At 40.5% G+C, this 67,884-nt stretch overlaps 3 protein-coding genes across 3 annotated transcripts; all 3 read right to left on the minus strand.

Moving 5' to 3' along the window:
- Positions 1-9,513: 9,513 nt before the first annotated feature.
- On the minus strand, positions 9,514-25,045 carry LOC126263449 (trypsin alpha-3-like). Its single transcript, XM_049960543.1, has 3 exons — positions 25,039-25,045; positions 20,749-21,026; positions 9,514-9,909 (listed from the first exon to the last, which is right to left on the minus strand). The coding sequence occupies exons 1-3, from the start codon at positions 25,043-25,045 to the stop codon at positions 9,514-9,516; spliced, it is 681 nt and encodes a 226-aa protein (XP_049816500.1).
- A 411-nt stretch (positions 25,046-25,456) lies between these two features.
- LOC126262958 (trypsin beta-like) lies at positions 25,457-29,105 on the minus strand. Its single transcript, XM_049959906.1, has 2 exons — positions 28,657-29,105; positions 25,457-26,047 (listed from the first exon to the last, which is right to left on the minus strand). Exons 1-2 carry the CDS (start codon positions 29,017-29,019, stop codon positions 25,652-25,654), a joined length of 759 nt encoding a protein of 252 aa, XP_049815863.1. The 5' UTR covers positions 29,020-29,105; the 3' UTR covers positions 25,457-25,651.
- Positions 29,106-33,352: 4,247 nt separating this feature from the next.
- Positions 33,353-36,849, minus strand: LOC126263095 (trypsin alpha-like). The gene is made up of 2 exons (XM_049960106.1): positions 36,451-36,849; positions 33,353-33,877 (listed from the first exon to the last, which is right to left on the minus strand). The coding sequence occupies exons 1-2, from the start codon at positions 36,811-36,813 to the stop codon at positions 33,482-33,484; spliced, it is 759 nt and encodes a 252-aa protein (XP_049816063.1). The 5' UTR covers positions 36,814-36,849; the 3' UTR covers positions 33,353-33,481.
- Positions 36,850-67,884: the final 31,035 nt, after the last annotated feature.

Genomic DNA, 67,884 nt, shown 5'->3' on the forward strand with positions numbered 1-67,884 from the left:
TTTGGCCTCACTGCGCTCTCGAGCACTCTGGCGGCAGAAACCTGAAGTGCGGCTTCAGCCGAACAAAACTTTATGAGTTTCTCTACGTATCTGAAGTGTGTCGTGACCATATGTCAATGAATGGAGCCACAGTGAATTTATGAAATCGCTTCAATCATCTGTAATAGCCCTGTAATAACAATAATAATAAATTTATAAATGACAATAACCAAGAATGTGGATCGAGATCAATGAAAATCAATAGAGGTAGGAGAGTCAGAAGAGTTTATGGAAGCAGTAGCACTCACAATGGCAGACTGTAACACCAGTCAGGGAACAAGGGTCCACCACAGTAAAGTGCTGAGCTGGAGCAGAACATAGGGGTAGGCCTCAAAAACATTATCAAGAGAACCAACAGTATCGCCAGAATAATAATTTTTAAACCAACGGGCAGTACAACAGACGTAGAGTGAACTGTCGTAATAGAAATAGGAATAGTTAATAGTGTGCTTGGTGTGAGAAAGATATAAATCAATAGGGAAAAAGAGGATGGGAGTATAAATTAAAGTGGATACAATGTTTACCAGAATTTTGTCGAGAAAAGGAGGTGGAGAGGTACTATAAGTTCAGAAAAGCATTTGAGGTAGATGGAGTTGATATTTAGCCATTTTATGAGTGGAAGGAACAGAGTAACATCAATAATAAAGAAGGAATGCCCAAAGGGGAGAAGGTTGCGACTAGCAAATCTGCAGGGAAAGCAACTGACAGTAATACAGGAAAAGAAATACTAGAGGTAATTATAGAGAATAACTGTCATGAAAATACAAGTGAAAAGTAAACATATGGTCAATGGGTGAGTGAAAAAATGAAATGATCGTATGACATTCTTGCCCGGGAGGCCCCATGCGGGGAAGTTCAGCCGCCGTATTGCAAGTCCTTTTTAGTTGACGCCAGTTCGGTGACTTGCGAGTCAATGATGATGAAATGATGATGAAGAACACACAACACCCAGTCATCACGAGGCAGAAAAAATCCCTGACGCCCGCCGTGAATCGAACCCAGAACCCCGCGCGCAACAGGCGAGAACGCTACCGCAAGACCACAAGCTGTGGATAATGGGTGGGTGACTTATGGGAATTAGCCACAGGTGTAATTGAGTATAGAAGGAAAAAGGGAGAAGATGTGCGAAGTATAAATGAAGGACACGAAAAAAGGGGTAATAATAAATTAGAGAAGCATACTGAGAATTTTCGTAGTGAGGAGGAAGGATCAATAAGTAGTTCCAGAGATCAAAGTGATGATAATGAAACGAAATGAATGTTACTGTTGTTACTATTGACATGTCTAGTGAGAGTACTCACAACAGGCAGGAAACACAAGAGGAATCTTCAAATGGGTATGATTCAAGTGAGGACCAGGACTATAAGATATGGCACAAACGGGTAATGAAAGCGTCGGGTTCGAAGGGCTAGAATTCAATAATGATTACGATTGTGCTATAGTAGAAGGTGAACCTACGAAAGAACAGAAGATATTAGAGGATGCCCAGAGATCAGAATTAGGCCAAAGAGGTGATCCCATAAATGTTGAACGAGAAACGTAGTTTTTTATAAGTGTAATAACGAGACTCAAGAGGATTAAGACAAGGTAGGTGATATGAAGATTCAGCATTGAGTCGATTTGAAGTAGGAGAGACAAACAAAGAAATACTCGGGCAACAGTTTGTCTCAGAAAGGAAGGATTAGAGTATCAAGCTTGTCCAAGGTATGTTATCAGTTTGAAGTAAAGAAGAGGTGATCCCATAAATGTTGAACGAGAAACGTAGTTTTTTATAAGTGTAATAACGAGACTCAAGAGGATTAAGACAAGGTAGGTGATATGAAGATTCAGCATTGAGTCGATTTGAAGTAGGAGAGACAAACAAAGAAATACTCGGGCAACAGTTTGTCTCAGAAAGGAAGGATTAGAGTATCAAGCTTGTCCAAGGTATGTTATCAGTTTGAAGTAAAGAAGCTGTTGAACAGGACCTTCTAAGAGAAGAGGAAGATGGATTCTCAATTAGGTTAGGTCAACCATTAATTAGTGTACAGTTATATCGTATGAGTGAACATGCATTACTACATACTGGTACTGAAATAACATGTATTTCTGAATCTTTGTGGAAAGACATAAGTAGCGAACGTGAAATTCAGAAATGTCGGTATCTGGACTTAAGATAGTGTGTACCACAGGAAAATTAAGTAAACCTGTGAGGAAACAAGGGCTTTTGTCTTTCAAAATTGGGAACTGTATGATGGAAAGTGTGTTTTTCGTAGTTCCTAATTTAAGTATAAATATTTTAAATACATATTTTGTAGACTTAGACTTGATGATAGAAAACCAAGTAATTATTGAATGAGATGAAAGACTAATAATATTTAAGTAATTAGGTGTGGAAAACCAAGTCAGTTTTGTAGGACATGTGATGGATGAGAAAGGAAAACTAACTAAAAGACAGATAGGAGACCAACAGAAATTTAAAGAAATTACTTCAGAAATTTGCAAGTCGTTTCATATATATACGTCCAAGGTAGCTTACATACCTCACCCCAATGTATATTACTATTTTCTAAATCAAAGAAAAAGTATGGAGTAGGTAGCACAGATGATTCTATAAAACAGGATACTTTAGTTAAAAAATGAAATATTAATACAATGAAATAGGGTTCATAACCTTGGCAGGATCCTGGTCGGTGCGAAACAATGTCGACCCCAAAAAACAGTTCTTCAACTGACAAAAGCACGGAGGAAAACTCATCAGATGCTACTCCCTCCGGCGGTACAAGGCCCACCGTCGTCTTGGACGATGCATGCAGATCTTCGGAGTCTGGGGAGCCTGCACCAACAGGCTTCGAGGTATCAGAGACTCCTGCAAAGATTAAGCACAAACGCCCAAATTACTTTGCCATATTTAATGTCAACTCAATTCTGAAGGCAGGTAAACTAAAAAAAAAACTTACAGATGCCTTGCAGCAACAGAAGATACTAATTTCAGCGATTCAAGAAACAAGATTCACAGATGAACACACCTTTGAGTCAGAGGGCTGCAGAATATTTAAAGGTAAAACTGGCAGACACGTTCTAAAAACCATTCGTCATGTTGGCATGGGATTTATACTCAACAAGAAAACTCTAGATTCCATCATATACTTTATCTCACCAAATAGCCGAGTATCTACTATTTCTTTCCGAAGCACAAACAAAGTTTACAGCATTTTAAATGTTCATGCACCAACCAACCAGACAAACAAGAGAGATCCTAAAGGAACAGACGAATTTTGGGAAGAACTAGAGGACCTACTATCTAAGATCTCAAACAACCACATCATCATCCTGGTCTAAAATTTCAATGCGCATCTTGGCAAGCAGAGCAAATTCCATGACATTGTTGGAAATTACCCAGCACATAAATGGACCAACTGCAATGGAGAGAGACTGGTGGAATTGTGTAAAGCTTCTATCCTAGTCATTAAATCTGCAGCATTCAAACACTTACCAAGAAAACAGGAAACTTTGCCATGCCTGCATCCGAATCTTGAAGAATATAAAACTGATCACTTATCAGCACCCGAAAAGCACAACGAGAGATCCAGAATGTTAAAGTTCTGAGAATGCCAATCGGGATTCAGAATCTTTCAAAGATTAAAATAAAGCTAATTCCAAAAAATTCCAGAAAAACACAGGCAAGGAAGATAGATAGATCTGACAAGGAAAAGCTGACGTCCAATCGAGAATTCACTCATAAACTTGAATCCTTAGATCCAGTGTGCTGGGAAGAATTGCAACAAGCCCTGGTCAGAACAACAAAGGAAACTGTTCCGCTTCTGAAACAGAAGAAGCATGCTTGGTGGAACAGTGATTGTGAGGCAGCAGTTAAGCAAAGGTGGCATGCGTGGCAGAGATGGAATGCCAAGGAAAATGAAGCTAACAAAACTAACTTCCTGGATGCTAGAAAACACGCCGCAAAGATGATACGGGAAGTGAAGCTTACATTTGAGAAAATACAGTTGGCACAAAGTGAACAAGACTTCCAGAAGACAAATACAGGAAACTCCAACAGATCTTTCAAGGCCAATCTCACCAAGTACAATCCTCCAAGCCTACACTTTAAAGCTTCAAACGGAAAGCTAGTTCACAATGGCAAATTACTTTACAGCTCTTCAGAATTGTTAACCTCCAGACTCCACATTTCCCTTTACCGACTATGGAGAAGGCCACCCGAATTCATCACCACCCACGAAAATCAATATAAGCACCATGGGAAAATTCCATTAATTCTGAGCTTTGGAAGTATGCAGAGGATAAACTAACAGAAACTATCAGCCAGATTTGGGAAACTGAATGACTCCCATATGGCAGGAATTTTTCTCTAATTCATCCTCTTCATGAGAAAGGTGATAGAACAGATGTAAATAACTATCGTGGTATGTCTCTCATATCAACAACATATAAGATTCTGTCGAAAGCTCGGCAAACTAGGACAGAAGAACAGCTAGACCCACACTAGGAGAGTATAAAGGAGGTTTCAGGAACGGGCGATCATGCATCGAACAGATAATGAACCTCAAATGCATCCTTTGGAACCTGAAGTCCAGGAATAAGAATTTTGTTCTGACCTCTGTGGATTTCAAAAAGGCATACCACTCGATTGATCGTAAAACCCCGATCAGAGTTCTAGAACAACTTGGCCTAGACAAGAAGACCAAAGCGATAATCCAGCAAACAATAACCAACACAATCTCAAAAGTGAAATTTAGAGGAGAAACTTCAGAAGCTTTTGAAGTAAAGACTGGAGTGAAGCAAAGAGATGGGCTCTCACCTCTGATATTCAACTGTGTCGCCGCACGGTGTAGCCGCGCGGTCTATGGCGCCTTGTCACGGTCCGTGCGGCTGCCCCCGTCGGAGGTTCGAGTCCTCCCTCGGGCATGGGTGTGTGTGTCGCCCTTAGCATAAGTCAGTTTTAGTTAGGTTAAGAAGTGTGTAATCTTAGGGACCTATGACCTCAGTATTTTGGTTGTATAAGATGTTACCACAAATATCCAAATTTCGAACTGTACCCTCAAAAAGGTGATTTGTGAGTGGCGCAACGAACTGGAAAACCCAGAAATTAAAAATGGTGTCAGGCTGGGTTACGAGAAACAAAATCTTCAAATCGATTGTCTCGCTTTTACAGATGTTCTTGCAATTTTTTCTGACTCCATGGAAACAGCTGAGAGACAGAATAATGAGGTTAACGTACAAGCACAGGAGACTGACCTCCAAATTTCATTTGAGAAAGCCGAGTTTATAATGAACATATATTCACCACGAAGGGGGCTTGTAGTGGGTCAAGGCCAAATTAAGCGAGTTGAAAAGGTTATATATCTCGGAGAATGGATAACAGCCATCTTTTTAGAGAAGGAAGCGTCCATATCACACTTGAATAAAATGGAAATGGCATTCCATTTAACCAAAACATCTACAACGAAAGATCAATATCGTTCAATGTAAAGTTAAGGCATTACAGCAGTGTTATCCGTCCGGAGGTCTTGGACGATTCTGAATGCCTAGTAATGAACAGAAGAGGTCTAATCGAAAACTGGAGGGCCAAGGAAAGGAGTATTTTGTGAAACATGTTAGGTCCCATGAAACAGAATGGGGAATATAGAAGACGTCATAACCATGAACTGTATTCCCACATAGAGAATATAACCGATACCATCCAGAAAAGAGGGATTATGTTTTATAGACATATGACCTTGACATATGACCCGAATGGGCTCTGGAAGACTCGCCAGTCGTATGATCACCTACTTTCAGGAGAAGAAAACAAAATGGTCCTAGTCTACAGAGGTGGAGAAAGATCTTAAATAAGTGGGGATCACCCATGACGACATCTTGGAGCGTGTCCCAGTCAAGGAGAAACTTATGGCGTGGCAGGATTTTCCGGAAAAGCCAAAGCTATAAACAAGAAAGGCTTGGGCCCAGGAGAGGAAGGAGCAACACCGAAAGCGAATGCGGGAGCACTGGGCAAACATCGGAACACGTAAAGCAAGACAGTGGAACTAACGTGGTCCAAAGATGGCCTATACGAAATGAATGAATGAAATCTATCAAAAATTGATGGAGAGTTGGTAATAACTGTGATAGTATAAGATAGATTTGGTATTGTGGTGGTATTTGTAGATAAAAAATGTATTGTAATTATTTTTGAAATAGAATTATTGAAGTAACTTCTAATTGTTAATGGGATGGGAGAGCGGTTTGAAGTAAATCAACTAAAAAATTGTCTTGGGGTTCAGATGCTTGATGTAAAGGAACTATGAACATTTTTTTACTGTTAACCATGATGAAAGTTTTACACTAGGTACACTCTGTTACAGAAATATAATGTAACTATTATACGAGTTAAGATGGTGTTTCATCTCGTGTATCTTTCAATAACCCGTAAAGAAGTAGAGGGACATATGTAATATGACAGTGTCATTTTCGAGTAATTCTCTAAAGATAGAGAAAGTGAAATGTTGAGTAGTGGTAACTCCTTCAGAGCTGCACATGCAAGGAGGGGAGCAGTGTATGCTCCTGAAATTTGCCCGTGTGAACATGAGTCACACTAGAGCAAGCTGGTGGCAGCTGGTACACGAAACCATAGAGGGGCCAACCGCCTGCTGGCCGATGCAGTGGCTAAATATTGAAAATAATAAACTATTTCATACGTTGTGTACAAATAGATTCTTGTAATAATGTTTGAATATGTGGAAAGAATATCAGTCGTTATTATTAAATTAACTAACTCATTAAAGGTATTCAGATAATTTGGCTTGACGTAAAGAGAGTGTATTATACGGGGAACCCCCATCAATTAGAGAACTTGAAATGTTGGTGCGCAGTATTCTGGCGCAAAGTATCAGACGTTAGAGTGATTTTTTTCACAGAAGCAGTAGGTACCACGTACTGTGAGGCTGCGCTGCTAACAAGCGAACTTTTGTGAGCTAAAACTGCTGTGCCTCGGGTAACGTGTTTATCATTGAACTTTGTGGAAGATTTACAGCTGAGACATCTTCTTTCGTCTACGTACTCCAGAAGACTTGAATCGTAGGTAATCCTTGGAGAAATCCTTACGTTTTTTTCTGCACCTGTTAGCAACGCGGTGAGTCGCTCGCGTCAAAGGACATGTACACGCGTCACTAGACGTGAGTCAGAAGAGCCAATGTATATTAGTTTCGGAAATTATTGTAGGTTCTGAGGCTAACGTGTCGGAGAAGGCCTCGTCTCCTACAGTTCGTCCCATGATGCTCCCATCCAGCAGTTCACGTCACATTTGTTGGACGGCAGACTAGTAATTCAACATATGTTGAAAGCATTAACACACGCAAATGCTTAGGTATTAAGGGAGGATGTAACCGCTTGCAGTCGAATTCTGTGTGTCAAAAAACTCACCGCCTTTGTACAAGATATCTGTGGGTCACAAATTTATCGTGTTAATTAGGAACAAATCTCGGAAATAGATATTGTGAGACTCACAGCAAGTGTACAAGTAAAAGAATCCCTCATCATTTGAAGCATCATTGGCGTGTCTGTCGACATTAAACCGCCCACTCAGTTTACTGCAACTTTTCACACGAACTCTAAAATTTTAAGGAAGGCATGTAGGAGGAAAAATCATACCAGACCACTTTGTGTTCTTTACGACAATTACGTAGAACCATCCGTCACGAGACTACAAAAGATTTGCTCATATGCATCATAGTACGGACGCGATGAAGTTAAAAATTCCTTGATTTTTCCGAATAGTGACCAAGACGTAAATGTTTGTCTCTACAAATTTGCGACGTGTAAGAGAAATGAAAAAGCATCTGTCACTAATAACGTAGGCCATTCTGCCATCGTGCCTAGCAAACTTTAATCAACATGACAGAGACCACAACTAATGTTACCTTCAAGCTGCACAAATACGGGTAATAGGTAGTGTCTGTTTAATTGAATTAATGAGATGTGTGTTAGACGGCAGCGGACAAACAAGCTCCAGCAGAACGTCACTGACAGACAACTAGCAGCCAGAAATAGTCTGCGCTTCTCAGTTCCTTTGAAAGTGCCATTGCCACTGATAATCTGAGCATACTTAATAACTGACTGTAAAATCAATTTCCACAAACTCTACTACGTAAAAATAATCAGACCGATGTTTCATCATCTGGGCTCACACCACTAACAGTAGAAGCAGAAATGACCAGTGTAGCCATGGCCTAAACGTCGGCTTTACCCAGCCTCAGTTATTTTACAATGGGATGCGGCACCATAGGGAGAATATCTCCATGTTAACCGTTTAGTGTTGTTATTCTTGTGTAAGTCATCCGTTATTTTACTAAATGTTCTATTTTAGTACCTCTTACAATATTCTCTCTACAACTTGAGTTCTTGACCGTGATTTCTCTGCCAATTTCTTTCATTTGGACAGTATCGCATGATGTGAATAAATCAGCAAGCCCGTATTATTATGAAACGACGTACCCTCGTGTTTCTAAATGACTATGCAGCACGTAGCTATGTTGTCATCACATTTTTTGACAAACGTTTATCAGCTGGCACAGCTTGTTACATATGTATGTGACATAAGGGATGAGTTACTAATAAACTTAAAATAAAATTTTCAGAATTATAGAACTGAAATAGAGATGTGTAGACAAGTTAGAGTAAAATTCAGTAATAAATATCTGAATGTTAATTAACTGACATTTATTTCGACATCTTTGAGTTATTTTATTGTTTTCTTGTTCAGATCACCTGATGATCTTGTCATCATAAAGAAAACCGTTAAAGTCATTAATTTTTACCATTACAGTACGTATGCATTAGCTGTGAGTAGCGTAGGGGAAGTAACTTTCTTTGCTTTGGTTTGCGAAGTGTGGTGTACATATACGTATAACTTAGTAACTTTCTAGCCTATTTAAAAGAGTTACATAACACTTGACACACATAACAAGCAAAATAGTGCGGTTTAAAGATTAATCTAAAATCCTCAGTTTCTCAGACAACTGCGGCCTTGACCTGATTCCGGATTAATCCGATATGAATCACTTTGTGGGAAAACTGTGGAAGGAGCAAAGTTAGGCAGGCGGAACAATACTTCTACATACAACGAGAAAAAATATTTTACCGGAAATGGGCTTCTAGTTTCGACAGTGTTAGTAAATGCATGTGACGTAAGGTATGTGTATCTAGGCTGGCGATAGAGGAAACTGTACAAGTGTGGGATAACCTGACAAATGCCATAAGTCATGAATGGAGAGAAATATGAATTTTTTGCGACTGATGACCTCAGTAGTGAAATATAGTGCTCAGAGCCATTTGGACCATTTGAGCCAACTATGAATTTATTACAGAGAGAAAATAAATTGCAACATTTAACATTCAGAATAAAACAATTAATGGCAATACAAAAGTGCCACCTCTAATATGAACAAAAGTGTAACATATGCTACAGCTCGAAAGTCAGGGGCGGAACAGTCCTTCTTGTTAAACACCCGTAGTATTGGTGACACACGAACGTAGTTCTCCAATGTTTGTATAAACTGCGCCATAGCCTTCGCATGTGAAGCCTCCCCAGGACACGATGCCCACATGTGTGGTACCACTGACGAGTGGACCTCCCGAGTCCCCATTGCACACAGACTTGCCTGCTTCACCGGCGCACACCATCCGCTTCGATACGAGGCTACCCATGTGTTCCCGGCAAGTAGACCGTTCAATAATATTAATGTCCACCTTCATCAGTGCGGATGCAGAAGTTCCACCGGACGCTGTCGTTCCCCAGCCCGTCACAGTAACGGCGAGGCCGTTCGGAGGATCATATCCGGCGTCTGGAAGGCCCACGGGCTGCAAATCAGAGCCCAGCGGGAATGACTCAGCGGGCTGTGAAGGTAGACAACACACTTTAGTTGACTTAAATTCTATAATATTCTGTTCTCAATTAGGTTCTTAGTACTGTAAGTAAGCTGTTTAGGTTTTTATATCGGTATCGCCACGTAGCGCTCTGTATGTAATCACTGGCTGTGCTGTGTGCAGTCTTTGGCTGGTTTGCATTGTTGTTGGCTATTTTAGTGTTGGGCTGTCGGGTGTTAACAGCGCGTAGCGTTGCGCAGTTGGAGATGAGCCGCCAGCAGTGGTGGATGTGGGGAAGTGAGATGGTGCATTTTTGAGAGCGGATGATCTGGACGTGTGTCCATCAGAAACAGTAGATTTGTAAGAATGGATGTCATGAACTGCTGTATATATATTATCATTGTTGAACACTATTGAGGTAAATACATTGTTTGTTCTCTATCAAAATCTTTCATTTGCTAACTATGCCTATCAGCAGTTAGTGCCTTCAGTAGTTTGAATCTTTTATTTAGTTGGCAGTAGTGGCGCTCGCTGTATTGCAGTAGTTCGAGTAACGAAGATTTTTGTGAGGTAAGTGATTTGTGAAACGTATAGGTTAATGTTAGTCAGGGCCATTCTTTTGTAGGGATTAGTGAAAGTCAGATTGTATTGCGCCAAAAATATTGTGTGTCAGTTTAAGCACAGTCTTGTACAATTTTTCTAGGGGGACGTTGCATATGTCGACCCTTAGCCGAGGATTCCTCACTGAAATCTTCTGATTTTTTCTTGTAGTTTAATTAGTGTAGCTTTTGTTTATTGCTAGCGCGTAATTGTAGAGAGAATCTCCTTTGTAGTAGCAGTCTTGCATTATTGTGCAGTAAAACAGTTGTGGCATGCATGTAGATTTGCACCAAGTATTTCGCAGCTGCGCTTGCAATTAACTAGATATTATTTTCAGTGCTATGTTAATGTGTTCGCTTATTTTTGCTCTTCAAATTGTGCTTTTCTGTGTTGTCGTGTGAAATATTGTGACAACCATGGCGTGTGAAAAACGTAATACTGGGCTCCAAAGTAAACTGAGAAATAATAGTGATGACGAGTGTAGCTTATCAGCACCACTCTGTCATGAATTATCAGACATTCAAAGTAGTAATTTGGTAACTGTGCATAGGGAAATGGAGCGGGCGTCAAACAATGGCGTGGACAGTGAAACAATTAGTGCAGAGGGAAGCATTATCGATCGATCGGTCGGCAACAGCTCGCCTCAGGAATCCGAAATGACAGGACACAATCTCGAAAATCCTGCAGATTCAGGTTTTGGGTCCTCACCGTTTTCTCAAATGAGTCAAGACGCATTTTCTACTTGTCAAAATGTGAATATTGCCGGTGAAAATGCACTGCCAAAGACCATAGAGGAACAGATTCCAGACACTAATACATTATTATTGCAATTAATGCAGCAAATGGAACAAAATCAGAGACAAACTCAGCAAAAGCTTCAAAAGTTAGACACAATGGAACAAAATCAGAGACAAATACAGCAAAAGCTTCAAAAGTTAGACACAATGGAACAAAATCTTCGGAAGTTAAACATCACGCTTGAACAAACACGTGAAGATTTAACTACTGAGTTACATAACTTTGAATCGAAATGTCAAAAAGTCTGTAATGACGTAAAAACACAAATCTGTGAGCATTTCCAACCTATTTTTTTGCGTCATGAAAATGCATTACAGAATCACGAAGCAGCCACAAACGAACTGCAAACTATTGTTCATGAAAATCACGACACCTTGCAAGCTAAAATTGACTCAGTTGCATCTACCGATTCGGTTACGCTACTTGCAAAAACTCAGTAAAACTTAAAGGATACAGTAGATATTCTGAAAATTGGTTCAGAAAGACACAGGGAGGAAATTAGTTCATCATCAGAGAAAGTAGTTAAACATTCGGATCAGCTAAATAATTTATCTACGAAGGTAGATGATAATCTGAATGACACAAAACCGGTAGTCTTTAATGACACAGAAGAGTGTGAACAAATTAGGAAATTCAAACAAAATCAGAATCAAATTAATACGCAACACCAAAGAGAAATCCCGGAAGTACAAGATCTGCTGACACAGGTAATACAAGAATTACATATTTTAGAGGAAACTCGCCCTCCAATACGGGACGAGGGACATAGAAATACGGAACAGCCACTAAATGATAACACAGCGCATTTCGGAAATTATGAAAGAAATTGGCAAGGTGCACCGAATTTTGAAATGGAACCGCCGAAACGACGTAACAATGACCGACATGCGACTCGCCGACACGATGATTTTGACTATAAGCTGTTCATTACTACACGCAAATTCAAAACATTTAAGATTTCTGGCAACGACATTCATCCACAAGCGTGGCTTCAACAATTCTCACAATGACCAAATGGTCATTAGAGCACAGATTAGAATTTATGTGTGGCTATTTAGAGAATGAACCAGCTGTAAGTATGCGATCGGTCATTCACGATTGCCACAGTGAAGGAGAATTTTATCATGCCTTCCTCTCAGCATATTGGTCTCAAGCTACACAAGACCGAGTAAAACATAGCATCATAATGATGAAACATTTCGAACAATCTCAATTTTCCTGTCTTGTGTAATATTTTGAAGACATGTTGCACAAGAATCAGTTCCTGTCAATCCCATACAGCCCCTCAGAACTCATCCGCATTTGATTAATCAAATTACCTGAACATTTATGACATATTATTTTAGCAGGACGTTGCAAAGACGACATTAAAGCTTTTCAGGGACTCTTACAAGAATTAGAAATTGACACTGACAATCGCGAAACGCGAAAACAGGAACACAACAATTACAGGTCACATCCGTCGCAATTCCGCGATGAAAGAAATAATAACTGGACACGACAATGCTATTCTCACAACACAAATCGAGACCAAACCAGACACCACCCATACGACAATCGTTGGCAGAGTAGTAATAATTACAGGGAAAGATTACCTCTCCGCGGTAGTGACTATCACAGAGACAATCAGCGAAACAGACAATATGGCAACCAAAATAATTATTATCAAGGGAGACAGAATAACTTTAGACGCAACGGTCCAGCGCGCAGTTACGATTCAGGGAGAAATTCTCCACCACGTGACCGACAAGAAAGAAACTATGGAATCTACCGACATGACGACAGACGATATGATCGTAACGACAGACCTGAATTGCATCATAACTGGCGGGATTCAAACAGGGCAGGGCTCTCTTGACAAGGTGAATTTGTAGAAGTTAGGTCTCCAAATCCCAATAACGGCGCACACCAACAAAGAGATAGCAGACAATGACTCACACCGCAGGCAGCCACATGCGCCGGCTGGCTCAGAGAAAAATAACATAGACGCTAACCTTGAGAAAAATTTGAGCATTCTTTACCGATGTACCATATACCACATGATAATTCCGTTGAAGCTGGAGCTCTGCATAGTAGGAAGAGGAAAGGTTTACACCACATTTCACATGTAAAACCGTTTATTGAATGATAATCTACTTTTTAACTTAGTCTTTCTATAAACTTTTTCACTTTACATTACTAGTATGCTGTGTCAGACTTAGAATCTGTTAACATGCAACAATGTTTGAAGTTAAATATCCAGTCAAGAACCAAGAGAACTTATTTAAACAGAAATTATGAATGCATTGTTATAGTGAACAGAGGACACGGTCTTATTGTGTGTGTACATTCTTGCTTGCTAATTGCACAATTACGTAATCACTATAAGGCTTACATACTTAGAATATATACTGCTAATGAGATTTTAATGCAACATTTTGGTTTAGTTGAAAAAACATTCTTTATTTGAAGTACTTTCTGTGAGATTAAAGATGACTCAGTATTTGGTTTCTTTGACAGCTACACGATTATAACACGATGCTACTAATGTGTGACACAATTTAAATTCCTGCTTTTGCGGTGTATCTGTTTTATATCTGCACAGTTTTTATGTATTTTTCTGGAAAGTAAAACATGTTTTAGTAGTAACTTTTGTGGTATAGCTACAATGAGACAGCCTTTTTCGTAGCACAACAATACGTTACATTATAGCACTTTCTTGATCATGGTAAGGTACGTAATAACTACGACATCTATACGCAAAGCATTTCACTTTCGTTTATGATGAGGTAAGTACATTGACTTCAGCAGAACTTTGCTTACAGAGGACGATAACTACGACACTTCTATAGAATTATCTTACAGCAAGACGCACATTTAGCGCTAAAGGACACGCATTTGAGTGATTAATTTTGCACTTAAAACATTTATTTTTAAAGATTTTTGAATTACATAGAAAGTTTTCCATGATACATTTCATTCCATTGCTGTAATCTGTAACACCTGATGGTATAATTACATTAATCCTCAGGGGGGTACACGCTTACTTTGTGTACCATGTGTTTGGGAAGCACATGAAGCCCTAGCTAATATGGTATTTGCTTATACAACTTTACACATCGGTACCATATTTCACTAACACAGAATTAGACAGCTATCTGATTATTTGACAGAGAAACAAACATTTATTTTACTACGTTAGTGACACATGTTTACGCAATTACATAGGTGGATAACTTCACACTTATGAAATTGTATTTTGTCTGTACTTTGTGAACTGTTCATATTTTTTCGGAACCATTGTGATACTATGAGAGCTTTGAATGATGTATTTGGAATGGGATCATGGTTTTTAAAGTACGTTTGAGGTAGATGACACTACTGAAATGACCAGAGAATTATCTTTAGGTTTTGTAATTATTGGAGGAAGCTACGACGTTTTTGGGATTTGACTGGGTTTTTATGATGTTATTATTATGATGACAATGTGTATTATAATGTTGAGGTATGTTTATGATCAATAAGCTGATGCTATATGAGGAATTTGATTATGCTACGTATTTATTATGATGAAATATTGAAGAAGTGTCGACGAATATGTATATGTGTAATAAGGTAAGGCATAATGAGTAGTGGTTAAGGACTCTGATTTGTGAAAAAGGATGTTGGAAACCAAGAATCGTACTTTAAGAGTTATGAAATGTGTGTAAATGCGTGAATGTATCACAATGCCGGCGAAAATATTTTGGACACTGTTATATTTATAGGACTTTGTTTCTACACATTTGCAACGCAAATTCTCGACCTGTGAAATTTTTTTATATGAGACTGTCACTGTAGTGCAAACTGGTTTCGGTAAGAAAGTAAAGTGACCGTCATGTAATGCGTCGTGGGCACCCAGCTGTGCGACAGTCACCTGGAAAAAAACCATTAGTGTGTGCCTTTCAGAGGTACAGGTGGAGAAAAATAGAGGTCATTATCCTCGCTATTGACATTTCTTTGTAGAAAGCATCGCAAATACAACACGCTCAAACTTGAAAACGTATGATTACACTGTGGAGTTCTTAATTTATGATATTTACTAAAATGCCTAATGAAATGATGAGAAATATTTTACATCTATTGCCTTTCTAGTTGAGAGTTTGCTCATTTTGTTTAATATCTAGTTTCTAGTTGGACTGTAGCATTGGTTAAAATAAAATTTAATAGATGTACTAATATCACTATTTTCTGTCTACAGCCCAAGTAAAGAATACGTTTATGATGCACTTTCTTAGAAAAGAGAGCACAAATAATCATTTTCCTTCACAGGAACTGCATAAATAATTTTTTTACGATTTGGTAACTTGTCTGCTACAGTAAGTTCTCGTGATGCATCACTCTAGTGTTAAGATGTGACATAGGTATTAGAAATGGCCATCCTTACAGTAATATTTTTTCTGCTTGAGCTTTGTAATGTTTAGATATAAGTTATTGCACTTCCTGCTGCTGTTTGCCAGGCATAGTGCTACTGAATTTCACTTTGTATTACTCTGTTAAGCCAGTGTTACTACTGATTTATTTTTCTTATTTGCTGCACATTGCCTTATATTAGTTGTAATATTGCAATTGCTTTGCTAATTTATATTTTTTGCTGCTTCCTTTGCCAATTTGCATTTTTTGTCATTGCTGTTTGCGTTAATTGTTTTGTGCTGCTGCATTGCCTCGTTCCTTAGTTTAGCATCTGAGCTCAGTAGATTTCAGTTAGCTTAAGATGTGGTAGGCTATATGAGAGAACGAGTTGTGACGAATTAGAAGAATTACATTGAGAAGCTATAAGAAAATGGTTTGGACAAAAAAAGTATTTTGAAAGAGGATATGAACAAAAAAGTAGGGTCTAGGGACATTAGGTTTAGGTAGAATTTTCTCGGAAATAAATGATGAGGTAAGGTAATGGAAAATAAATAGTGAGGTAAGAAATATGTGAACATATAAATACAGAAAGCATGCTTGGATAGGATTTTTTTTGGCTGGAGCAAATGTCGAAATAAGAGGGACAATCTATTGAATGAAGTATTGGGTTGAACTGCAGTACCAAATGTTACACTGAAAACAAACCCTGTCCTTTCCTTTTGTGTTATCCCACTATGTGTTTGTGTACCCTTGTGTATTTGTTTTCTTTCTGTCTCTGTGTATTGTTTCATAGAATTTTTTTCTCTCCTAATACTAAGCTACATTCACTATGATGAGGAATACTGTTATCCTCAAATATAATTGGCATTAATAATATGTTATTTACTTTGTAAAGATGTTTAGACATTATTTATTCTGTTTTGTTTTAATGCTCATGTGTGAAGTTGATGTTTCAAAAGTTATTCTGATCTTTTATGTATTTACTTATGTCATAATTCCTGTAACACTGATGTATATGTTAGTTCAATCCTTTTGTAAAGCCCGTATTACTACAAATGTAATCTGTACTATTATGATCTTTAATGATGTAGTTTGTACCTTTGTTATTGTATTCTTACGTTATAAAATGGTAATTGACACCAGTTCACCAAATTAAGTAACTTGTAAGTTACATTTCACTGCACACGTTGCTGTTGGTCATAGTATATGCACAATATGTGAGAAGTTGGGATTGATAGTGTTTGCACGTGTGTTAATAATTCAGCAAGGGACTGGATAACAGCATTGCTGGTTCTAAGGACATTTCAAAAAAAAAATTTGTGAGTGCACAAGTGGTGGTTCATGGACTTGCTATATTGTCCACAAGACACTTCTATGGTGATTGTGCACCTGCACAGTCGCAACGGATGGCTGCTAGCCATCTCTACAAGGACTATAGTGGGTCCACACCTTCGATGGCCCACGAATACCATTATTTTACATGGACTGCACTGGGTCTGCACCTCTGATAGCCCACCAATACCGTATTCTCTACCAGGTTTACAGTGGGTCTGCTCTGTGATGACCTACCTACCAATATTCTTCAAAACTACGACTGACTCTGCGATGGGTTTGATCTCTTGTGGCCCATTACCTGTCTGCATGTCAAGAGTCAGCACTGTCTTTCTGTTGGAAGGACAACACTACTTCTTCAAGACTGCATTGGAATCCACTACTTCCATGTGCATTGTCTTTTACTGCACAGACATTGAGAAAAGGAACTGCATCTTTGCTATGATGGATGATCAGGATTGTCTTTATGGACTGTGAGAAAATTTTATCTTTTGACCAACATTGTATCGATAAGTGTGTGCATTTGATGTCTTTTTTTATTGTAATTATGAAAAATTTTATCAAATAATTATTGGCCACTGCCCAAAACAATTTGTAAAATTTTTTGTGGGGAGCATGGGGGCTGTGTAAGTAGGCTGTTTAGGTTTTTATATCGGTAACGCCACGTTGCGCTCTGTATGAAAATCACTGGCTGTGCTGTGTGCAGTCTTTGGCTGGTTTGCATTGTTGTTGGCTATTGTAGTGTTGGGCTGTCGGGTGTTAACAGCGCGTAGCGTTGCGCAGTTGGAGATGAGCCGCCAGCAGTGGTGGATGTGGGGAAGTGAGATGGTGCATTTTTGAGAGCGGATGATCTGGACGTGTGTCCATCAGAAACAGTAGATTTGTAAGAATGGATGTCATGAACTGCTGTATATATATTATCATTGTTGAACACTATTGAGGTAAATACATTGTTTGTTCTCTATCAAAATCTTTCATTTGCTAACTATGCCTATCAGCAGTTAGTGCCTTCAGTAGTTTGAATCTTTTATTTAGTTGGCAGTAGTGGCGCTCGCTGTATTGCAGTAGTTCGAGTAACGAAGATTTTTGTGAGGTAAGTGATTTGTGAAACGTATAGGTTAATGTTAGTCGGGGCCATTCTTTTGTAGGGATTAGTGAAAGTCAGATTGCGTTGCGCCCAAAATATTGTGTGTCAGTTTAGGCACAGTCTTGTATAATTTTTCTAAGGGGACGTTTCAGTACTTCACTACTTATTTGAATCGTCATGCTAATTACCATCTGTTGGCGAGACGACTACGTAGACATTTCTAAATATGGGACTCAGGTGAGAGTTCTACTGTAGTACAATTGCGTGTAACAACGTAATATACAGAAATTATATGGGACAATGTAACCATTCTTGGAGAAAGCACAGTGGTTTACGAAAATCTAGAGACACCGTGAGACATTCATGCTTCAACATAAATGCAGATGCTAACCAAGCCTCGATGTTGCGCTGTTTTATTTGGCCACTATTGACACATGTGCGATGTCCTCAGTGTGGTACAAGTGTCAGTTGTGGTCAGAATAGTGTTCTGTACAGTTGTAAGTACCTTACGTCGAAGTTAAATGAATCCTAACGTGGGTACATTGTTGGAGTTCGTATGGGAGGTGTTTCCGCAATCAAGATAGCCAAAGTGTTCGGTGTTTCAAGAAGTACGCTAACGACTATCAGTACTGCATACGGTGAAAGTGGAAAAACATCGCCCTTTGACTCATAATGCCGACGATTGAGTGTGTTGATTGATCGTGGGAAGCTGGTATGAAAAGCAATGCGACGAAAAGCAAGAGGAGGACAACTGCAAGAACATCTGCACAACTAAATGTCACTTTCGCGGACTCTGTCCGCAATAAAGCAACAAGAAGGGAGCTCAATATTCTGGGAATTGAAGGGAAAACTGCAATTCTAAAAACACACTTGTGTGATCGAAATGCCGAAACGATACAACCTGAACTAAGAATCAATAAAAGAAACTCATTTCTTCGTGTGAGATTTGTTAAAAGCTTTTGCCAACTTCCCGCCGAGTTCACTTCCCCGGAGTGGAACACGGAAGGCGCTGGGTGGTGATATGGGCAGAAATAACGACGTATTTCAGGACCTCCATGATTACTCAGCAAGATGGCATTACCGCCGCGGATTATGTGACCATTTTCGCTAATGAGTTTCATCGCATGATAAATGGTTTTCTGCTACTCGAGGTTATGTTCCAAGGGAACAAGCCCCTGTTTCCACAGATCACATCGACCAAGAATGGATTTGTAAGCATGAGGGCAAAATTTCGCATCTCTCTGTTGACAACTGTCACCAGATCTTAATATTATTGAGCCTTCATGGGGTACTGTTGAAGTTTGCTATCCACCTCTGTCACCTTTACCTGAAAGTGCCTCTATTTTGCAGGGAAAATGGTATAAGATTCCCTTGGAAATCACACAGCACCTGTATATATCCATTAGGGGAATACGGGCGGATTTCTTACACAGTATTTGGCATGACATGTATCGTGGTTTCGGTGTTTCCTAATTACCGTCCATCTGCTCAAATTAAATATTGAAAAACCTAAAGAATCCAGTGTACCTCATAACTGGCTTGTATTTTTAGTTAAGACAAATTAAGTTGAAAGAGATAAAATTTAGCAGAATTTCAATCTGTAAGTCCTTAAAATATTGTGAAAGAAATAACTAGAAAACAATTGTTTCACACAACTAGTGGTAGGGTGGAAAGATACGAATAGTATATTAATAAATTAGAAGAAATTCCTATTTGATAAAAGAGACGAATTCCTTCAATGCTGACTCTGAATAAAGATCCTCTTCATTCAGGCTCACAGCACAACACTGTTTGGAGATAAAAGACTAACGATAACAAAACCAGAGCTGTCGTATGTAATATTATAGGAAACTGAGTTTTCTGAGTAGTTCGTGTAGTGCGAAATTAACAGGTAAGGTACTATATATTGACAATTTAGAGAGAGCAGGTGAGGGAGTTATGTATGGAATAGTCTTACCGGAAGGAAGTTCAGTTTGTTAGCGTAAAATTTAGATTTAGTGGTAGAAGTAGCTACGGGCAGAAAAAACATAGCATTGTGTTTTATGTCATGGATATAATGGTATACCATTGCAAAAAAAAAGCAGAAAACGAAAGAAGTAGCGTTCTTGACTCTGAAATGGTTTAACGCTGGTATGTACCGGAGTACGCTCCTACAACAATTTTCCTCATCAATGAGTGTTTTAAAGACATAGACAGTAAAAGCTTATGAGGTGAAACCATGTAATCGGCTCTTAAAGGTACTTGTCTTGCCAGCTAGTGCACTGCGCATTACGCTATACGACCAGAAAGTGTTGAATGTATTTCCTTATTTATTATAAGTTTATATACGTGTCAATTGTAAAAGACGGAAATCTGGGTCAAAACAAGGCAGTATAATTAAATCAGAATAAATATGCAAACAACTTTCAAACGTCTCGTGACAAGATTATCAATTACGACCTTCAAATAATGTTCAATGTATTGAGAACGGAGGATAGAATATGCACCATAAAAACATCAAAAGCAATGAAAACTTTACAAATAGTACCTAATAACCCCAATAACATAATACCGCGACAAAGGCTATGTGTATCGATAATCAATAGAAAGGAACGGTGTTAGTTGTTCACTAAAATGGGTTCCTATGTACTGACAAGGCTCATTTATAAATACCTCAGTGGACAGCAAAAGAGTGACCTCACCTGCACCACCGCAATGTCATAGTCGGCAATGGAATACAGTCTGTGTTTGATAGCCTGTGCTACAGCGAGCACAGTCCCGCCACTATTTCTGTACGTGGAGCCGGCACGCACGGTCAACAGAGATGCCGAGATGCCGTCGATGTAGTGTGCAGCCGTCAGCGCCCAGCTGGAGCTAATGATGGAAGCTCCACACCCGTGGGACCTTTCTAATAGGAGAGACAGCTGCCGGGGTACTCCGTTGTGGTGGTTTCGGTACCCCCTGTCTTCTGGGCCAAAGCCTAAGAGAATTCGCCGAAACAAAATCTGGAGCCAGTAGGCTCAATACGACCACTGAAAATTTCATTGTCTCTGAAGTGCCCAAATGTTGCCGTCGTTGGCGTGAACGTTACGTCAACAGCTGATCTCAAGGAGAGAACTTACGCACAATAGGGACTTCAAGAGGATGACAAGGCTACTAACGTGTTCAGTGAGAAGGCTGATGTCTTGCATCACAGTTATCACTGTCACCTCTTCTGGATAACAAGAACGGGGATGTGGAGTCGTATGTTCTGCGACAAGTGACTGATAATGGAAACGTAAGCACTGTTTCTGTTTGTTTGAGATCTAGACAAAACATTTTGGTTTTGCTCCTCAGACTGGAATCGCAGATTTTTATAAACGACTTCAGAAAAATCTCACGCACGTGTCGATAGCCTAGCTTTATGCTCTTGTCTTATACAATGTGTCTAAAATTTCGTGGACTGTCTTGAAAGTAATCAACTGGCACGCGTAATAGAGTACACATGTACGTCATTGTTTGAAACTATTATTACAATATGTAGTCATACATTAACACTAACAATAATGCCACATATAATTTTTCAATAGATAAATAAACAGCAGATGCGCGACCTGTCTTAATTTTTCTCCTACTTCTCACACACATTATGATAACCAGAAAACTGTTAACAATCGGTTTTCTGCGTTACTGTACAACTAGGTAATAGCAGGACATTTTTAGTTCACACAAGGCCATCGACTCTTGTAGTAACTAGTAAAGGTTATTTTGTAAAAATGTAGAATCTCATTTGGGAAAAATGCACGTTCTGTTCATTCACAACTGGTAACAAAAATCCAATTCAGTTCCAGTATGTGACAGGCAGAGGAACTGATGTGGTAGGCCTAGTTCTTGTGAATATAAAAAAAGGAATGAGGTCGAATGCAAATTGCAGAGAAGAGAACTTGAAAATAATTCCAAGAGCGTACTTGTGACACTGAAGCAAAATGATAACTGAGTGTGTGGTTCATATGTGCTATTACCGAAAACGTATCACCAACCAGGAAAATAAACCTCCAAATAAGTCTAGAAAAATCTGTACTGAAACGTGTGTTGGGCTATAAAAAAAGTCAACAGTTTTTTAAATCTTCTTTGATGGTTTTTCAATAAAAAGTTATCTAGAATCAAACTTTAACGCGAATTCTGAAAAATTGGTTCATCTTGTTGTATCAGGTCAGGACCTTTCATGAAACCCCCGACTCATTTTCCAGCGATGTAAGATGTTTTAACACTAATCTCACAACAAAATTCAGTCATGGTCACTGCAATTATAGCTATTACATTCACATATTACATACACATATGTGAAAGACAGTTGTCTTAGATACATTATGAGTATTCAACACGCAGTTCTGAAACTTTCTCTTTTTGTTTTCCTCATTAAGATGTTCATCCTTGCTGTCCCTCTTCAACAACAGGAGACCTCCAACTTTCATTCCATCTTCCATGGTACCTCTTCTCAATCTCCTTAATCTTTGTTCTTCACTATAATATCTCTAAATCAGAGGGAAGTACTAAATACATGAATGTAGGAAGTGGACTGTCGAACTTAAGTAGCAAACCAGCTTCCTGACAATTCTATACAATGTTTTACGTTCTTATGAATTAAATGTTTTTTATTCCCTAGAAAGTTTTCAGAAACGGACCTGAAATAATAATAGTATCTTTTCCACCAAAATTTATTGCAGTCGCAAGTTCATGCTAGTGCATCTATTTCTGAATCTGAGTATCAACAAATATTGAAACTATCAGTTTTTCTTCACTGATGAATGGAAATTTCTTATGAAGGTGTTTGAAATAGAATGCATCTTATGGAACATCCTACATACTGCTTCATTAATCTTAATTTGATCTGTAGTGGTGGAAGAAATTTTTTTTTTCTCCAAGTGGTTCATGCATGATTTTCCTAGTCCCAGGTACAAAATTTCTACAAGCTGGCCAAACCTATACAATCCAATCCTAAGCACTAAAATTCCTGTGTTAGAGAACAAAAGCAAGAGAGAAGATTCTCCGTCTTTTGCTACAGTTTTTACTCTTTGCGGCTCCCTGTAGTACCATGGAAGCTGAAAGAAGGCAAGTCCTTCAGCTCGTCGCCTTTCAGTTATTTAGCCCATAGTTACGGAATCGGAAGGGAGCTGAGTTAGTTTACCAGGAGTCTGGATATTGCTGTGAATGTACAGCTGATTTCACTTCCTCTTCTCAACCTTCTGTAATATAACACGCTACTGGGTACATGAATTTGCTCTATATATGAGGTTTGTAAGAGAGACGTGAATGTGAGACCGACGATTTGTAACGAGGCTCAGTGAAACAAGCCATGGGGACCCGTGGGAACACTGTGCCCTTGCCGATACATGGGGAGAAGGAGTGCTGGTATAGCGTCCTAGAAAATAGAGATGAGATGTGGATGGTGAGCTAGCAGAGGGGCCATTCTGTTGTTGATAGCATTGTCAGTGGGATAGCCGAGGTAAAAAGCCTTTTTCCCAGAAGACAGAACACGGTTAGCTAGTGTTCGGCACAAGGAGATTATCGCAGAAGTACTTGAACAGATAAGCTTACCCTTTCATTCTTAGCAAATATGACAAAAAAGCTGGCTCTATATAACATACAGTAGATGCAGCGTTGCTAACGAAAAGCCTTGTGGACATTCTTCTTTAACATTTTCACACATACAGTAATGGCTGGTAACTGTTAAGTGGATTGATGGATGCGTTCTCGTTGGTGGGAAGAAAGAAGTAAGCTGCATTTTTTCTAAGTCACAGTTATGAGATGTTTGCAAGAGTTGCGGCTGTGCTCTCAAGTGGCGGAGACATGTGGGGTTAAGTATCCGTGTCTTCAGCTGACCAATCTTAGCGCAGAAATTCAGACCACGGAGTCAGGGTGCCTCCACTCTGCTCCCTTTACGCTGGCGTTTACAGCTCTCTCCTTTTAGGACAAGCAAGATTATTATAAATCAAGTTCAAAATAGGTTTCACTGTCTTATATTCGTGAGTGATTCCTCAGTTCTTTAGGATTCTTACTTTTTTGTTGCAGACAAACATTGTGATCGTCATAGTCAGGTTGCAAAGCAGTTCATAGAGGCTGATGCGAGATTATTAAGAAACTCCGCTTCATTTAGTGATTTTCCACCTCAGAGTCGTCGTTGGAATGCACATTAATTTTCGGGTTTTAAGTAATATAATTGTTTTTTAATGCTTTCAAACTCCATCTGCCTTTTCTAAGAAACTACAGAGTCACCGAAATATTAAGTTTATTATCACTCTCAAACCCTTTCATCGAAAGATATTATGTGATTTTCCTTCTCCTCTTTTTCAGATTCATTGCTAGGGCCTAAATTACTGATAGAATTAGTCAATCCCTTGTGTGCATTAAATATTTTCGTGTTCACTGACTCTGGCTAAGGAAGCCTATGTAATGATAATTTAAGTATATCACCAACAACAGTTTAGTGTTGATATTCTTGTGTAAGACAGCGAAGATTTTACTAAATGTTCGGGGTTTAGTATCTCTTTCAATGTTCCCTCTACAATTTGAATTCTTGACCATGATTCCTCTGCCAATTAGTTTCATTTGACAGAATCGGTTGCTGAGAATGAAACAGCAAGAACGCATTATTATTTCGAAACGACGTCCCTTCTTGTTTCTGCATGACTATGCAACACGTAGGCATGTTCTCACCCCTTTTTTTTGTAGACGTTTACCAGATTTCACAGCTTGTCAAATATGTACTTGACCTGTGGATGGAATTGCTATTAATCTTGGGATTAAATTTTCAAAATTATAGAACTCAAATGGAGATATGTAGACAAGATAGAGTAATACGCAATAAGATATATCAGACTGTTAATTGATTGACATTTATTCGAGTATTAGTTAGTTAGTTTATTAATGTCTTGTTCAGATCACCAGATGATTTTTAATTAAATAATGTTTCACATTACAACACGAATGCAAGAGCTGTGAGTTCATATTACCTGGCATGCTTTGGTCTGCGCAGTATGGTACACTTATAAGTATAGCTTAGTAACTTTCTAGTTTATTTAAACGAGTTACATAACACTTGACACACATAACAAGCACAATAGCTCGGTTGAAAGATTAGTCTAACGTACCGAAGTTTCTCAGGCAACTGCGGCCTTGACCTGATTACGAATCTATCCGATATGAATCACTTTGTGGGAAAACCATGGAAGGAGCGGGGTTAAGCGGGTGGAACAATACTTCTATTTTACACAGAACGAGAAAAAAATATTTTACCGACAAATTGGCTTCTGGTTTCGACAGTGTTGATAAATGCATGTGATGTAAAGTATCTGTATATTGGCTGGCGATAGAGGAAACTGTGCAAGTGAGGGATAAGCTGGCAAATTTTATAAAATAAATATCGTCACGTATGCAGAGAACTACGAATTTATTTCAGATAGAAAGGAAATTATAACATTTCACATTGGGAATAATACAACTAATGGCAATACAAAACGACCAATTCGAATATGAATAAAAGAGTAACATACTCGTATAGTACAGTACATGTCTCATTTGTTGTTTACCACAGCTGGAAAATCAGTGGCGGAACTGTCCTTCCTGTTAAATTCCTGTAGTATTGGTGACCCACGAACGTAGTTCTCCAATGTTTGTATAAACTGAGCCATAGCCTTCGCATGTGAAGCCTCCCCAGGACACGATGCCCACCTGTGTGGTACCACTGACGAGTGGACCTCCCGAGTCCCCATTGCAGACAGACTTGCCTGCCTCGCCGGCGCACACCATCCGCTTCGTTATGAGGGTACCAATGTTTTCCTGGCAAGTAGAGCGATCGACAATATTAATGTCCACCTTCAGCAGTGTGTTTGCATAGCTTCCACCGGTCCCTATCAGTCCCCAGCCCGTCACAGTAACGGCCAGGCCCGTTGGAGGATCATATCCGGCGTCTGGAAGGCCCACGGGCTGCACATCAGACCCCAGCGGGAATGGCTCAGCGGGCTGTGAAGGTAGACAACACACTTTAGTGGTCTTAAACTGTTTGATATTCAGTTTTAAAAGAAGTTCATAGTACTTCACTACTTATTTCAATTGGCATGCTAATCATCATCTGTTGGCGAGACGACTAGGTAGACACTTGCGAATATGGGACTCAGTTGAGAGTTCTACTGTAGTACAAGTGCATGTAACAACATAATATATAGAAATTACATGGGACAATGTATTCATTCTTGGAGAGAGCACAGGAGTCCGACGAAAATCTAGGAACAACGTGAGACATTCATGCTTGAACATAAATGCAGTTGGCACCAAAGCCTGTATTTGGCCACGAATGGCACATCTGCGATGTCCTCAGTATGCTGCAAGGGTCAGTACCGGTCAGAGTAGTATTCTGTATAGTTGTAAGTGCTTTACGTTGAAGCTAAACGAATCCTAACGTGGGTACATTGTTGGAGTGCGTAAGGAAGGCGTTTCGTATTTTAAAAAGTACGGCAACGACTAACTGTACCGCATACGGGGAAAGCGGAAAAACATCATCCTCTGACTCACAACGCCGCCGATGGAGTGTGTTGACTGATCATGGGAACTGTCATTGTAAAGCAGTGCGACGAAAAGCAAGAGGAGGACAACTGCAAGAACCTTTGCACAATTAAACGTCTGTTTTGTAACCTCTCTCAGCAATAAAGCAACAAGAAAGGAGCTCAATATTCTGGGAATTGCATGGAAAACCGGAATTTTGAAAACAAACTTGTGTGATCCAAATGCCTGTAACGGGAAATCTTGGTGGCAAAACAATATGACATGGACTAAGGAGCAATAGAGGAAACTCATTTCTTCGGTTGAGTTTTGTTGCAAGATTTTGCCAACTCCCCCCCCCCCCCCCCCCCCAGTTTACTTTCCAAGAGCGGAACATTGCGAGCGCTCGGTGATGATATGGCCAGGAATAACGTGGTATTTCATGGCCTCCATGGCTACTCCGCAAGATGTCATTACTGCCGCGGATTGTGTGACCATTTTTGCTAATGAGCTTCATCCCGTGTTAAATGTATTTCCGCTACGGTAATGCTCTGTTCCTAGGAAACAAGGCCCCTATTTCCAAAATTCGCATCGTCCAAGACTGGATTTGTAAGCATGAGGATAAAATTTCGCAACTCTTTGTTGACCACTGTCAAAAGATCATAATATTATTGAGCCCTTATGGGGTACTTTGGCTGTTTAATATCCACCTCTGTCACCTTTACCTGAAAATGCCACTCTTTTTCAGGGAAAATGGTATAACATTCCCTTGGAAATCACACAGGACCTGTACGTATCCATTAGGGGAAGAGTGGAAGCTGTTTGGAATACTGGCGGGTATATTGCGCTATGTTCGGCATGATATATATCGTGGTCTCTGTGTATCCAAATTTCAGTCCACCTCCTCTAATTAAATATTGAAAAATCTAAAGAATCCAGTGTTCTGCATAACTGGCTTATAATTTTAGTTAAGACAAATTAACTCAAGTGGAAAGAGATAAAACTTAGTAGAATTTCAAGCGTTAAGTCCTTATAATTTTCTGAAAGATATAATGAGAAAACAGAATTGTTTCAGGCAACTAGGGGCGAATTCCTTATATGCTGACCCCGACTGAAGATCTTCTTCATTCAGGTTTAGAGCACAACACTGTTTGGAAATAAAAGGCTGACGATAAGGAAACTACAGATGTCGTATGTAATATTACTGGAAACGGAGTTTTCTTAGAGGTTTGTGTAGCTCTAAATTAACAGGTAAGGTACTACACATTGACAATTTAGAGAAAGCTGGTAAGGGAGTTATGTATGGAACAGACTTACCGGAAGAGAGGCAGTTTGTTCGTGTAAAATGTAAATTTAGTGGTAGAAGTAGCTATGGGCAGAAAATACATAGCATTTGTTTTATATAATGGTATACAAAAGCAAAAAAAAAAGTTGAAAACGAAAGAAGTACAGTTCTTGACTCTCAAATGGTCTTACGTTCGTATGCCCAGGACTACGCTCCTACAACAGTTTTCCTTATTGATTTAGAGATATAGACAGTAAAACCGTATGATCCAAAACCATGAAATCGGCTTTTAAAGGTACTGCTCTTGCTAGCTAGCGCACTAAGCATTACACTATACGACCAGGAAGAGTTTAATGTATTTCCTTATTTATTATTAGTTATATACATGCCATTTGGGAATGACGGAAATCTAGGTCAAAACAAGGCTATATAATTGAATCAGAATAAACATACAAACAACTGTCAAATATCTCATTACCATGCCATTTGGGAATGACGGAAATCTAGGTCAAAACAAGGCTATATAATTGAATCAGAATAAACATACAAACAACTGTCAATTGTCTCATTACCAGATGGTTCGTAGATTGAGAACAGAGAATATATTATGCATTATTAAAACATCAGAGGGAATGAAAACTTTTCAAATAGCTCCTAATAACCTAATACAGTGACAAACAATACGTGTATCAGTAATCAATCGACAGAAACTGTGTTGTAATAGATCTTCATTTAAATGGGCATCTATGTACTGACATTACTCCTTTCTTTATAAATACCTCAGTGGACAGTAAAAGAGTGACCTCACCTGCACCACCGCAATGTCATAGTCGCCAGCCGGGCTGTAGAACAATTTGTTTTTGATAGCCTGTGCTACATCGAGCACAGTCCCACCACTGTTTCTGTACGAGGAGCCGGCACGCACAGTCAACAGAGATGCCGGGACACCATCGATGCAGTGGGCAGCCGTCAACGCCCAGTTGGAGCTGATGATAGAAGCTCCGCACCTGTGGGACCCTTCGAGGAGGAGAGACAGCTGCCAGGGGTACTCCGTTATGGTGGTTTCGGTACCCCCGATTATACGGTCCTGTCTTCTGGACCATAGCCTGAGAGAATTCGGCGCAGCAAAAGACGGAGCCAGTAGGCTCAATACGATCAATGAAAACTTCATTGTCTCAGAAGTATGTATCGCAAATGCTCGACTTCAGCACCTCTTTATATTTCCTGCAGCCGCATTCGTTGTCCAAATGTTGCCGTCATTTGTGTGCACGTTACGTCAATAACTGATCTCAAGGAGAGAACTTACGCAAGTACGTGCATCGAGAGGATGACAAGGCTACTAACGTGTTAGGTGAAAGGGCAGATGTCTTGCAGCACAGTTATCACTATCGCCACTTTTGGATAACACGAAATTGGAAGTGGAGTCGTATTTTCCGCTGCAAATGACTGATAATGGAACCGTAAACACTGTTTCTATTTGTATGAGATATAGACACGACAATCTGGTTTTGTTCCTCACACTGAAACCGGAGATCTTTAAAAACAGCTTCAGGGTAATCTCATGCACGTGTCTATAGTGAAGCCATATGCTCTTGTTTTATGTGATACGTTTAAAATTTCGTGGACTGTGTTGAATGTAATCGAGTGGAGTGCTTAAAATAGTACGTATGTACGTCATTGTTTGTAACAGTTATTACAATATGTAGTCTTACATAAACACTAATAATAATGCCATGTGTAATTTTTCACTAGGGAAATAAACAGCAGCAACGATCTGCCATAAATTTTCTTCTACATCTCACACACGTTATTATTACCGGAAAACTGTTAACAATCGGTTTTCTGCGTTACTGTGCAACTAGGTAATAGCAGGACTTTTTTAGGACAAGGAATCTTGCAGTAACTAGTAAAGTTTAATTTGGAAAAATGTGGAGTTTCATTTGCGAGGAATGCACGTTCTGTACATATACAACTGGTGACAAAATCCAATTCAGTTCCAGTATGTGACAGACAGAGGAACTAAGAGAACTTCAAAATAATTTCAAGAGTGTACTTGTGGCACTGAAGTGAAGTAATAACTGAGTGTGTTGTTCATATGTGCTACTCCCGAAGACGTATTACCAACCAGGAAATTAACCGTCAAACAAGTCTAGAAAATTTGTACTGAAACGTGTGTCGGGCTATAAAAGAAGACTACAGTTTTGAAATTTCTCTTTGATGATTTCTCAATTACAAGTATTCTAGAATCAAATTTTAATGCTGATTCCGAAAATTTCGTTCATTTTGTTGTATTGGGTCAGGACTTTTCATAAAACCACGACTAATTTTTCAGAGATTTAAGACATTGAAACAATACAATACAATAAAATTCAATCATGGTCAATGCATTTATAGCTATTGTTTTTATGCATTTACACATATGTGAAATTCAGTTGTCTTAGAAACATTATGAGTATTCTACACTTAATTGTGAAACATTCTCTTTCGTGTTTTCCTCATTTAGACGTTCATCCTTATTGTCCCCCTTCAACAACAGTGTACCACCAGCTTTGATTCGATCTTCCATGTTACCTCTTGTCCATCTCCTTAATCTCTTGTTCTTCACCATAGTAACTGTAAGTTAGAGGGGAGTACTCAATACATGAAAGTAGGAAGTGGACTTTTGAATTTAAGTAGCGAACCAACTTCCTTAAATTTCTCAACCATGTTTTGTGTTCTTATAAATTACATGTATTTTATTCCCTAGAAACTTTTCAGTAACGGACGTGAAGAAACTAAAAGTATCTTTTCCACTATCATTTATTGCACTCGCCAGGTCGTCCTCCTCCATCTATTTCTGAATTTCAGTATCAACAAAAATTGGAACTTCCTGTTTTTCTTGACTGATGTATGGAAATTTCGTGTAAAGGCGTTTACAATAGAACGCATGTTATGGAAAAACCCTATATACTGCTTCATTAATCTTAATTTGATCTGGAGTGGTGGAAGAAATATTTCATGCATGATTTTTCTAGTCCCACGTAGAAAATTTCTACAAGCTGGCCAAAACCTATACAATCCAACGCTGAGGACCAAAATTCGTGTGTTAGAGAACAAAAGCAAGAGACCACTAATCAGAAGGGCATTCTGCGTCTTCTGCTACAGTTTTTACTCTTCACGGCTCCCTGTAGTACCATGGGAGCTGAAAGAAGTCAAGTCCTGCAGCTCGTCGCCTCTCAGTTATTTAGTCCATAGTTACGGAACCGGAAGGGAGCTTAGTTAGTTTACCAGGGGTCTTGATATTTCTGTGAACGTACAGCTGATTTCACTTCCTCCTTTCAACAAAGTGAGGAGAGAGACGTGACTATGAGACCAACGATTTATAACGAGGCGCAGTGAAACAAGCCATGGGGACCCGTGGGAACACTGTTCTTGCCGATACATGGGGAAAAGGAATGCCGGTGTAGCGTCCCTGGAATACAGGTGAGGTGGGAATCGAAAGTTGCTTAGGCTATTGGTGAACTAGCAGAGAGGCCACTGTGTTGTTGATAGCATTGTCAGTGGGATGGCCGAGGTAAAAAGCCTTTTTTCCAGAAGACAGAACACGGTTAGCTAGTGTTCGGCACAAGGAGATTATCGAAGAAGTACTTGAGCAGATAAGCTTACCCTTTCTTTCTTAGCAAATTTGACAAAAAAGCTGGCTCTATATAACATTCAGTAGATGCAGCGCTGCTAACGAAAAGCCTTGTAGACATTATTCTTTAACATTTTCAGACATCCAGTAATGGCTGGTGACTGTTAACTGGATTGACGGATGCGTTCTCGTTGGTGGGAAGAAAGGAACAGGCTGCATTTTGGCTAAGTCACAGATATGAGATGTTTGCAAGAGTTGCGGCTGTGCTCTCAAGTGGCGGAGACATGTGGGGTTAAGTATCCGTGTCTTCAGCTGACCAATCTTAGCGCAGAAATTCAGACCACGGAGTCAGGGTGCCTCCACTCTGCTGCCTTTACGCTGGCGTTTACAGCTCTCTCCTTTTAGGACAAGCGAGATTATTGTAAATCAAGTTCAAAATAGGTTTCACTGCCTCATATTCATGAGTGCTTCCTCAGTTCTTTAGGATACTTACTCTTTTGATGCAGACAAACATTGTGATCGTCATAGTCAAGTTGCAAATCAGTTCATAGAGCCAGATGCGAAATTATTAAGAAACTCCACTTCATTTAGTAATTTCCCACCTCAGAGTCGTCGTTGGAATGCACAAAATTTTTCGGGTTTTAAGTAATGTAATTGTTTTTTAATGCTTCCAAACTCCATCTGCCTTTTCTAAGAAACTACAGAGTCACCGAAATATTAAGTTTATTATCTCTTTCAAACCCTTTCATCGAAAGATATTATGTGATTTTCCCTCTCCTCATTTTCAGATTCATTGCTAGGGCCTAAATTACTGATAGCATTAGTAAATCCCTTGTGTGCATTAAATATTTCCATGTTACCTGACTCTGGCTGAGGAAGCCTATGTAATGATAATCTCAGTATATCACCAACAACAGTTTAATGTTGATATTCTTGTGTAAGTCATCGAATATTTTACTAAATGTTCGTTGTTTTAATGTCTCTTGTAATGTTCTCGCTAGAACTTGAATTCTTGACTATGATTCCTCCTTCAATTTGGTTCATTTGAGAGAATCAGTTGCTGGGAATAAAACAGCATGACCGTATTATTACGAAATGACGTACATTCCTATTTCTACATGACTCTGCAACACGTAGGTATGTTCTCATTACACTTTTTGGTAAACGTTTACCAGCTTGCACAGCTTGTCAAATATGTACGTGACATTTGGATGGAATTACTAATAAACTTAGGATAAAATTTTCAACATCATAGAACTGAAACAGAGAAGTCAGAGAAATCTCTGACGGTTTACTCATTGGCATTTATGTCGACATTTTTGAGTTAGTTCATTCATTTTTTTGTTCAGGTTACCTGATGATCGTGTGATCATAAGGTAAATCGTTGAAGTTATTAATGTTTGTAATTAAAACACGAATGCTGTAGCTGTGAGTACTTGTTAGCAGGAGTAGGGGAAATATCTTTCTTTGGTGCGTCTTGTAAAGTATACTTTCTATCCTATTTGTAAGCGTTGCATAACACTTCACACAAATAACAATCAAAATAGTGGGGTTTAAGGATTGGTCTAAGATCTCCGAATTTCTCAGACAACTGCGGCCTTGGCCTGATTACGAATCTATCCGACATGAACCTCTATCTGCAGTCATTTGGGAACATCACGGAAGGAACAATGTTAGGCAGGCGGAAGAAAACTTCTATTAAACATCGAACAAGAAAAACTATTTATCCGACAAATGGGCCTCTTCTTTCCACAGTGTTGGTATATGTATTACGTAAGGTGTATGTATCTTGGCTAAAAAAAGAGAAAACAGTACAAGTGAGAGATATTCTGACAGATGCAATAAGATGAAGAATGTCAGGCATGCAGAACTAATAATTTATTTCAGGCAGAAGAGAAATTACAACGTTTTACATTCAGAATAATACAAAAAATATCAATACAAAAGTGCCACCTCTAATATGAATAAAAGTGTAACATATTGTACAGTGGGAAAATCAGCGGCGGAACTGTCCTTCATGTTAAACTCCGGTAGTATTGGTGACCCACGAACGGAGTTCTCCAACGTTGCTGTACACTGCGCCATAGCCTTCGCATGTGAAGCCTCCCCAGGACACGATGCCCACCTGTGTGGTACCACTGACGAGAGGACCTCCCGAGTCCCCGTTGCACACAGACTTGCCTGCCTCACCGGCGCACACCATTCGCTTCGTTACGAGGCTACCGAAGTTTTCTTGGCAAGTAGAGCGATCGACAACGCTAATGTCCACCTTCAGCAGTGCGTTTGCATTGCTTCCACCGGACGCTATAAGTCCCCAGCCCGTCACAGTAACGGCGAGGCCGTTCGGAGGATCATATCCGGCGTCTGGAAGGCCCACGGGCTGCACATCAGAGCCCAGCGGGAAAGACTCAGCGGGCTGTGAAGGTAGACAACACACTTTAGCTGACTGTAACTGCATGATATTCAGTTTTAAATTAAGTTCATGGTACTTCACTACTTATTTCAATTAACATGCTAATCATTAACTGCTGGCGATATGATTACGTGTTCCGCTTCTAAATAGGGCACTCAGTTGAGACTTCTACTATAGTACATATGGATGTAACAACTGTATATACAGATATGAAATGGGACAATGTAACATTCTTGGAGAAAGCACAGAGGTTCGACCGAAATCCAGAGTCACCATGAGACATTCATACTTGAACATAAATGCAGATGCTAACCAAGCCTGGACGTTGCGCTGTGGTGTTTGGCCACGAATGGCACATGTGCGATGCCTCAGTGTGGCGCAAGTCAGTCCTGGTCAGAGTGGTGTTCTGTATAGTCGTGAGTGCTTTACGTCGGAGCTAAATGAATCCTAACGTGGGTATGTTGTTGGAGTTCGTATGGGAGGTGTTTACGCAATCAAGATAGCCGAAGTGTTCGGTGTTCAAGAAGTGCGCTAACGAAGATCTGTACCGCATACGGGGAAAACGGAAAAACATAATACGCTGGCACACAACGCGGACGAAGGACTGTGTAGATTGATCATGGCAGACGGTTATTAAAGGACTGCGACGGAAGGTAAGAGGACGACAACTGCAAGAAATAAAGCAACACAAAGTTAGCTCAATATTCTGGGAATTGCAGGAAACACACTCGAGTGACCCAAATGTATATAACAGGGAAATGTGGAGCCGTAACAATAGATCGTGGACTTTGGAAGCAATCGAAGGAACTCATTTCTACGGAAGAGTTTTGTTGCAAACTTTTGCCGACTTCCCGCCGAGTTTACGTCCAAACTGCCAAACACGGCGGAGGGCGCACAATGATGATACGGGAAGCCGTAACTTGGTATTCCATGGGTCCCGCAGTTACTCCGCAATATGGCATTTCTGCCGTGGGTTATATGACAATTTTGGCTAATGAGTTTCATCCCACGGCAAAATGTTTCTTCCGCTACGGTAATGCTGTATTGGAAGAGGACAAAGTTCCTGGTCCCACAGATCGCATCGTCCAAGACTAGACGTGTGATCATGAGGAAAAGATTTCGCATCTCTCGGCTGACCACTGTCACCAGATATTGATATTATTGAGCCTTTGTGGGGTATTATGTAGAGAAGTGATGATGTTTACTATCCACCTCTGTCACCTATACCTGAAATTGCCAATATTATGTAGGGAGCATGGTATAAGACTCCCTTGGAAACCATACAGGAGCTGTATGTGACCATTAGTGGAAGACTGGAAGCTGGTTGGATTACTGGCGGTTTTCTCGCACTGTATTAGACATGGTATGTACCGTGGTTTCGCTGTTTCCAAATTTTTGTCCATCTGCTCTGATTCAATATTGGGAAACCTAAAGAATCCAGTGTACCTCATAACTAGCCTATAATTTCAGTTAATACATGTAAACTCATGTTGAAAGAGATAAAAGTTAGTAGTCAAGCGGTAAGTCCTTAGCGTATTGGGAAAGAAATAATTAGAAAACAGAATTATGGCATACAGGTAGTGGCGGGGAAGAGCAATAGGAATAGTACATTAATAAATTGGAAGAAACACCTCTTTGCTAAAGCAGAAAAATATCTTAAATGCTGACACTGAATACAGATCCTCCTAATTCAGGCTCAGAGCATAACACTGTTTGGAGATAAAAGGCTAACCGGAGATGTCGAATCCAGTGTTAATGGAAACAGATATTTCTTAGAAGTTCGTGTGATGCTAAATTAACGGGTAAGGTACTATATGTGGAGGCTGTAGATAGAGCAGGTAAGGAAAGTTGTGTATGGAACAGTGTTACCGGAAGAAAAGGCATTTTGTTATTGTAAAATGTAAATTTTGTGTTAGAAGGAGGTATGGGGCAGAAAATATGTAGCGTATGTGTTTTATATAATGGTATACAAAAGCAAAAAATGGAAAGAATTAGAGTTCTTGACTCTGAAATGATTTTACATTGACATGTACTGGAGTACATTTCCGCGACCCTTTTCATTATCGGTAAGTGGTTTACAGACAAAACAGCTGAAGATTATGAACTCAAATCACTTAATGGGCTTTCCAAGTTACTTGTCTCGCTAGCTACCGCACTGCACATTACGCTATAGAAGCAGGAAGTGTAAAATATAATTCCTTATTTATGGTCACTTTGTATACGTCGCATTTGGGAATGACGGAAATCTAGATCAAAATAAGGCAATATAAATAAAATCAGAATAGACACACTAACTATTTTCAGATATCTAGTCATCAGATTATCAATTACAGCCTTCAAATAATGCTCCGTATATTGTGAACAGAAGGTATAATGTGCATTATAAAATCATCAAAAGGAATTAAAATTTTTCACATGGTTAGTAATAACTTATAACTGTTTGAAAGACTACGCGTATCGATAGTCAATCGACAGAAATGATATTTAGTTAGTTGTTCATTTAAATGGGCTTCTATGTACCGACAATGCCCGTTTCTTTATAAACACTTCAGTGGACAGAAAAAGAGTGAGCTCACCTGCACCACCGCAATGTCATAGTCGGCAGCCGGCCTGTAATATAGCCTGTTTTTGATAGCCTGTGCAACATCGAGCACAGTCCCGCCACTGTTTCTGTACGTGGAGCCGGCACGCACGGTCAACAGAGACGCCTGGACGCCGTCGATGCAGTGGGCAGCCGTCAGCGCCCAGTTGGAGCTAATGATGGAAGCTCCGCACCTGTGGGACCCTTCGAGGAGGAGAGACAGCTGCCAGGGGTACTCCGTTATGGTGGTTTCGGTGCCCCCGATTATACGGTCCTGTCTTCTGGACCATAGCCTGAGAGGCTTCGGCGCAGCAAAAGACGGAGCCAGTAGGCTCAATACGATCAATGAAAACTTCATTGTCTCAGATGTATGTATCACAAATGCTCGACTTCAGCACCTCTTTATACTTCCTGCGGCCGCATTCGTTGTCCAAATGTAGCCGTCTTTGGCGTGCACGTTACGTCAATAACTGATCTCAAGGAGAGAACTTACGCAAGTAGGTGCTTCAAGAGGATGACAAGGCCACTAACGTGTTAGTTGAAGGGGCAGATGACTTGCATCACAATTATCAATAGCTCCACTTATGGGTAACACGAACTTGGAAATGGAGTCGTATTTACCGCGACAACTGACTGATAATGGAAACATAAGCACTGTTTCTATTTATGTGAGATGTAGACAGAAGGTTCTGGTTTTGTTCCTCACACTTGAGTCGGATACTCTTACAAACGACTCCAGAAAAATCTCATGCCCGTGTCTATAGCCACCCTTCATACGTTCGTGTTTTCTGATAGATTTAAAATTTTGTGCACTGTCTCCAATGTAACCAAGTGGCGTTCGTAAAATAGTACACATCCACATTATTTTTTGAAACAATTATTACAATATGTAGTCTTACATAAACACTGTCTGTAATCCCATGTGCAAATTTGTTCACTAGAGAAATAAACAGTAGAAACGACCTGCCATAATCTTTCACCTACATCTCACACACATTATGATTACCGGAAAACTGTTAACAACCGGTTTCCTGCGTTACTGTACAACTAGGTAATAGCAGGACTTTTTTCGTTAAACAAGGGGAACGACTTTTGTAGTAATTAATAAAGGTTATTTTGGAGAAGTGTGGAATTTCATTTGGGAGGAGGGCACATTTTGTACATTTACAACTGGTAACAAAAATTCAAATCAGTTCAAGTATGTGCATGACACAGGAACTGATGTGGTACGGCTAGTTTTTGTGAATTTAAAAAAAAAGTACTGGGGTCGAATGCAAATTGCAGAAAAGAGAACTTGATAATAATTCCAAGAGTGTAGTTGTGACACTGAAGTGAACTGACAATTGAATGTGTTGTTCTTATGTGCTACTACTGAAAACTTATCACCTACTAGGAAAATGGACTTTAAACCAATGTAGAATAATTGGTGATGAAACATGTGTCGAGCTATTAAAAAAATCTACACTTCTCAAATTTTTCTTAGATGATTTCTCAATAACATGTTTTCTAAAATCAAATTTTAATGCTGATTCCGAAAGTTTCGTTCATTTTGTTGTATCAGGTCAGGAGTTTTTAAAAATTAACGACCCATTTATCAGTGATTTAAGACGTTGAATCACTAATCTTACAATAAAATTCAATCATGGTCTATGCATTTACAAATATTGTTTTTAGGCACATACACAAATTTGAAAAACAGTCATCTTAGAAACATTATGTGTATTGTACACTTACATTTGAAACTACCTCTCTTTTGTTTTTCTCATAAGACGTTTATCCTTACTGTCCCTATTCAACAATAGACGGCCACCAACTTTGATTCCATCTACCATATTTCTCTTCTCCATGTCCTTAACCTCTTGTTCTTCTCTTTAGTATTCGTAAGTCAAAGGTAATTACTCAATACAAAAGTGCAGGAAGTGGACTTTTGAAATGAAATAGCAAACCAACTTCCCGAAGTTTTTCTATAATGCTTTATGTTCTTGTAAATTAGATGTTTTTTATTCCCTAGAAAGTTTTCAGTAACGGATCTGAAGAAAGTCCAAGTATCTTTTCCACTAACATTCGTTGCAACCTCAAGTTCGTGCTCCTTCCTCTACTACTGAATTAGAATATCAACAAAAATTGAGGCTTTCAGTGTTTGATGACTGATGAATGGAAATTTAGTATAAAGGTGTTTAAAATATAATGCATTATATGGAAAACCCTACATACTGCTTCAATCATTTAATTTGATTTGTAGTGGTGGAAGTAATATTTTTTTAATGCCTCCAAGCGGTTCATGCATGGTTTTCCTAATCCTAGAGACAATATTTCTACCAAGTTGGCCAAACCTACACAATCCAATGCTGAGCACTAAACATTCGTGTATTAAAGAACAAATCCAAGAGACCGCTAGTCAGAAGAGGATTCCCTGTCTTCTCTTACAGTTTTTACCCTTTAAAACTGCCTGTACTACGAGTACCACGGAAACTTAAAAGCGTCAAATCCTTCAGTTCGTCTATCATCAGTTATTCACCCTTGATCATGGAACTGGAGGGAAGCTGAGTTATTTTAACAGGAGTCTTGATATTGCAGATATTCACTTCCTCTTCTCAACCTCCTATAATATAACACGCTACTAGGTATATCAATTTTCTCTATAGAACAGCTTTGGAGGTGAGGGATGTTTTAACGAGGGACAGTGAAGGATGCCTTGAGGACCTGTGGGCACACTGCCCTTGGAGATACATGAGGAGAAGAACTGCCGGTATAGCGTCCTTACCATTTAGGTGAGGTGGGGATAGGAAGTCGCTTAGCCTATTGATGAGCTGGGAGAGAGGACATTGTCTTGTTGATAGCATGGTCAGCGGGACGGCCGAGGTACAAATGTGATAAAAAGTATCCAGACACCTAGTTGAAAATGACTTACAAGTTCAAGGCGTCCTGCATCGGTAATGATGGAATTCTGTATTGTGTTGCCCTCCCCCCCCCCCCCCCCCACTCGCTCCCTTAGCCTTGATGACAGCTTACACTCTCGCAGGCATCGTTCAATCAGTTGCTGGAAGGTTTCTTGGGGAATAGCAGCCCATTCTTCAGGGAGTGCAACACTAAGGAGAGGTATCGATGTCGGTCAGTGAGGCCTGGCACGAAGTCGGCGTTCAGAAACATCCCAAAGGTGTTCTGTAGGATTCAGGGTCAGGACTATGTGCAGGCTAGTCCATTACAGGGATGTTATTGTTATGTAACCACTCCGCCACAGGCCATGCATTATGAACAAGTGTTCAATCGTGTTGAAAGTTGGCATCCCCAAATTGCTCTTCAGCAGTAGAAAGCAAGAAGGTACTTAAAACATCAATGTAGGCCTGTGCTGTGATAGTGACAATCAAACCAACAAGGGGTAAAGGCCCCCTGCATGAAAAACATGACCATACCATAACGCCACCGCCTCCGAATTTCACTGCTGGAAATGCACACGCTGGCAGATGACGTTCGCCTATCATTCGCCATATTCACACCCTGCTATCGCATCGTCAAATTGTGTACCGTAATTCACCACCCCACACAACGTTTTTCCACTGTTCAGTCGTCTAATGCTTACGCTCCTTACTCCAAGGAAGGCGTTGTTTGGCATTTACCGGCGTGATGTGTGGTTATGCGCAGACGCTCCTCCATGAAAGCCAAGTTTTTTCACCTCCCGCTTAACTGTCATAGTACTTGCAGTGGATCGTAATGCAGTTTGGAATTCCTGTGTGGTGGTCTGGATAACGTCTGCCTATTACACAATATGACCCTCTTCAACTGTCGGCGGTCTCTGTCAGTAAACAGACGAGGTCGGCCTGTATGCTTTTGTGCTGTACGTGTCCCTTCACATTTGCACTGCACTGTCACATCGAAAACAATGGACCTAGGGATGGTTAGGTGTGTGGGAACCTCTCGTACTGACGTATGGCACAAGTGACACCCAGTCACCTGACCACGTTCGAAATCCGTGAGTTCCAAGGAGTGTTCCATTCTGCTCTCTCACGATGTCTAATAACTACTGTGGCCGTTGATATGGGGTACCTGGCAGTAGGTGGCAGCACAGTGCACCTAATATGAATCAGGAATGTTTTTGTGGGTGTCCGGATACTATTTATCACATAGTGTGAAAAGCCTTTGTTCCAGAAGACGGAACTCGGTTATCAAGTGTTCGGAACTAGGAGCTTGTTAAAAGAAGTACTTGAGCAGATAAGCATACCCTGGAATTCCTAGAAAACATGACAAAACGGCTGTGTTCTATATAACATTCAGAAGATGCAGCGCAGTTAACGACATGCTTCGTGGACAGTTTTCTCTAACGTTTTCACATGTCCAGTAATGTGAAGGTAGCTCGTGGCCGATGACTCTTGAGAGGACTGGTGGATGCGTTTCTGTTCGTGGGAAGAAAGGAGCAAGCTGCTTTTGGGAGATTTAGAAAATACCAGATCCCAAAAAGTCATGGATAGCAAATGGTTGAAAGAGTTTCAGCTCTGCTCTCAAGTGGCGGAGTCATGTGGGGTCCACTGTCAACGTCTTCAGCCGAAATTCAGACCACGGGGTCACAGTGTCTCCTCTCTGCTCCCTTTACGTTGACATTTACAGGTCTGATATTGTATCACATAGTACATCAAGTGCAAAATAGGTTTCACTGTCTCATATTCATTAGTGTTTCTTCAGATATTTTTGGATTCTTAGGTTGTTGTGGCAGAAAACCACTGTAATCGTCATAGTCAGGTTAAAAATCAGTTCATAGAGCCAGATGCGAGACTGTTAAGAGACTTCACTTCATTTAGTAACTTTCCACCTCATATTTCTTGTTGTAATACACATTATTTTAAAGTTTAAATTCACATAATTGTTTTTTAATGCTTTCAAACTCTGTCTTTTGTAAGAAACTGCAGATTTACTGAAATCTTAACTTGATTATCTCTCTCACGCCCTTTCAATGAATAATATTATGTGATTACCCCTTCCCCCAACTTCAAACTCACTGCTAGGGCCTAAATTACCGACAGCATTAGTAAATCCATTGCGCGCCTTAAATAAAATACAGATTCTCAAGAATGTGTCTGTTTCATGATTAATTCAGGTTCAGCTACATTCTACTTTCGCATAATAAATTTATAATTTGGCGGCCCCTTCCAGGACTGGATTAAAACGGAATATTCGAAGATACAATGAAATAGGAATTTTCTTACTGGGTAAATTCACTAAGGAAAATCGCCAAACTAGTCTAGAATTAGTTTATCAAGGTCACACACAGATAGGAATTTCTTGGTGGCACCTAAATTGACGATTGATCCAATTATTAGTATGGATTTCTTGAATAGTAATCAAATGACATTAGGTCTTCACAGAAGACAGGTAATTCTACGTGAGGAAAGAAAAAATATCTATTTCGGGAAGCAGGTAATTCAAGTGAAGATAGCAGCGAGCTGATTGAAACTATGGTACCAACAAGGTTAGTGTATGGAAGAAAAGACAAGCAAGAACCTTGACTAAGAGAGGCAATTGTAAGATGAGAAGAAAATGATTAGAAGTGAATTCTATTAGAAAATCAACGAACTGGTGTCACAACCTGAAAATATTAGTGTAGGAGCAAGCGAGAAATTAGGAGATATCTGTCTTGCTAGTGATGAAGTTTCCTCACCAAAATCGGGAAAAATTAAAAATTTCTAGAACTCCTTAAAGTAAAGCAGAACAGGAAATATTTGTAGCCCTCTATGCAATCCCACTAGGCTGCAGACGTAAAGTTTGTATGGAGGTTCGAAAAATGATGGATGGAGAAATTGAAAATTCCGTTTTAACCTATAATAGTAAGTTGTGAGTGGAAAGATGAATCAGTAAGGCTAGCTCTGGATTCTTGGCAAATACAAACAATTAGTGCAACAAAAATTGATAGGCCTTAGAAACTAGAAGAGTTGTTGCAGAGGTTCCATGGGGTCACAGTTTTGTCCTTGAGAGATCTGAAATCTAGTTTTTCCTAACCTTAACTACGTCCTTTCTTGTGTCTATGTGATGTTACCAGTACCGCACCTACCATTTGGACTGAATATCTCATATGGTGCCTTTATTTGCAGATTAAACTTACCGTCCATAATTCATCAAAACATGTGACAACTTATGTCGATGACCTATAAATGGAGGACAAATCATGGGAAGAGCATAATCAGGTTCTGAAAGCTCTGCCCAGTGCTTTAAACAATCATGGCGTAAGAAAAAACAATGGAAAACTTTTTTTGGCCAAATAACTTTTTGGGTAATATTATTACAGTGGAAAATCGTATCACCATGCCTGGACAAGATCGAAATCATTGCATCATTACCAGTACCAAGGACCAGGACTTATCAATTTTCATAATTTCTTCATATAGGTAGCCACATCAGCAACACCATGGATAAGTTAAATCACAGGCAAGAAGACACCTTGGTCCTGGGACAAAACAGCTGAGAGAGATTTCGAAGCATTAAGGACATTATGGTGAGAGGATCGGTCTATGACATCCCGATTTAGCGCGAGAACGAGAGACTTCTTTATGGCCACTCGCAGTGCCAAGACAGGGCTTGGGCTCATGATCTTTCAGGAAATCGAGATACATGAAAAGTGTGAACACAAGACCATTACTTTTGACAGTAATATCAAGAGCGAGAATTACTCAGTAACTGAATTGGAAGTGCTAACAGTCATATGGACCCGTCTGGGTGCAAGACTACCGTGTATAGTAATCACAAGGGTCTTGAATTCGTGGTGTAAGTAAAATTAACCCAGGAAAGACTAATTAGACGGATCTTGTACCTGCAGGAATTTGACTTCTCAGTCACGTATATATCAGGGAAGATGAGAGTCATCGAGGGTGCAGTGTTATGTTGACTGACAGGGGTAACGAATGAAATGATTGAACACCTGGAAGAAAATTGCTTTAGTATTTTGTATTTGATAAAGGTAGTATTCGAAAATTATGTAACCACTTCTAGGAGAGAGATGGCAAGAGAGCAAAATAAGGAAATGTCACTCCTGTAATTACAAGATTAATGGAAAGACAGAAATCAGGCAGGCATCACGCAAATCTGTTTACTTAGAATGGGAATTTTATTCTATCAATGAGGTATTGTCACTTTACTGTGGGCTCCTTGTGTACTTGAGGAGGTAATAGACGAAGTCATATTGTATACAGAGCTCAGAATAATTCAGTTACGTTAGCTTCTGACAGGAGAAGTGCTTCTTCAAATTAAAATTAATTATCTCACTTCAATAACACTGGAAGATGGATTAGAAGAGTCCTCCCACTACACAAATCACACCAGAAAACAAAACCATAAACTAGAGTCACTCATGCTCCATTGTACCCAATTTTTCCCAAAAATTTGAGATAACACAGTGCAAAAAATTTAAAGGGAGCCCTTCCGATGACATGACGATGGTTCTGCTATGTGTTGATCATAGTAGAACTTACATTAATATTTGAGAACATGTTATGTAAACATTACCTCACCGAAGTCGGTCGTGAAGAAAAAACTATTTTGGATAACAGCAGTCCCCAATTGAAGTTGGTACAACCAAAGCCAACACTAAATAGAAATAGGATCAAGCCTATTTTTATTTTATCATACTGCTTAAATTGAAATCCTTAAGGCTGACTGTATCGAAGGAGCTACGTGAGGATCTCCTCACACAGGTCAAAAAGACACAATTACTTTCGATAGCGGCACTAAACATACATAATATCAAGAGTACTTTTGTTTGATTGTACCACCTAAATTGAAATTCTTTAGGATTGATTATAAAACATTTCGGAAATTTTTCAGAATATACTGCAACAAGCAATTTACCATAAGGGATGAAATTCTGAAGAATTTTATAGATGTAGTCAGTAAGATCCAACACAGTACCACGTTGTTGCCCCCATTGTCTGTCTTAAAATACAGCCACCCATGAGACAAAGTGTGAGAAGTAGTTGATTTTCCGCCAAGGAGGTGAAAAAAGCGCAAAGAGTTCGCCGACCAGCATTGTGGAGCATAAATGATGCAGGATGCTAGTGAAACGAACGTGCTCTCTGGAAAAGTAAGTTGCGTGATTATCATGTGGGTCAGAAGATACTAGTAAATTCCTCGATATTGTTTAACAAGCATACGTGGCCTTATCACAAATTCTTTTCTGTATGTAACACCCAACTTATGATGAGTAGGATTGCACATGCTAACGCATTTGACATGGACACAATTAAGCCGATTAAATCGGTTTTTGCACACCACATTAACCACATCAAACCCTTCTTAGAATAAGATACTAATTAGTGACACAGGAGGAGAAGTGAACACAAATGAAGAGGACGTTCAGACGGAAATGGAGTGCATAAGGCGAGTAAGTAAACAAGCTAAAGTATATGGCATCGTCTGGAGGTGTACAATTGTACAAGGTTCTCGCAGTACATTGTGAGGGCGGTACATTGACTGGGATTAGAATTAATCAGACAAAAGAAGAATGAAGCCAGGTGTGAGAATAGTGATGGTTTCATTAAATAAGGAGTAACCTGTCGTTATGGCCTGTATATGTGAGTACCGGGTGCACAAATGTAGGCTAAATGCGTTGATGAAACAGAGCTATAGTAGAGCAATGAATATTATGATACAGTAATGCTGAGTTTGTCCGCCGCTTGTGGTCTCGCGGTAGCGTTCCCGCTTCCCGAGTACGAAGTTACGGGTTCAATACCCGGCGGGAACAGGGATTTTCATCTGCCCCGACGTGACTGGGTGTATTTGTGTCGTCTTCATCATCATCGTTTATCCCCATTACGGTCGGAGGATTGCAACGGGAAACTACTTGCATTAGGACCTTTTTGCAGTCAGACAGGATTTATGAAGAAGTTCGTCTCCTGAGTACTTCAGAGCCAGGGAATGTTGGGCGTGGTGATATTTCTGAGTGCACTCGGTGGGGTGTTTGGATGTGGTGATCGGTTGGATGGCCAAGTGGAAAACTTTTGACATTAAAGAATGCTTTCTTCAACTTTGGTATATGCTTTGTCGTGGCTAAGTGAAGCAGAACATGCCTCAGGTCGGCACTGACGTACGGGCGGTGATATCTGCCCTCATCTGCTCTGGTGACATGTTGCTATGAGACACTTTGCATTGCTGACAGCATGCCAATGGATGGCCAGTGGCCTCTGCAGGCCATGGCAATGATATCAGTGGTGCTGTACTTCGTCAGCGATAGCGCCTAGAGCAACCAAATGGTTCAAATTTCTCTGAGCACTATGGGACTCAACATCTTAGGTCATAAGTCCCCTAGAACTTAGAACTACTTAAACCTAACTAACCTAAGGACATCACACACACCCATGCCCGAGGCAGGATTCGAACCTGCGACCGTAGCAGTCCCGCGGTTCCGGACTGCAGCGCCAGAACCGCCTAGAGCAACCCTTCAGCCCCACAGGCATTCACTGCGACGACGCATGGAGACTGCTGTACGTGGGATTTAACCCACTGTCCTCTGGCAGGAGTCAGACAGGGGCTGGGACTGGGTCTATGGCGGAATAAGTTCTGTGTGGAACGCAGTATACAGGGTGAAAAGTATTTAAACCGACAAACTCTGGGAGGTTGTCGGGGACACCAAAACAAATATTTTTCCCGAATGTAATTTTTTCCTATGAGGATTATTTAAACCATTGGAGTCCGTATTACTCTCTTCAGTTCTTAGAGGCCGTATTACGATCTTCAGTTGTTAGAGGGCATATTACACTCTTCAGTTGTAGGCAACTGCTATCCACCAGTGTAGTAGTGCATTGTCTCTGTTTACTAATGGAGCGACACACCTGGAATGAGTACACTGATATGGTTAGTGCGTACTACGTAGTGCACCACAACGGACGAGCTGCACAGCGGGTTTATCAACAACAATATCCGAATCTCGTTATCCCGCATCATACTGTACCTCCTTTGCTGCTGGGTACCAACGTCTGCGTGAGACCGGGTCATTTAGCAGATTACCTGGACAGGGATGCCGTCGCACGGTAAGAACGCTGCAATTTGAGGAAGCTGTCTTGCAGCATGTGGAGCGGAATCCTTCAATCAGCACTCGTGCAATTGCACGTAACATGGGGACGAATCAGACGAATGTAAGAACAGTCATTCGAGAGCAATTGTTACGTCCATTTCACTTACAGCGTGTCCAAAACCTGGAACCAGTTGATTCCCCACACAGAGCACAGTTTTCGCAGTGGTACCTGGAACAGTGTGAAATGCATCCTACATTTCCATCCTCTGTGTTGTTTAAAGATGAAGCAACGTTCGGGCGTGATGGAGTCTTCAACATGCACAATTCGCGTGTTTGGAGTGAGGATAACCCACATGCCACAGTTACTAGCGCTTATCAAGTGCGGTTCTTCGTTAATGTGTGGGTCGGTGTTGTTGGGGACAGTTTAAATGGGCAGTATCTGCTACCTAGGCCATTAAATGGCATGCACTGTTACAATTTTTCTCGCCAGAACATTGCCTGGACCGACGGTTCCCAGGAACGTGGATTGGCAGAGGTGGTCCTGTACCATGGTCTGCTCGATCCCCAGATTTGTCCCCTCTGGACTTTATGTGTGGGGAGAGATGCGCAACATTGTTTACGGAACTCCTGTTGCATCAGAAGAGGATCTGGTTGCCCGGATAGTAGCAGCAGCAGGAACAATTCAGGATACTGCTGGGGTTTTTGCCCGTGTCAGACAGAACATGATCCGACGGTGTAACCTTTGTTTACGTTTGCATTTTTGAAAATCTACTGTAATTGAAATTGGGTTGTGTTAATGTGTTGTCTCTTGCTCATAAAAAATGGAAAAGTGTTTGTTGGTTTAATTAGTTTGCCGCCAGAGGAATCTTCCTATACCGGTTTAAATACTCCTCATAGGAAAGAATGACTTTAGGGAAAGGTATTTGTTTTGGTGTCCCTTACAACCCCCCAGAGTTTGTCGGTTTAAATATTTTTCACCCTGTAGGTGGCGACAGTGCGGATGGGAGGTAGACAGTGCTGTGGCACTAAATCCCTTGTAGAACTTAGTGCTGGTGGCTAAGCCACATAGTCTCACCGTTCAGAGTGGACCAGGCATTGTGGTGGTGATGAACTCTAGCCAAAGGGATGCCTCATCCTCAAAATTCAGACATACTTTTATTGCTCCACTGTGTATTTGTTTCGGTGAAACATGGCGTCCAGTCACATCAACCATAACAAAAGATCTGTCCTGGTGTGGAATCGTCAACTTCACCAATATTAGCCTATTCTGTAGTGAAGTAACGTTCCCACTTGCTATACTGCCTCTTCTAGCTTCCCCAAGGCCTTAGCATTTGCTTGATGGGCCCTCTTCCACACATACTGAACCGAACTTGCAAATTCTGATTCTCCATTCCTACCTCCAGTCTGTCTTATCATGTCAAACGGCAATGGGATCTCATGCTCAACCACGAATGGCGAGAACCCCGTGCTAAGGTGCACTTCAGAGTTATATGCACTTACGTGGAAGCATAAATTCACTGTTGGCCATTAAAATTGCTACACCAAGAAGAAATGCAGATGATAAACGGGTATTCATTGCACAAATATATTATACCAGATCCGACATGTTATTACATTTTCACGCAATTAGGTTGCATAAATCCCGAGAAATTAGTACCCTCTGGCCGTAATAACTGCCTTGATACGCCTGGGCATTGAGTCAAACAGAGCTTGGATGGCGTGTACAGGTGCAGCTGCCCATACAGCTTCACCATGATACCACAGTTCATCAAGAGTAGTAGTGCCTGGCATATTGTGACGAGCCAGTTGCTCGGCCACCATTGACCAGACGTTTTCAGTTGGTTTGAGATCTGGATAATGTGCTGGCCAGGGCAACAGTCGAACATTTTCCGTATCCAGAAAGGCCCGTACAGGACCTGCAACATGCGGTCGTCCATTATCCTGCTGAAATGTAGGATTTCGCAGGGATCGAATGAAGGATAAAGCAACGGGTCGTAACACATCTGAAATGTCACGTCCACTGTTCAAAGTGCCGTCAATGCGAACAAGAGGTGATCGAGACGTGTAAGCAATGGCAGCTGTAACACCATAGCTCTAATACTCTACTGATTTATTTTGCCTTTTGTTTTATTTAATGTTACATCGTTGAGCTTCTGTAAATGTGTTTGATTGAATAGATAACACAAAACTGTATACTCCTTTCTTTGTAAAAAGTTTGATGTCATGGTTTGATTTTATGCAATGTAGTATATCTGTCATTTAAATTCTTTGTCTCATTTTGAGGGAACAAAACTTACTGTGTATAATTGTAATATCTGTGTGAATAATTTTTTGTAGAAATGTCAATATGTGCAAATGTTCTGTTTTATGTGATGTATTTGGTTGCTGTTATGTAAACTGCTGATCCTCACTCAGGGTTCTTAGTTATTTTGTATGTAAAACATCTTGTGGTTCCCCTCGGGAACGGAACAGTGTAGCGCGCGCAAAATGCGGTTGACGTAGGTAGAAAAGGTGGAACCAAGAGTCAGTCGGGGACGAGCTACCAAACTGTGCACTGCCATGTAAAAGTTGTATAGTGTGCTAGTTCCGAGTGAGGCTTTTCCTGCCACTTTCCAATGCCTCGGATGTATGGATAAGTAGCTGTAACGATTCTGGAATTGGTATCCATAATCGCCACCAAGAAGGCACAGAGTCCAGCAATTCTGCCTGCAAATCCACTTACCATCATGCAGTTGCCACCACATTGCGTAATCACTGTAACGGAATAGTACAATAATGTACAGTGAAGGATCAGCTTATTGGATGTGTTAGTGTGCACAAATATAAGGTAACTTATAACTGAATTCATGTACCTACCTTGATTTATTTCCCTATTACAACACCTCTGGGGTTCCTCTCCATTTGAACTATGATTACCAAGTGTCCTAGTTTGTGAAAAAACATTAAATAATATTGTTTGATCTTTGGTAAGAAGAGAGTATTCAGATTTACTGTGGATTTAGTGAAATTGTTGGAGGTAGTAAATATAGTTTTGTGAAAGCCTCCCAGTGATGGAAACAGTCCAATTTAAAGATTTGTGGAATTTCAAAGTTATCTATTTAATCATTTACTTCAAAGTAGACGACTGTGGTAACAAAGACAATTTTCTGTTTCAATTTTAAAAAATTAAAAACTCTTAAAACTGAAGATAATAAAGTTTTGCTTAGTTAATGATCATAGTGCTGCCTGTAGTATATTTTAAAAGGTGAGTCAGTTTTTTGAAAATTTGTCAACATTACGTTTCACTGTAGTAAAAGTGGAAAACTGCAATAGTGGATAGTTAGATATTCATGTTAGCTAAGTGTTTGTATCTCTTGTGTATTGGAAGTGCATATTAACAGTATAACAGGATCCACAGTTTCTCTATTGTGCCAATGCTAGGTAACAAGTAACTGGAAGACTACTATTTATGAAAACAATAATTTCTTTATTCAAAAGACAGTGAGAAGTAACCTGTTAGTGAATTCCATTTAACTTTCATTCTAAATAAAATAGTATGAAGTTGAGAGACACTTAACCTGTGACCAGTTCATAATTTTGTAGTGAACTACATTTGTAATTTTATGTCAGTTAGGAAAATGTTTGAACAATAATACTGAACCTGTCCAATTAATGATTCTGCAGTGAATATTACTAGTAATGTTATTAAGACCATTCAGTTTGAATAAGCCCTGAAAGTAATAGTGTGTTTCATTAGCTGTTATATTAATGCAAATAGTCTGTCCTGTTCTGTCAGCTTCCAATCTTTACCATGAACATATGCAGGTGTCAGAGTTCATTGCACTTGCGTGTGGCAAAATATAGGTTGTGTTTGTCCGTTAAAGTTACTCTTACCTAATTTCTTAAACTACAATGTTAATCATTCTCTTGCCTAATTAGGCCGATGACCATTTTCCTTGTCCTTTAAACAGTGTAGCTAGGTAAAACATAATTTGTTACTGTCTGAATATTTACGTAATTCTGACTTTTATTTCCGATAAGCCACCTCCGTTAGGTACAACAGGTCAACATAGCAAAATTCCTCTCAGAGGGGTACACTGCTCTGTTCCTTTATGCCATAATTACTCTAATAAAATAGTTCTATTTTACAAACTACCTCCAACTTCAAGGTTATGGTATAGTAGTAGCAGACAGGGAGTGTTATACTCTCCACACCATCACGCGGGGTTATACGCCAGTATGGCGTTGACGAATACACGTTTCCAATGTGCGTTCAGCGCGATGTCACCAAATACGGATGCGACCATCATGATGCTGTAAACAGAACCTGGAGTCATCTGAAAAACTGACGTTTTGCCTTTCGTGCACCTAGGTTCGTCATTGAGTACACCATCGCAGGCGCTCCTGTCTATGATGCAGCGTCAAGGGTAACCGCTGCCATGGTCTCCGAGCTGACAGTCCATGCTGCTGCAAACGTCGTCGAGCTGTTCGTGCACATGGTTGTTGTCTTGCAAACGTCCCCGTCTGTTGACTCAGGGATCGAGACGTGGCTGCACGATCCGTTACATCCATGAGGATAAGATGCCTGCTAGTGACGCGAGGTCGTTGGGATCCAGCACGGCGTTCCGTATTACCCTCCTGAACCCATCAATTCGATATTCTGCTAACAGTCATTGGATATCGACCAACGCGAGCAGCAGTGTCGCTATACGATAAACCGCAATCGCGATAGTCTACAATCCGACCTTTATTAAAGTCGGAATCGTGATGATACGCATTTCTCCTCCTTACACGAGGCATCACAACAACGTTACACCAGGCAAAGCCGGTCAACTGCTGTTTGCGTATGAGAAATCGTTTGGAAACTTTCCTCATGTCAGCAGGTTGTGGGTGTCGCCACCGTCGCCAACCTCGTGTGAATGCTCTGAAAAGCTAATCATTTGCATATCACAGCATCTTCTTCGTGTCGGTTAAATTTTGCGTTTGTAGCACGTCATTTTTGTAGTGTAGCAATTTTAATGGCGAGTAGTGTTTATGTCCCAATCAGAATGGTGTGCTTTCACATACTAACATAGAATCCTCCCAGTTGTTCGATGAACCCAGTCTGTCCATCCACCAACGTTAAGAAAATGTGGACTAGTTCTTAACTCTCTTTCTTTAATAAGTGACACAATCTTTCATCAGGTCCGACATGTAGTCCATCCATCTGTCTTTAGTTATTGGTTCTGGCACCCCCAGACTTCGATACCCACCCATTTACTAACGCTTGTGCGACTGTGGCTGCCTGTTGATCTGGCGTAGGCACATGTCAGTGTGACGAGGAAAATAGTCTATTACGGTCAGAACAGAACGATTACCTGCTGGTTTTTGGTTGAATAGTCCTAACACGCGCACCCGAATGAAACTGAATGGTTCCATTTCTTCTTTCTAGCACTGAAATTGTACAAGCTTCCGATTCAAATCTGCATGCTGTGCACATTCTACATTAAATGCAGCTGAAGTGGGTTCTTAATTCCCAAGAACATTCTACGCAAATTCTAATTTACTGATCTACATCATTCCTTCTTCCCTTCCACCCGTAGTTTTTCACCACTCACCGACTCGTCGTCCTGCATCCCCTGGGTCCTGATAAATTACGCTAACGCATTTCACATACTTGCTTCAACTCTACTGGCACAACCACCCATTGCCCTTATTTTGTTTTTCTACACAATAATCTGTTATGCATGATAAACTGATGTTGCTTGCTACACTTCTTTCATTCCTCGTTGGTGCTCTGACTTGTTGCCATTCACTTGTGTCCTGAACCAGTGCTTCTACTCCTGTGGTTTTCTTGCTTAAGGGAAGTATAAAATGTAGTGCGGGTATGAAATACCGATTTTTTGTATAAAACCGTTGTTTAAAGTTTTCTCTTTAATTGTTGTACTTTCGTTGATTTAGGGCGACTGGAAGTATTTTTAATTCATCTTGAAATAATTTACTGCATAGTTAATTTCTGCAGCTTCTATGCACACTTGTTCAGTTACAAAACATCTCCGAGCTGTTTGCTCTAGAAGGTGGTGTTTTATATTGGTTTATAGTAAACATCCTGCTACATAGCTCCATTAGTTGCTGTGATACCAGTTCCTGCTTTTGATGTAATGCATTGTAATATCACTTTGTTGTACGGCGTATTACATATTTCGTTGTGTGTATTTTGACGTTTCTCTCATTGAGTTGTGTTTCTCTCTTAAAGAAGACTTCACCAAAGGGAGTATTTAAGAAGAGAAGAAGTTAGGCGAAGTAGATTCCACGGAACACGTCCTGTTGGAAGTTTACATCCGGAGAACGAGGTTAGGGGAAACAACAATGAACAAATTTCTTCACCACCAAGTGCTTCCAAGAAGAAGTTTGTGAACAGTAATGGGGTATACAGTAAAACTGGTGCCAGTGATATCAGTTTAACATTTGTTATACGTGTACTAAAAGCAATCTTTACTCAAACGGCGTACTGTAATTTGTGTGCTGGAATCCTGAAAAAGAATGATTCAGTTCGAAGTATGGAAGACATTTGTTTCAGTTATGAGAGCGACAAAAAATTTTGGAAATCTTAAAACTGTAAAAACATTAACTGGATTGAGTCTTATGTGAGATGCTTCTATGGGCTCATATGCATAGGTGAAGCCTTATGGTTGGAAAAATTTTGTGTGCTCGTAGGAATCTCTCATGCCCCCATGTATCGAGGCACACAGATGATTTAGCGGAAACAGTAAAAGTAATTGCAGAAGATTCAATGTAATCTGCAACAGTAGAAGTAATTGGAGAAATTGATGGTAATGACATATTCATAGTATTCGACGGATCACGCCAAAAAAAGTGACCGTCAATATTAAAACTCCTGTGCAGCTGCCCTAAGTATTGATACTAGGAAGGTGCTTCATGTTAATGTATTGTCAAAACCTTGCCATGGATGCACAAACATGAATGCCAATAATGAAAAGCAGCAGTTACATTAACATAACTGTCAGAAATCGTTTGAAGTATCGAGCTGAGCAGTGGAAAGTTCCTCTGCTGTGAAGATCTTTCAGCGTTCTCAGGAACAACGTGATGTTCGCTATGCTAAATTAATTGGTCATAGTGATTTCACTTTATTCAAATCAGCAAATAACACCAGGCCCCATGACGTCCTAACACCTCAAAAGTCAGAATATGTCTATCATGTGCAGAAACGAATCGACACCCGACTGTGTAAAATCAGACAGAACTATTCTAACTAAAAGATTGAAGATGGCAAGAGTATTAGAGGACGTTTCACTGACGAAAGATCCAATCAGCTAAGTGAACGTTATGGCCAAGCCATTATAAAGACTACAAATAATCTGGATGGAATGAGAAAAGCAATGTGGACAGCGTTTTCCACAAGACGTTAAGTTTTGAGAAGCCACTAAACAAATTATATTTAATTGACTGGTATAAATACCGCAACGCTGGGGCAGCAACACTCGAGTATACCCAGAGAAACTCAATTCCTGAAGTTTTTTGGAGCCGTAATAAAGCCAGTATACAGAGTATAGGACATTCAGATCTTTTGAAGACATGCCTCACAGGAAAAACTGAAAATGTTAATTAGTCTTTCAACAACGATATATGGACCAGGGTGCCATAAACATATTTTTGAGTTTAAAAACACAGAAGAACGTGCGAACGATGCTATTACCACCTTCAGTGATGGAGACTCAGGCAGAATGAAGGTTCAGAAGCAAGTTGGAATTAGATGTGGCCAAAATTTAGAAATAATCGACGGGAACGCAGTAAACAATGAGTCTCTAACACAGAAATTATGGTCAAAAATACAACAGAAATAGCAGCATCCCTCAAACGCAGAAAGAGGTTGCATATCGGTTATCCTCAAGAAAATAAAGATTACAAAGCTGGAGAGTTTTTGGCTTTCTCTTCGTTCAGCAGTGAGTCTTCCTTTACTTCAAGTACGCTTTCTGAGAAACTAATTTTCTTGCAAGTGTTTCCCATTATCTCAGAAAGTACTTGAGCTAAAGCTCTGAAATTTTTATGTCTTATTTGCAGTGGTATTATATTTAGGTGAAACTGCAATGGTAGACATAAAACTCATAATTCTATCATCTTTTTAAAAAATAGCATAAATATTTTAAGATCTTCATTAAAAAGTGATATCTAGGTTGTCAACAATGTTAAGCACTTCATAGTAGATCAGTGAATGTATTATATTACTCTATATCCTGAAAAAATTTGTTTCATTACCTTGGATAGTTGCTGAGAAAACGGGATATGAATATGTTAATTTCAACATTACGAGGACAGGGCACTGACACTCCCCTTAACCCATCCACATTTCGCCGTTTCTTCACTGGTTAGTGGATTACTGTGTACTTAGTTCTAGTGCCCATCTCATCAGTCTATTGGACGCGTCCTTCATACCTAGCAACCACTTGAAAGCAATATGATCCGTCCATACCTTGAACTTCCTTCCCCACAGGTATCACCGGAAATATTTTACACAGTACATGAAGCTAAACGTATCTACCTCTCCGTTGTAGAATAATTCTTCTCCACTCCTTTCAGTTATCTTGACGCAAAGGCTGTAAGGTATTCTTGACCGTCGACCTCGTGACTCAAAGAACGTGGATCGATGCATCACACAACCGTATAAACTCCTTCTGAAGGCCCAGAAACAGCAAGACTGGATTCGGTGTTAACGCCCATTTTAGTTAGACAAGCGCTCACTGACATTTCTCTGACCACATAAACTTAACATCCTCCTTCCACAATTTTGTAAGCGGTCATGTAATAATTAACCATCAGCTCCTTCATGAACTTTGTATAATAACAGTGAGACCAAGAAAAAATAGCAACTCACTGGTTGTTCATGATACCAGTCAATCTTGCACTATTTGCCATAATCGAGGATAAGTTATTACACCATCCTTACTAATCACATGGCCTAAATAATTGACTTTTACTAGTGTAAAGAGAAATTTCTTAGTACTTAGCGTGAAAGGAGCTGCTCACAACCTCTCGAATACTTTTGTCAGTGACTGCCTACGCTACTGCATATTTCTCGAAAAGACGATTAAATCATCGATGTACGCTAAATACTGCACTGTTTTAGTTCCTTTATTACTCTGTCCAATAAACGCTGGAATGTTGTTGGAGAGTTTTTGAACATGAACGGTATTCTTCTGTACTGATAGTGTCCAAAATCTGCTGAAAACGCTGTTTTGCTCTTTCCTCTTCTTCTTACGGATGCTATCCACATCCACTGACGTACAGACACTCTCCCAGATTATCATTCGTTTCTCTGATGTTTTGAATTGGGAACGTACCTGTCGTAGCTTTCTGTTTGGATGGAGACAATCGCAACAGGCTAGATAATTTCTTCTGTTATTGAGTCAGCCAACTGTCAATTAAAAAAATCCAACAAAACTGGTTGCACAAATCACAGTATTCTGCAAGATCTCCGATATGTTAGTGCCTCATTCCCTGTCACAATCCTGTGTTGTGTTACTGGTGTAGACGGTAAAAGCACTTACGGAAAAAAGGAGATCCTGATATTTTCTACATCTACACATACATCTACATCCATACTCCGCAAGCCACCTGAAGGTGTGTGGCGGAGGGTACCTTGAGTACCTCTATCGGTTCTCCCTTCTATTCCAGTCTCGTATTGTTCGTGGGAAGAAGGATTGTCGGTATGCCTCTGTGTGGGCTCTAATCTCTCTGGTTTTATCCTCATGGTCTCTTCGCGAGATATACGTAGGAGGGAGCAATATACTACTTGACTCTTCGGTGAAGGTATGTTCTCGAAACTTTAACAAAAGCCCGTACCGAGCTACTTAGCGTCTCTCCTGCAGAGTCTTCCACTGGAGTTTATCTATCATCTCCGTAATGCTTTCGCGATTACTAAATGATCCTGTAACGAAGCGCGCTGCTCTCCGTTGGATCTTCTCTATCTTTTCTATCAACCCTATCTGGTACGGATCCCACACTGCTGGGCGAACAAGCGTACTGTAACCTACGTCCTTTGTTTTCGGATTGCATTTCCTTAGGATTCTTCCAATGAATCTCAGTCTGGCATCTGCTATACCAACGATCAACTTTATATGATCATTCCATTTTAAATCACTCCTAATGCGTACTCCCAGATAATTTATGGAATTAACTGCTTCCAGTTGCTAACCTCCAATTTTGTAGCTAAATGATAAGGGATCTATCTTTCTATGTATTCGCAGAACATTACACTTGTCTACATTGAGATTCAATTGCCATTCCCTGCAAAACAAAATGGTTCAAATGGCTCTGAGCACTATGGGACTCAACTGCTGAGGTCATTAGTCCCCTAGAACTTAGAACTAGTTAAACCTAACTAACCTAAGGACATCACCCACATCCATGCCCGAGGCAGGATTCGAACCTGTGACCGTAGCGGTCTCGCGGTTCCAGACTGCAGCGCCAGAACCGCGCGGCCACTTCGGCCGTCCATTCCCTGCACCATGCGTCAATTCGCTGCAGATCCTCCTGCATTTCAGTACAATTTTCCATTGTTACAACCTCTCGATACACCACAGCATCATCTGCAAAAAGCCTCAATGAACTTCCGATGTCATCCACCAGGTCATTTATGTATATTGTGAATAGCAACGGTCCTATGACACTCCCCTGCGGCACACCTGAAATCACTTTTACTTCGGAAGACTTCTCTCCATTGAGAATGACATGCTGCGTTCTGTTATCTAGGAACTCCTCAATCCAATCACACAATTTGTCTGATAGTCCATATGCTCTTACTTTGTTCATTAAACGACTGTGGGGAACTGTATCGAACGCCTTGCGGAAGTCAAGAAACACGGCATCTACCTGTGAACCCGTGTCTATGGCCCTCTGAGTCTCGTGGACGAAAAGCGCGAGCTGGGTTTCACATGACCGTCTTTTTCGAAACCCATGCTGATTCCTACAGAGTAGATTTCTAGTCTCCAGAAAAGTCATTATACTCGAACATAATACGTGCTCCAAAATTCTACAGCTGATCGACGTTAGAGATATAGGTCTATAGTTCTGCACATCTGTTCGACGTCCCTTCTTGAAAACGGGGATGACCTGTGCCCTTTTCCAATCCTTTGGAACGCTACGCTCTTCTAGAGACCTACGGTACACCGCTGAAAGAAGGGGGGGGGGGGGGCAAATTCCTTCGCGTACACTGTGTAAAATCGAACTGGTATCCCATCAGGTCCAGAGGCCATTCCTCTTTTGAGCGATTTTAATTGTTTCTCTATCCCTCTGTCGTCTATTTCGATATCTACCATTTTGTCATCTGTGCGACAATCTAGAGAAGGAACTACAGTGCAGTCTTCCTCTGTGAAACAACTTTGGAAGAAGAGATTTAGTATTTCGGCTTTTAGTCTGTCATCCTCTGTTTCAGTACCGTTTTGGTCACAGAGTGTCTGGACATCTCGTTTTGATCCACATACCGCTTTGACATAAGACCAAAATTTCTTAGGATTTTCTGCCAAGTCAGTACATAGAACTTTACTTTCTAATTCATTGAACGCCTCTCGCATAGCCCTCCTCACACTACATTTCGCTTCGCGTAATTTTTGTTTGTCTGCAAGGCTTTGGCTATGTTTATCTTTGATGTGAAGTTCCCTTTGCTTCCGCAGCAGTTTTCTAACTCGGTTGTTGTACCACGGTGGCTCTTTTCCATCTCTTACGATCTTGCTTGGCACATACTCATCTAACGCATAAAGTACGATGGTTTTGAACTTTGTCCACTGATCCTCAACACTATCTGTACTTGAGACAAAACTTATATGTTGAGCCATCAGGTACTCTGAAATCTGCTTTTTGTCACTTTTGCTAGACAGAAAAATCTTCCTACCCTTTTTAATATTTCTATTTACGGCTGAAACCTCTCTTTTAGCAACAGGTCTTTACTTAGTCCTTTCTGTGCCCTTCAACTGCTTTAACTTTTCGAGAAATGCATTCCTAGCAACATCCGGTGTCCTCTCACAGCCCACAGGTCCAATGCAGCAATGTTCCTCATCTGGAATCTCTAATGTAGCCCACAACGTTCTCTTTGACAACTTAATCTCCTCAGAGCTAAAATTATCTACATTCTGTAGGCACTACCTTGTGTCCAGCCCTTTTTGTACATTTACAGTACTACGTCTCACCAGACAACACGCTGCATCCAATACCTCTCCATTCTCCAGGGACTGCTCTAGAAAACTTATCATGCTCCACATCGCCCAAAGCGACTTCACAGTGTCACTTGACACATAGTCATGCGAATTAAGCCTTAATCTCACTGCTCGCTCTTAAATTGGACTGTCCTGTATACCAGACGCTCCTCATGACGGATCAACACTGACAACTTCTCTTAGCCCGAACGTCTACCCACTAAGCTGTGGCATATGTCATCAAATGTCAATTATGGCACGATGTTATTGCAGAAAGTCTAGGTCTGCGATCGTGTTGCAGCGTCGTTTACAGTGCCTAATCTTGGTTGTGTCGAACGAAGAATTCATCATTACCGAGTGTAAAGTTCTTTTTCCACTATACTCTATTCCAAGCACGCCTCCTACCTACTAACTCTCTTGAGGTCACTGACACATGCATCCTTGTATCCTTTATATTTGCTACGACCTACGTCAATCACTATGGATCATTTCGCCTCTGCATTCGTTTTTACGGCATTTATCTTTACTGCAAACCTCTTCTGGCGAGTGTAGGGTTCTCTCCTAAGTGTAATGGGTGCTTCTTACCCAGAGACCACTCTTTCCAATACCCTCATTAAATCGTCAGAATGCCATATCATCGTTATTAAGCCTCCATGGCTGGTAGTAGTGCCTCTGCACAAGATCCTGTACTTCCACAACTAAAACATTTTACACAAAGCATCACACACAGCATCAGGTTGGGCCTGATAATTCTGTGTTAACTCATAACTGTGTACTTATGTTTCCAAATTGTATCAGCAGTTTACTCAACTGTTTCATTACGCCTTTTGCAAACCACACTCAATTGGTCATGGAAAAAAACGTGCAGCGTTCTGTTTCTATAAGTTTATTCGAATCTCCATATGATTTTATCAAAAGTCTCTGCCTTGTGCAGCACATTCACACACTTTACAAACGACTTCACTGTTTCTGTTATATTACCGTAAAAATTACTTATGTGACCAAGCGTCTATGTCAGCTGATGATCTGAGACCTTCCACAACTGCTACCACCTCTTCAGGAAGGCTACCAGAAAAGGCAGGAACAAGGTTAGCAACAGCCACGCCACCTCTAGAAATGAAACGATGGTGTATCTTTGTTGGAAGGGAGGCCCCATCCAGGGAAGTTCGGCTATCAGTTTGCAAGTCTTAATTCAGATGACGCCACATTAGGTGACTTCCGTGTCGGTGATGATGAAAGGAGGATGAGGACAACACAACACCGAGTCCAAGAGTGGAGAAAATCTCCAATAAATGGTTCAAATGGCTCTAAGCATTATGGGACTTAACATCTGAGGTCTTCAGTCCCCTACACTTAGAACTACTTAAACCTAAATAACGTAAGGACATCAAACACATCCATGCCCGAGGCAGGACTCGAACCTGCGACCATAGCAACAGCGCGGTTCCGGACTGAAGCGCCTATAACCTCTCGGCCACAACGGACGCCTATATCTCCAAACCAGCCATGAATCGAACCCAGGCCCACTGCGTGGTAGGCAAGCACGTTACCAGCCAGTTAAATAGGCACCAGACACCACTTCTAGAGCCTGTGACTTTAACAATTCTATTAATTCTATATCCTTGTTTTTCTCCATTACTCTATTATCCTAAACCCACTTATCCACCCCTAACTGAGCTACCTCATTTACCAATGACTGTACAGCCTCCTTTCTTGTGATGCCTTGCGTCACTTATTTTGCCATTGTTTCATCGTCACTCTTTTTCACTGCTCAAAACAAACAACCCAAAACGAACATAGAAACAATAATCGCACAGTAAACACGATAGAAACTCAGCGGATACTTCTTCTACCAACCTACTTCTTTTGTCTAATCATGAGCCACCTGCTCTCGCTACACTGTCTAGCGATGTGCCTGAACAATTACATGTAAAACTAGCAACCGCTACAGACTCAGCACAAGGGGCAGAACGGCCAAGCAAGTTGCACTGTGTACAATGCACGGGACCTAACCACTCATTTCTAAACTCACATTTATATTTTAAAAAGTTCACTGGTTCCCCCACTTTTAAGAAAGTAACTGTAAAATTATAATGCTCCCTAACCTTGAACCCCTGATTGTCACCAAAAAAGAAGAAAATTGTCTCATTCTTCCCGAAAGATGACTAAGGTGACGTTGACTCCCATGACACAACTCTGAAGTCCACAACTGCACTCAGTGGGATTGAGTGGTGGTAGAGACAGGACGGAGGGCCCAATGGAATTGCTTCTGACAAAAAAGTATGCTTTATTCATATTCAGTACATTCTTTGTCATGGATCAGTGAAGTAGTACACATCTCACACTTTTGACCCTGGCTGGGTCTGACATAGTAGGAGTTGCTTGCACCCAAGTGACAAGATGCTTTGTAGACGCACCACATTGTTCACAATATATGTATGGATGGCTGGCAGCCTCTGTAAACCATGGTTGTGATATCAGTAGGGCAATACTTCTTTGTCAGCCCCATGCATTCACCGTGACGGTGTTTGGAGACTGATGTGGGCGAAACCCAAACTGCTGCTCTCTGGGGGGAGTCAGACAGTGAGGTATTAAGTCATGTGGGGAACTCAGTGCTGCCAGAATCAGGTGCTAATGGCAGGTTGACAGTGCTGTGGCACAGTGTCCCATCACGAACCGAGTGCTGGTGGGAGCAAGCGCAGCCCAGTCTCTAACCCATGGCTGCTGCCGGCAATGCCCTGTTATCCCACTGTCTGGTGTGGCCCTCTTGTCCTGGTGGTGGTGCTACACTCTGGTATAAGGAATGCCTCTGCCTTAAAATTCAGCTATATTTATTAAGATCTGAGGCGCACTTGTTTCACCAAACCCTGGAATCTAGTCACATCACCCGCAGCAAGAGACTTGTACAGGTGTGGAAACATTAACTCTCCTGCCACAGTTATTACCACTACACAGTGCAGTGTATTTCTGAGTGGAGCTAGCTTCGTCTCTTACTCTCCTTACATACATGTTATTCTCACCCTTATGTTGCCACACTGCAGCCAATGGTATATGGCTGCTTATGCAGTGGTTTATGATGGTTTTCTCACTGCTTAATACTACTCCTGCGAAATGATACTGCAGCAAACTACAGTTTGATGTGGACTTTGTTTTATTTTTGTTCTAGCAGCTCCAAATGTATGAGCTATTGGCTGACAGGCAAGATTTCTTGTCTTTTGGGAAATGCGAAGAGCAATGTGGTATCAAAAGAATACAAATCAATAATGTAAATCTAGACCAGAAAACCGTCTACAACAATCCCACTGATAGCAAGGTAATATTAAGTTTTGTAAGGAGAATATAGTATTATAATGTTTCCTGTAGGTGTTGAGCAGAATACAGCAGACTGAACACGAACGATAGAAGTGAAACCGTGTGAGACATAGTGAACGCAGATGCATAGTAATCCACGTACATTTAATGCGAATGAAATAAATATTAGAAAGAAAAGTGTACATTCACTCATGCACTCATGGAACTGTATGTAGCTACTCTCCACGAACTGAAAGCTGTGAGCACTTGACTGAAATTTGTATACCCAATCCAAACATTCTAATCAATCGTTTCCGTGATGTTCGGAATTGGGAACGTACCTGTCATAGTTTTCTGTTTAAATGGAGATGATCGCAATAGACTCTATTTTTGTGTGTGTATTGTGTTGTGTACTGTGAAGTCATTGTTCGCAGGTAAAGAATATGATGAGGAAAGCAGTAAGAAGAATAACCACGGTGTCACAAGGAATAAGAGATAAATAGGGACGTCATGGGTACATAAACAAAGGAGGAAAGATGGAACAATCAAAAAACAGACCTAAGCACAGGAACGATAACCATAATATATGAACCATTTTTCTCAGCCTACTTTATTTGTTCTTTGTCTGAAGATAAATAACTAGAACACGATGTTCATGTACCTAATTTACGTTACCTTGAACCTGAAAAATAACAAAAGTATAAGGGAATAGCTTAATCTACTACCAATAGCTCAATAACCATGGAATAATCATTAGTGTATGTCTGTAATGGATTACCAATGTAAATATAAAAAGTAGATGTGCCATTAAAGCGAAACTTTTCACAGGTGCAATGCCTATATGATAACCATAGTAACTATACGATGGATAATTGTAAATGGACTAATACCCATTTGATTTGTTTATAACTTCAGAGACAGATTATTACTATGCAAGGGAGATTAAATTCATGCTTTATTGTCTCAGTTCTGCATTACTGGAAAGGGAGAATGGGAAATAGTGAATGTCTGAATATTATGGTAGGATACACCAAGTACGTAGAATAGACATGAAATTTTGTAATTGTTATGATAATCATAGCGCTAGAATAATGCTATCATGGATCTGTTATGAGAAAGGGCAGAATCTCGAGCGTCAAATGCGATGGTGGCTTCGACAGTATGCTTTCAGACATGGATGCAGGTGCCATCAGCGCTCATGTCAACACGATTGCTCGCCGAGCGGCAGAGCATCAAGTGGGAACCGGTTGGAACAAGCCATTTACATTCACTGCTGACTGACTAATGCAGGGAGGAACAGCTTGGCAGAGGCTCACCTGGAGGGCTAGTCACATGGGGCTGGAGTTAGAGATGAAGAAGAATGGAGGGGTCGCTCCCCACCAAAACTTGGCAGTGCTGTAGCCTTCGGCATGCCTTAGGTAGCAAATAATTTTCAGACTTAAAGTCCAAAAGAGAGCCAACAACAACTAATCGGCATGGTTGTTTACACTGGGAACCTTCTATGTAGAGAATCAGGAGGACGAGGAGTAGGAGGAGATTAATTTTTAACTCCCTGTTGACAACCAGGTCATTAGAAACGAAGCAAAAGCTCGGATTATGGAAGGATGGGGAAGAAAGTCGTTCGTGCCATTTGTCAAAGGAACCATCTTGGCATTTACCTGAAGCGATTTGGGGAAATCAAGGAAAATCTAAGTCTGGATGGCTGGACGCGAGTTGGAACCGACGTCCTCCCGAAAGCGAGTCCATTGTGCTAGCCACTGCACCACTTCACTCGAACATTTATGCTAAGAATAAGAACACTACTTGTGATGTTTACTTGATGGAGAATAGGAAATGAACAGTTTTTCTTATAGTACTTCATACACAGAGAGACTACATCCTCCAAGAAGAATTGTGGTCCTTTCCCTTCTTGTGAGAGATGTAGATTAGCCAGTCTGTAACAATAAGCAGTATTATGCTACCTAGCTATTATTTTTCCCATATTTGTTCTCCTAAGGAGAACGGCCACATGCTAGCATCTATAGCAAACAGCAATGACTGACTTATCAGTGTCAGTCTTAGCCTATAGATATCCTGGACCGAGCTGTTCATGCTAGTCGAAAACAAAACCCTTTTCATCTCTCGATGGTGCCTTTACCATCTCGTAGCCATTATACAGTCGAGATAACATATACAGAATGACGAAATCAGAAAGTAATTCGCTCTCATTGTGGCAGAACGTGCAAGGAGTCTCTGTGTCCACTAGCACAAGCTACTTCCACACCATTACTGAGGAGACAAACCAGACTAACAAATTTGATTTCTGTGTTAATTATTAGCCTGTGAATTTGTTGGTAATAGTCAGCTTGGTGACACGACGATTGCGCGGTATGCACACTATCGTCTGCCCATTTCAACACAGTAAAGTTGAACTTCAGCCTGTGTTGTAAATAAAGCCCTGTAGTGATTATTATTATCAAACAAGAAGTAAAATTTTGCACCAAAATAACACGGTTTCGCTGCTTTCCTAAACCTACAGCTTTGCCTGAAGCTGGATTTTGCATAAGAATGAAAGTTAATTGCAATTGCTAAGAATCGTTTTGTACCTTAAGGAGAGACTAAGAAAGTCGACACTTTCACGCCAATTTCATGTTTACATGTTTTCTTTTTTTACTCTTCTTCGATAACCTTTTTAATTTGTGGACAAATTTAAAGTAACAGAACCCATACTGGAGAACAAAGATGATTCCATGCCAACGCTACTAGAATGTTAATCGTTTGTCAGTCAACCTTTCTTTCATGATCATCTCCCCTTTGGCACTCTCCCCCCACAGTTCCGAATGGGAGATTTATCCACAATCTTTTGCCAATCGGAAGATCATTATTTATGAGCCATGTGTCTTGTAGGTACACCTTAGATGATTTTAACGCAGTGGTTTCCATTGCCTTCTGTAGCCTCAAGCCGTTTACCACTGCCAGTTATCTTCCACCTTTTAGGGCAGTTTCCCACCCCAGTGTATATATGTTACCCCTAAACTCTCGTTGTCTCCTACGCCCATTTTGACAAGACCACTGGCAAGGCGATCGTGACATTATTGAGGAGTTTTTCGGCCGCTAATCAATGATTTTCATTCAGGACCCAGCGTTTCTTCAGTACTAGTCAAAGACGTTACCCGTGGACCACTCGTCTAGATTTTGCTGCGAGCCTAATTCTGGGGCCTTAGAACAACTGGTCCTCCAGTTTACTATTACCAGATTGATATTTCCTCTTTCCGATCTACAACGACATAATTTGAGCTCCGTGGGTAACGTGAATAACCATTCTGTGAACACCGTAGGTAATTTAACGATGAAGGTTTCCATGGGTTAAAATTAATACACACACCACATATAATTTGATAGCTGAGCACCTGATTTCTGTGAGAAATGCACGCTTACCCGAGTGATGGGGCACTGGTAACGGGATATTTGCTACTGAGATCGAAACGGAATCGAACGATCCTCTGATTTAGGCCATCCAATCGGTTCCAAACCAGAGGCCTACTGTCGATTCGAGCACTTGAAATAGCTAGCGGTCTTCCGCCTCACGTCCAAGGCTAGCTATCAAAGTTGAGAAAATCCTCTACAGGAAGTAAGAATGGGCTCTGTACCTAGGCGGCGGCCTTCATTCGTACCAAACTCAGTCAACCCGGTGTTCCCAATGTGTTCAATTGCCGCCCGCATTACCTCGTCCATATCTTGGACCAGAGCTCCGTGCAAGCATACGGATAAAACAACGGCATGCTAATTTTCTAAGGGACTCCCATTTCCGTATATCACTGGAGCTTCCATTCTGAAATATACCCCAGCTCTGTCCTGATTTTGTAGGAAAGTTAGCCATTCACTGAGTGTGTTGCCAGCACTGGGTACCACCTTACACATTCTGCTAAGCAGACAAGTTCCTACATAGGGTTTCTGCCAAGGAAATGCAACGGTACCGGATGTGTCACAATTTAGGTCCCTCGTGCTCCGAAGTCCACGCAGCTTAGCACAGCACACCGAAACCCGTAAGCTGCCGTCAACGCAGCTTCCAGTTGTTTGCAGACAGTGGCGAGTTTAGCTCTTTCCAGCATACAAAAAGCTCATTCCCTACTCATTTCAGACTGTTCAGCAATAAAAATACAAATAACTGCAGTGCCTTCAAGACGGCGGTGTCACAAAAAATAAAAATTCTAGCAGATATGTGGGCATTAACAACTACATGACGAAAGCGACTTGTCGAGAGCTCGCAACGGATAATCCTTGGTTTACCGGGTTTGGATAAAAGATGTGTACTTAATGCTCTGGTAAAATATATATTGCCTTAGGCAGCAAATAATTTTCAGACTTAAAGTCCAAAAGAGAGCCAACAACAAATAATCGATACATATATTGAAACACAAGTGTTTAGTAGTACATGAAGGTAAGGAAACTAATAAAGGTGCGGTCAAATCCGACGTGTCGAAATCTACCTTCAAATATTCCATTTAGGCAGAATACACCGAAAACAATAACCCTGTCCAAATTTTAGCTACTAAGACACACTGCAACAGTCTGAAAAGTTACTTATATTTGCCGCACGAAGAACCACTTCTAGCAGCCGTCTGTATAGCCATTCCTGCCTTCCGTGCGAAACGGCAAATATGCAGACCCAACCATGACAAGAGAAGGTTGCGCCGTATAGCGCCAAATCTAAATTCCACACACGCAAATTTTAAGCAGTTAAAACATATCAAAATGTCACAAACCATCAATCTTTAGAAAAGGTTGCAGTCCACATCGACAGCTAAACTATTGGAGACGCAATTGTTGCACAAGTGCCTGGCAGAGGAAAAAAAAATCAAGGCGGCGGATGGTGTTACATGACATGTCTTTCATCAGTCGGATCATTAATTTCTTTTCATTTTCTTATTGGCTTTTGGGACATGTTAATTAATGTGTGTGAAATCTTATGGGACTTAACTGCTAACGTCATCAGTCCCGAAGCTTACAAACTACTTAATCTTAATCAGCCTAAGGACAAACACACACATCCATGCCCGAGGGAGGACTCGAACCTCTGCTGGGACCAGTCGCACAGTCCATGACTGCAGCGTCTTAGAGCGCTCGGCTAATATTGGGACATGTCCTTACACCAATTTCGATAGTGGCAAATAAATTACAACGATACGACTGTAAGAACAATACAACACCCACTCCCTGGACGAAAAAGCTTCTGATGCTGCCAGGAATCGAACCGATATCCTTCGGCTAGCATTTGACTTCAAATTTATTGACATTAAAAATTTCATACGAGGGTCACTCCAAACGAAATGCACACTATTTTTGTAAAAATACAGTTTTCATTCTGCACGTGTGAAAGATTTATAGTGTGTAGACACATTCTTCCCACTTGTCCTCAAATTTAGTTCAAACTGTTCCCGTGAGTGGCGCCGTCACAACATGTCTTCAAGATGGCTGCTACATTTGACGTTCGACAGATACAACGTACTGTCATAGAATTCCTGTGCTGTGAAAACCAGACATTGGGAAACATCAACAAGAGGTTCAAAAATGTGTATGGAGATGCTGCTGTCGATTGCAGTAAAGTTAGTCGGTGGGCAAGCAGGTTACGTGATGAAAGCGGGCACGGCAATATTGAGGATTGTTCTTGCAGTGGCACGCCTCGTACTGCACACACTCCAGACAATGTGCAGAGAGTTAACGGATTGGTGACTGCTGACAGACACTTCACAGTGAACGAATTGTCACTCTACGTTGGGATATGGGAAGGAAGTGCTTGCAGAATACTGAAAATCTTGGCATTAAAAAAGGTTTGTGACAGATGGGTTCCCAGAATGTTGACAGTGGCTCACAATGAAACAAGAAAAACGATATGCAGCGAACTTTTGGAACAGTACGAGAATGGTGAAGATGAATTTCTTGGAAGAAATGTGACAGATGATGAAACATGGCTCCATCATTTTTCACCAGAGGCGAACAG

Source organism: Schistocerca nitens, chromosome 6, assembly GCF_023898315.1.
Source record: "Schistocerca nitens isolate TAMUIC-IGC-003100 chromosome 6, iqSchNite1.1, whole genome shotgun sequence".
Classification (NCBI taxonomy): domain Eukaryota; kingdom Metazoa; phylum Arthropoda; class Insecta; order Orthoptera; family Acrididae; genus Schistocerca; species Schistocerca nitens.

Bases quoted from the DNA above. Each gene is read 5' to 3' on its own strand.
- LOC126263449 (XM_049960543.1), bottom strand. The intron at 9,910-20,748 runs GTGAGGTCACTC...CTACCTTCACAG, and splicing joins ATGACATTGCGGTGGTGCAG to CCCGCTGAGTCATTCCCGCT.
- LOC126262958 (XM_049959906.1), bottom strand. From the start codon at position 29,019: ATGAAGTTTTCATTGATCGTATTGAGCCTACTGGCTCCGTCTTTTGCT. The intron at 26,048-28,656 runs GTGAGGTCACTC...CTACCTTCACAG, and splicing joins ATGACATTGCGGTGGTGCAG to CCCGCTGAGCCATTCCCGCT.
- LOC126263095 (XM_049960106.1), bottom strand. From the start codon at position 36,813: ATGAAGTTTTCATTGATCGTATTGAGCCTACTGGCTCCGTCTTTTGCT. The intron at 33,878-36,450 runs GTGAGCTCACTC...CTACCTTCACAG, and splicing joins ATGACATTGCGGTGGTGCAG to CCCGCTGAGTCTTTCCCGCT.